Source organism: Silene latifolia, chromosome Y (assembly GCF_048544455.1).
Source record: "Silene latifolia isolate original U9 population chromosome Y, ASM4854445v1, whole genome shotgun sequence".
Lineage (NCBI taxonomy): Eukaryota > Viridiplantae > Streptophyta > Magnoliopsida > Caryophyllales > Caryophyllaceae > Silene > Silene latifolia.
This window is the reverse complement of record NC_133538.1, coordinates 304,943,459-305,015,547: the sequence shown is the minus strand read 5'-3', so window position 1 is coordinate 305,015,547 and position 72,089 is coordinate 304,943,459. Positions and strand designations below refer to the sequence as shown.

The 72,089-nt window shown below is 35.0% G+C and overlaps 1 protein-coding gene and 2 long non-coding RNA genes across 3 annotated transcripts; all 3 read left to right on the top strand.

Moving 5' to 3' along the window:
- Nucleotides 1–28,785: 28,785 nt before the first annotated feature.
- Nucleotides 28,786–31,318, top strand: LOC141629632 (uncharacterized). Its single transcript, XR_012537320.1, has 3 exons — nucleotides 28,786–28,876; nucleotides 30,215–30,365; nucleotides 30,602–31,318. It is a non-coding gene; the product is annotated as an uncharacterized LOC141629632 (long non-coding RNA).
- Nucleotides 31,319–45,124: 13,806 nt separating this feature from the next.
- On the top strand, nucleotides 45,125–46,369 carry LOC141629550 (uncharacterized). The gene is made up of 2 exons (XR_012537309.1): nucleotides 45,125–45,544; nucleotides 45,829–46,369. It is a non-coding gene; the product is annotated as an uncharacterized LOC141629550 (long non-coding RNA).
- A 15,439-nt stretch (nucleotides 46,370–61,808) lies between these two features.
- Nucleotides 61,809–62,776, top strand: LOC141631079 (protein FAR-RED IMPAIRED RESPONSE 1-like). The gene is made up of 3 exons (XM_074443800.1): nucleotides 61,809–61,949; nucleotides 62,040–62,490; nucleotides 62,562–62,776. The coding sequence occupies exons 1-3, from the start codon at nucleotides 61,809–61,811 to the stop codon at nucleotides 62,774–62,776; spliced, it is 807 nt and encodes a 268-aa protein (XP_074299901.1).
- Nucleotides 62,777–72,089: the final 9,313 nt, after the last annotated feature.

Genomic DNA, 72,089 nt, shown 5'->3' with positions numbered 1-72,089 from the left:
TCATTCAAACAGTCACAAGACCAAAACACACCTTAGATGGGCCAAGTGAACCCTTGTTTGGGGACAGGATTTAAACTACGGCCCGGGTATCCTAAAACGGTACGGGAAAGGGTTTAAGGTTGGATTAGGCGAATCGCTAACTCGAATCCGTCTAATCCAACCCTAAACCCTTTCCCTTGCTTCTCATTCAAACAGACACAAGACCGAAAAACACCCTAGAGGAGCCGACTGATACCTTTTTTGGGGACGGGATTTAAACTAGGGGCCTGGTATCCTAAAACGGAATGGGAAAGGGTTTAAGGTTGGATTAGAAGGATCCGCGGTAGAGGTCCTCCTAATCCAACCCTAAACCCTTTCCCTTGCTTCTCATTCAAATAGACATAAGACCAAAAGACACCCTAGAGGGGCCGAGTGAACCCTTTTTTAGGGACGGGATTTAAACTAGGCGATGGGTATCCTAAAACGGGATGGGAAAGGGTTTAGGGTTGGATTAGGCGGACCGCTATAGCAGTCCACCTAATACAACCCTAAACCGTTTCCCTTGCTTCTAATTCAAACATAAACAAGACCAAAAGAGACCTTAGAGGGGCCGAGTGTACCATTTTTTAGGGACTGGATTTAAACTAGGGGTCGGGTATCCCAAAACGGGATGGAAAAGGGTTTAGGGTTGGATTAAGCGGACCGCTACCACAGATCCGCCTAATCCAACCCTAAACCCTTTCCCTTGCTTCTCATTCAAATAGCCACAAAATTAAAAGTCATCTTAGAGGGGCCGAGTGAACCCTGTTTGGGGGATGGGATTAAAACTAAGGGGCCGGGTATCCAAAAACGGGACGAGAAAGGGTTTAGGGTTGGATTAGGCGGACCGCTACCGCGAATCTGCCTAAGCCAACCGTAAATCCTTTTCCTTGGTTCTCATTCAAATAGACACAAGAACGAAAGACACCCTAGAGGGGCCGGGTGAATTCTTTTTTTGGCACGGGATTTAAACTAGGGGTTAGGTATCCTAAAACGGGACGGGAAAGGATTTGGGGTTAGATTAGGCAAACCGTGGCGGATCCGCGGTAGCTGTCTGCCTAATCGAACCCCAAACCCTTTCCCTTGCTTCTCATTCAAACGGACACAAGACCAAAAGATACCCTAGAGGGGTCGAGTGAACCCTTTTTTGGGGACGGGATTTAAACTAGGGGCGTGGTATCCTAAAACGGAATGGGAAAGGGTTTAGGGTTAGATTAGGAGGATCCGCGGTAGCGGTCCTCCTAATCCAACCCTAAACCCTTTCCCTTGCTTCTCATTTAAACATACATAAGACCAAAAGACACCTTAGAGGGGCCGAGTGAACCCTTTTTTGGGTACGGGATTTAAACTAGGGCCAGGTATCCTAAAATGGGACGAGAAAAAATTTGGGGTTAGATTAGGTAGACCGCTACCGCGGATCTGCCTAATCCAACCCTATAACCTTTCCCTTGCTTCTCATTCAAACAGACACATGACCAAAACACACCTTAGATGGGACGAGTGAACCCTTGTTTGGGGACGGGATTTAAAGTACGGCCCGGGTATCCTAAAACGGTACGGGAAAGGGTTTAAGGTTGGATTAGGCGAATCGCTAACTCGAATCCGCCTAATCCAACCCTAAAACCTTTCCCTTGATTCCAATTCAAACAGACACAAGACCGAAAAACACCCTAGAGGGGCCGAGTGAACCCTTTTTTGGGGACGGGATTTAAACTAGGGGCCCGGTATCCTAAAACGGAATGGGAAATGGTTTAGTGTTAGATTAGGAGGATCCGCGGTAGCGGTCCTCCTAATCCAACCCTAAACCCTTTCCCTTGTTTCTCATTCAAACAGACATAAGAACAAAAGACACCCTAGAGGGGCCAAGTGAACCCTTTTTTAGGGACGGGATTTAAACTAGGGGATGGGTATCCTAAAACGGGACGGGAAAGGGTTTAGGGTTGGATTAGGCGGACCGCTATAGCAGTCCACCTAATCCAACCCTAAATCCTTTCCCTTACTTCTTATTCAAACATAAACAAGACCAAAAGACACCTTAGAGGGGCCGAGTGAACCCTTTTTTAGGGACGGGATTTAAACTAGGGGTCGGGTATCCTAAAACGGGATGGAAAAGGGTTTAGGGTTGGATTAAGCGGACCGCTACCACAGATCCGCCTAATCTAACCCTAAACCCTTTCCCTTGCTTTTCATTCAAACAGACACAAAACCAAAAGACACGCTAGAGAGGCCGAGTGAACCCTTTTTTGGGGACGGGATTTAAACTAGGGGCCAGGTATCATAAAACTGGACGGGAAAAGGTTTGCGGTTGGATTAGAAGGATCCGTGGTCTCTTGCTTCTCATTCAAACAGACACAATACCAAAAGACACCCTAGAGTGGCCGAGTGAACCCTTTTTTGGGGACGGAATTTAAGCTAGGGGTCGTGTATTCTAAAACGGGACGGGAAAGGGTTTAAGGTTAGATTAGGCGGACCGCTACCGCGAATCTGCCTAATCCAACCCTAAACCCTTTCCCTTGCTTCTCATTTAAACAGACATAAGACCAAAAGACACCCTAGAGGGGCCGAGTGAACCCTTTTTTAGGGACGGGATTTAAACTAGGAGCCGGGTATCCTAAAACGGGATGGGATAGGGTTTAGGATTGGATTAGGCAGACCGCTGTAGCGATCCGCCTAATCCAACCCAAAACCTTTTCACTTGCTTCTCATTCAAACAACTACAAGACCAAAACATACCCTAGAGGGGCTGAGTGAACCCTTTTTTGGGGATGGGATTTAAACTAGGGGCCGAGTATCCTAAAACGGGACGGAAAAGTGTTTAGGGTTGGATTTTGCAGACCGCTACCGCGGATCCGCCTAATCCAACCCTAAACCCTTTCCCTTGCCTCTCATTCAAATAGCCACAAAATTAAAAGATATCTTAGAGGGGCCGAGTGAACCCTGTTTGGGGGATGGGATTAAAACTAAGGGGCCGGGTATCCAAAAACGGGACGGGAAAGGGTATAGGGTTGGATTAGGCGGACCGCTACCGCGAATCCGCCTAAGCCAACCGTAAATCCTTTTCCTTGGTTCTCATTCAAATAGACACAAGAACGAAAGACACCCTAGAGGGGCCGGGTGAATTCTTTTTTGGGCACGGGATTTAAACTAGAGGCCAGGTATCCTAAAACGGGGCGGGAAAGGGTTTGAGGTTAGATTAGGCAGACCGTGGCGGATCCGCGATAGCGGTCTGCCTAATCTAACCCCAAACCCTTTCCCTTGCTTCTCATTCAAATGGACACAAGACCAAAAGACACCCTAGAGAGGCTGAGTGAACCCTTTTTTGGGGACGGGATTTAAACTAGGGGTCGGGTATCCTAAAACGGTACGGGAAAGGGTTTAGGGTTGGATTAGGTGGATCGCTACCTCGAATCCGCCTAATCCAACCCTAAACCCTTTCCCTTGCTTCTCATTCAAACAGACATAAGACCAAAAGACAACCTAGAGGAGTCGAGTGAACCCTTTTTTAGGGACGGGATTTAAACTAGGGAATGGGTATCCTAAAACGGCGGGAGAAAGGTTTTAGGGTTGGATTAGGCAGACCGCGATAATAGTCCACCTAATCCAACCCTAAACCCTTTCCCTTGCTTCTCATTCAAACAGACACAAGACCAAAAGACACCTTAGAGGGGCCGAGTGAACCCTTTTTTGGGGACGGGATTTAAATTAGGGGTCGGGTATCCTAAAACAGGACGGAAAAGGGTTTAGGGTTCGATTAAGCAGACCGCTACCACGGATCCTTCTAATCCAACCCTAAACCCTTTCTCTTGCTTCTCATTGAAACATACAAAAGACCAAAAGACACCCTAGAGGGTTCACATGTTGGGCGTGATAGCGGCTAGTAGTGAAGTCAACTTTCATTAAGGGATCAAATGGCAAATGCATAGACTGTTTCTTTGTTGTTACATATTTCTCGACAAAAATTGCTTAAGGTACCTAAGGTAGAAACCATCCAATGACCTCTAAGCATCACAAATTAAACTCTAGAAGTAAGAAAAGCAGAAATAAAAACTCTTAAGGAAAAAATTACAACAATTCCGTCCTTTCAAAATATCACATTTTACTCTAACAAGTTTGACACCCACCCGTTGCACTAATTTTCCATAGGTGTCGATGCATATGTAAGTGACCAATCAAATGACATGTACCAAAGGTAGAAACCACACAATGACCTCCAAGCATCACAAAGTAAGCTGTAGAATTCAGACAAGCATAAATTGAAACTTAGAAGCAAAATATTAGAAGCATTCAGTACAAGTATTCCATCCACGTTTCAAGATATCACTTTCTAATTGTACAATATTTTCATCTAGGTGCACAGTAGAAGCAATAGGGTTAACAAAAGCATAGAAGTTCATGTTTCATAAAATCACATTCCAGAGAAGTAGAAATAAAAACTGATAACAAAACAACTCCAAGAATTCAGTCCAAGTTTGACAATGTCAAATTTTTATTTCACAAATTAACTTCCAAGTGTCACAATATTAGATCTAGGATTCACAAATGCAGGGAAAACAAAAATGTTTAATGAAAATATGACTAGCATTAAGTCCAAGGTTGAAAATAGTTTTGCAAGAAGGTACTAAAAATAACTGGCGACAAGGGAAGAGAAAGATGAAACAAGAGAAAAACTCAGTGATTAATGTGATTTATTAATGTAAGTAAGGGGAAGGACCTTACAAAGAAATGGAGAAATCGACTTCAATTGATTTTATGCATTCATACTTTGCTCGATTATGATCAAGAACGATTAAAACCTCCATTAAAACAAATTAATAAGTAATGAAAATACAGTGACAATAGCAAAAACGAGATGAGTCGGAGAAGAAAAAATGAAAAGTATCGATGAATTGAAATGAAAACTATTGAATCAACTGAAATCGGACATAACTAACAGTGAACAATAACAATGAAACTTCAATTACGAGCATAATCGAGCAGAAACGAAACGCATAGAAATCAATCGAAGTCAAGTGAAGGAAAATAGAAAAGCAGGAAAAAACTGAGTAATTAAACTAATTAAATAAGTTTATAACTAAAAATTTAATTAAATAAGCAACAAAATCAAAATCTAGTAAAGAAACGGAAAGGAACATATGAAGAAGAGGAGAAATCGACTTCAATAGATTTCATGTGTCCCTACTGTGCTCGATTATGCTCAGAAAACGATCAAAACCTGCATAAGAACAGCGATAATTTAAAGAATTAAATAAGTCGATTCAAAATTAGGGTGAAAAATAAGGAATGATAATGGAGGTCGAAAATCTAAGCAAATTGAAATGAAAATTAGGTGATCGAAATTACCTAACTTTTGGATGATAACGGAGGTCAGAAAGCTCAGTGGTAATGGCGGAACGGAAGCTCAGCGATAAAATGGCGTCAAAATCTGAGTGAATGGCAAAGACGGAGCGCACTGTCTTAGACGAGCTGAAGAGAGAGAGAGTGAACGGAGTAAATGTTTGAGGTGAGGGAAATTTGGAGTTTGTTGGGAGTTATATAAGGGGACACATGTCAACATCTGAGGCACTTGTAGTTGTTTAATCCAATGATTTAGGATGGGTACAGCTGTCTCACCCTAAAAAGGGTGCCTCACATGATTCGGTTTATATATATATATATATATATATATATATATATATATATATATATATATATATATATATATATATATATATATATATATATATATATATATATATATAGGCAAGTTCAAATGAGTCCACCTAAAAAAATAAGTCCTTAAGTCCATTTCTAAGCCATTAGATCTTATAAATTTAATGGTTGAGATTGAAAGGTAAAACACATCCACCAACTAGAAATTAATGACCCGTTAACTTTTCTCTCTCATAATTTTATTTCCCAATTAACCAATTAATTATATTCTCTTTTTCATCAACTTGTTATTTCTATTTCAAACCTTCAAACAATTGCTTATAATCAGAATTATTCAAACCCACGTAAATTAAAAATGCTTTTGAAAAAAGCTCCATGAATCTTCATCCGGACTTCTATTAAGGTGAAACAAAAGTCGAGATCGTCGTAAAGGTAATATTTTTGTATACTATTGAGTTCCCAAAATTTTAAGTACTATTAATTACTTGAACTTACACCCTCTTATTTAAAGTTACACACTTTAAAGATTATAGTTACACAATACTAATTTAAAATTATATACTTTAAACATTAAAGTTGCACAATTTTTGTTTAAAGTTACCCTCTTTAAATATTAAAGTTACACAATACTGATTTAAAGTTACACTCTTTAAACAATAAAGTTACACAATATTAATTTAAAGTTACACAATTTAATAATTTAAAGTTACATTCTTTAAACATTAAAGTTACACAATACTAATTTAAAGTTACAATCTTTAAACATTAAAGTTACACAATACTCATTTAGAGTTTCACAATTTAAATATTAAAGTTACACCATATTTATTTGAAGTTGCAACATATCTGATTAAAGTTACACCCAATTTACGTCACATTTAATTAAAATTAATTAATTAATTTACTTAAAGTTACACCATATCTACTTAAAGTTACACTATTTCTAATTAAAGCTACACCATATATGATTAAAGTTACACTATTTCTGATTAAAGTTGACATCATATATGATTAAAGTTACATATATGATTGAAGTTACACCATTTCTAATTAAAGGTATATACTCCCTCTCATCCACTCCAAAGGTAACATGGTCTCTCACAAAAAATAGGTCCATATTACCTTTGGAGTGAATGAGATGAAGTATAGGATTAAAGTTTCACTATTTTTTATTAAAGTTACATCATATATGATTAAAGTTACATTATTTCTAATTATATACTCAAAATTAAAGTTACACACTCTGAAAGTTAAAGTCACACGCCGTACATTTAAAGTTATGCATTCTAAAAATTAAAGTTACACAATTTACATTTGTAATTATACACTTAAAAAAATTAAAATCCCAACTCATCCCCAGCTACATTTGCTCCCGTCACTGGATCGACGACTTTCCCTGCGCACCGTCATGGTAGCCCTTGTGGCTGCGATTCTCTGGCGACAATCCTCGTTCTCACCCGCTGCATCTCTCTAGCCACGATCCTTGTTCGCAAATAAGAATCTAACAAATTCAATCGACAATAAGAAAACACATTAGCATAATATGGTTACAAAACTACAAGACACCATTACCATTCGTACATTTTGATGCAAGATTCAATTTGGATTACCATTGTACACCTTGACAACTGAATTTGCCTATTTATGAAAACAATTTTACACCTTTGCACCACTTACCATTACTTGCCTATGTAAGACAATCTAATTAATTTAATTTTAGTTTGCTAGTCTCAAATTACCAACTTTAAGTTATTATTCAATTTGATTCACAATCGTACACTTTATTAATGTCGGATAACAAAACTACAATAATAATCGTACACCTTGACGTCTGAATGTCTACCAGATTCAAGACATAACACATTACCTCTCAAAAATATATAATCATAAATCATTCAAAGAAATAAGTGATGAGAATTTATGTACCGTCGTTGAACAACGTGTGAAATGGCGAGGCTGACAGCAGACCTGGGTGACCGATGTATAAATTACAGGTTTGAATGAGAGTATGCGGGGTGAGGATGATTTTTTAGGTGAGTGATGTGAGACTTAGTGAGAGACGGAGAGTAGTGTTTGGTAGGGTTGAAAGAGAGTGAGAATATGATAGTGAATTGGAAAAATAAATACCGACATTGGGAATGACTAGAAGATTGGGAATTGAGGGAGATTTTTTTTTTTTTTGGTGACGAGGAGGTTGGATCCTCCCCGGATACAGGACCCCACCCTGCTAGGCGCCTGTACCATGTGAGTTCTTTCCCGCGGGGATTATTCCCTCTCCGGGCGTCAGGTTCCCAGGAAAGTGTTCATCTAGGGAATCGAACCCAGGACCTCGCAATTCCTCCTTAGGAGGCTTTGAGGTTACCCTGGAATTCCACTAGACTCACACATCTTGGGTAAATTGAGGGAGATTTAGTGTAGGTGGGTGTGTGGTTTTTTTTTTTTGTTTGAATCTTAGCCATCCATTATATAAAATCTAATGACTTAAAATAGGATTTATGGACATAAGATATTAAGCTGGACTTAGTTGAACTTAATTCTATATATATATATATATATATATTGGGACGGGTTCAGGTACGAACTGCCTTAACGTACGAACCGTACGAACTAGCTTTTTTTTTTTTTTTTTTTTTCAGATACACTTTATTTCTTTACTACATACACTTCTTATTAGATACATTTTATTACATATGTAAATACAAATTTTTCAACACTAAAATTATAGATGCACTTTTACACTTTTTTAAACTAATTTTTTTACCGATACATTTTATATTTTTTTATGGATACACATGACATTAAAGCCAGATACACATTTTAATATTTCTGGATACACAAGTTTATACTTCCAGATACGCATCATATTAATACCAGATACACATGGTTATACTGCCGGATACACATGTATCTCGTATTAATACCATGTGTATCTAGGGTGGTATTTTGTGTATCCACCCTTCTACCATACTACCACAGCCCACCACCACCTACCGCCATCAGCACTGCCCCACCACCGCCGCCGTCACCGTGACCACCATTACCATGCGTATCCGGTTGTAATATCGTCCGTATCAGAAATGGTATATTGTGTATCCACCAAACAACGCCGACGACATCCTCTACCACCTGGACCACCACCAGTCGTCGCCATCATCAACCATAACCAACACCGGTAACATCACCATTCAACCCAGAAACTGCCGACCATCCAAGACGAACACCACTGCCCACCTCCAGTCCACCACCACCACCACCATCGACAAACACCACCATTTTTGTCTAATCTCACACCATAAAACCATCATATCTCGGACGAACACGCTTCAGCAACTAGCATAAATCGACAACCACACACTCTCACCACCGATCTCCCAATCACATGATTCCCCTCGCCTCGCTACCCTTTCCTCACTCCGTCAGGCTACCATAGCCGAGCACCAACGCCAGCTTCTCATTATTATATCCAAATTTCAGGTCTAAATTCTAGATCAACACGAATTGAAGCGAAATCTCAAAAAACCAATTGCGCCAGCAGCATTATCGGCTAAATTTGAGCTGGAATCTGGCCGTTGTTGACTTCACCATGAAAATATGGCCGTTGTTGACTTCACCATGAAAAATTGTCTTTTGCATTAACCAGGTTTTTGAACTTGAATAATGGCAAATCCTGAAAATCATTGCTACTACTTGTTACACCAGTAAGGTTTTGACATTGTTCCTGTATAACTGTTTTTGTAGCTCTCTTTCCTGCCAAATGTAAAGGAAAAATTAGAGTGGTTGATTGGTTGATTCACCAATCTATTAATTTCCATTTCTTGATTGGTTGATTTACCAATCTATTAATTTCAGATCTCAATCGTCCTCTAGCCAACACTTTCCGCATCTTCTTCGTATCCTTTGGACGACCATCCCACCAATCACCCTAGTTCTCTTCCAGATCCCTAGTCGGCCTCACCAATCTCAACAACGTTCGACGACCATCTCACCAAGATTGGTTATTTTTGTAAATGTAATCAAATCACAGATCTATGAAAAATGAAGACGGGTTTCAAAAAACTAAATGCACAAGTGACATTGTTGGACGATTCTGGGTCAAATTATGTATATTGTAGCCAAAATGGCTCTGAAAAAGGAAGAAGGATTTTAGCCATTGATGGTGGTACGGCCAGCAGGCCGGTGGCGGCATCGAGGTTGGTAGGAGATTGAAAGTTGTAAAACGAGGAGTAGTTTTTGTCGGCGGTGATGGAGTTGCAGTGGTCTCCGGCGAGGGTCAAGACTGAGCTCCGACGACGTGTTTATGGTGAATAAGGGTGGGGTATGTCGGGGTTTTGGGATTTGGTTTTGAGTTTGAAGAGAGAAAAACATGGGAATTAAAACAAGCGCGTGTGTTTGAGTAACTGCTTTGGTTTTTAAGTCGGTTAAATACGATTCGAACTTAATTTAGTTCGTGACAGATCCCGATTATATATATATATATATATATATATATATATATATATATATATATATATATATATATATATATATATATAGAGAGAGAGAGAGAGAGGTTCAGATGAGTCCCTAATTTTGGTTGAGTCCCTAAGTCCTATTTTTAGCAAATCATTTTCTGAGTGTAACTTTACTTCTTTATGAGCGTAACTTTAGTCATTTATTGATTTATGAGTGAAATTTTTAGCTTTTAACGTCATTGTGTGTATGAAAATTTGAGTTTATAAATTTGAATTTATGTAATTTTAACAAAAATATATGTAACTTTATTGTTTTACAAGTATAACTTTAGTCGTTTTAGGTGTAACTTTAGTCGTTTTTAAGTGTAACTTTAGTCGTATGGTGGTTTCTATGCATAAATTTGAATTTATATACTTTTACGAGTATAACTTTACCCCTTTCAAATGTAACTTTAGTCGTTGTAATCGTAACTTTAGTCTTATAGTAGGTTGTATGTAAAAGTTTGAATTAATATTCATTGCTATTGTAACTTTAGTCTTTTTATGTGTAACTTTTGTCCTTCAAGAATGTATCTTTCTCTCTCTAGCTTTCTCTCTCTAGCTTTCATATACACTAATTAATCCCACTTTCTCTCTCTAGCTTTAATTATACATTCACTAATTCATTATCATACACTTAACAAAAAAAATGTCTTCTTATGCTTCAAAGTTTATACAAATTCTACGATTGTAATTCTAATAAAAAAAAGTGTAACTTTAACCAAAAAAAGCGGTTTTGACGTATTTTATTTTGTTTTTTTTTTGTAATTTTGAGACGATTTTACGACATTTTAATATTTTTATAGTGTAACTTTAACAGAAAAAAGTGTAACTTTAAACTACGAAGCGGTTTTGAAAGATATTATTTTGAAATTTGTAATTTTAAAGAAAGTTTACGACAATTTTTGCATTTTTACGAGTTTAACTTTAGTCTTTTTCGAGTGATTTTGACGAATAATATTTTGAATTTTTGTAATTTTATCATAACTTATTGTAATTTTAGTCTTTTACGAGTGTAATTTTATCAACAAAAAGTGTAACTTTAATTTTTTAGAAGTCTAACTTTAGTCCATCGAAAGTGTATCTTTAGTCCAATGAGAGTAAAACCTAGTCCATTGAGAGTGTATCTTTAGTCCATATAAAAAGTGTAACTTTAGTCCAATGAGAGTATAACTTTAATCCTTTGAGAGTATAATTTTAGTCAATTGAGAGTGTAACTTTAGTCCATTGAGACTATAACTTTAGTCATTGAGAGGGTAACCTTAATAGAGATAAGTGTAACTTTAATGGAGATAAGTGTAATTTTAATGGATAAAAGTGTAATTTTAATGGAGAAAAGTGTAACTTTAATAATAGAGAAAAATGTAACTATAACTGAAAAAATGTAACTTTAATAGAAAAAAGTGTAATTTTAATAGATAAAAGTGTAACTTTAATAATAGAAAAAAAAAATGTAACTTTAACAGAGAAAAATGTAACTTTAATAGAAAAAAGTGTAATTTTAATGGAGAAAAGTGGAAATTTAATAATAGAGATAAATATAACTTTAACAGAGAAAAATGTAACTTTAATAAAAAAAAGTGTAAATTTTAATGGAGAAAAGTGTAACTTTAATAATAAAAAAAAAATGTAACTTTAACAGAGAAAAATGTAACTTTAATAGAAAAAAGTGTTATTTTAATAGAAAAAAGTGTAATTTTAATGGAGAAAAGTGTAATTTTAATAATAGAGAAAAAGGTACTTTTAACAGAGAAAAGTGTAATTTTAATGAAGAAAAGTGTAATTTTAATGGAAAAAAGTGCAACTTTAATAATAGAGATAAATGTAATTTTGAAACAACAAACAAAAGTCGAAAAAAAAAGTCATACTAGATCTCGTTTAAAAAACTAGATCTAAAATTTTAAAAATATACCTAATGTCATACTATCACCCGAAAAAAAAATTTGCATTTAACAAGAAAAACAAAATATAAACAAAAAAAAGATGAGATTTGAAAAAAAAAAAAAGGTACATTTGACAGGCTGAGAGATGAAAAAAAAATGAAAATTTAAAACGAGAAAGAGAGATAGAGGAAGAACCATGGACACAAAAAAACAAAAACAAACAAAAATAGCAAAAAAAATAAAATAATTAAAAACAATGTGTGAACAAAACAAACACAACTTTACTGAAAATGTAGATCTGACCATGAGAAAGAAAGGGAGAAAAAATTGAAAATATAAAACGAGAAATGGAAATGGAGGAAGAAAATGTGTTAATTATTTTTGCCACTACCACCATACAACAACTACCACGGGCACACACAACCACCTACCGCCCCTCTTCACCACCACGCACCATCCTCCAGATCTGAAAAAAAAAATGACAAGAAGAGGACGTGACGGCCGCGGCCAGAGAGGAGAGATGATGTGGAGTCACGGTGGTAGAAGGCGACAGAGCAAGAGAGACGGTAGATCTGGTGGGCCGTGGTCGTGCGGGTTTGGTGGTGTCGTGGTGTCGAATCTGGTCGTGTTTGTTGTTGTTAGTTGGAAGAGGAGGTGGTTGTGGTGGTGGTTGGAGGATGGTGTGTGGTGGTGAAAAGGGAGGAGAGGTGGTGTTGTCGGGTGGTAGGTAGGCAGATATGGTGGTCAGTGGTTGTCGGGTGGTGGGTGGTGGTGTCGGGTGGGATGGTGGTGGTGGGAGTAGGTGGTGGAAGATTTAGGTTTTTTATTTATTTGGTTTTTGAATTTATTGGGTTTTTGAGAGATGAGGTGAGTAAATTATGGGAGATGAGAGAGAAGTGAGTGGAAAGATTAGTTATATATAGTGAAATTAATTTCTAATTAGGTTAAATTAGTAAGAGTAGAGAGATAGAGTCTTAGATTAGCTAATTAATCCCTTTTTTTTTGTTTTAATCTCAACCATCCATTTTCCTCATCCAATGGCTTGGATGAGTACTTATGGACTCACACTTGAGGGAAGGACCCACCGATCCTAATACTATATATATATATATATATATATATATATATATATATATATATATATATATATATATATATATATATATATATATATATATATATATATATATAGAATTAGGATCGCATGAGTCCACCCTAGCTTTTTGAGTCCGTGAGTCCATGATACAATATCACACGTTATATTAAACAATATCACAACTTATACTACACCAAAAAAAATTGTGATATTGTTTAGTAATATAATATCACATGTTATGATACACAATATCACAAAATACAAGATATCACACGTTATACTAAACAATATCACAAATTTGAAAAAAAACTTTTGAAAAAAAAATTGAAAAAAAAATCGTGATATTGTTTTGTAATACAATATCATACGTTATGCTAAATAATATCACACGTTATACTAAACAATATCACAGCTTACAAGAAAAAAAAATCGAAAAAAAAAAAATTCGGAAAAAAAAAATTGAAAAAAAAAAATCAAAAAAAAAATCGAAAATAAAAAATCGTGATATTGTTTTGTATAGTGCGTGATATTGTTTTATGGACTCATGGACTCAAATATTTAGGTGGACTCACCGGATCCCACACATATATATATATATATATATATATATATATATATATATATATATATATATATATATATATATATATATATATATATATATATATATATATATATATATATATATAGGGTTAAGATCCCATGAGAACCCTATTCACATGAGAACCATGAGAACCCCTATTCACCATTGGATAAAGTAGATTAGTGCATGGTCTAGATTGTCGCGCGTCATATCCCCTCAACACAATAACCAATTATTAAATACCTTCCCCTTTTAAATAAACCCTTTGTCAACCTCTGGTTCCTCAATTATTCTCATTATAAAAAAGAAAAAATGATGAGATTTGTTGTGGGAGGAAGTTGAGGAACCGATAATCAATTAAACGACGACTATCAACTAGTTTCGGGTAAACCAACATACACAAGGACATCAAATGCAGGTAAACCAAAAGTGCTAATCATGCTTCATCTACGAAGTTTCATTGATTCGACCTTTTCAAATTGAATTGTACAAATTAATTTCATATTGCATGTTTTGAGATTGTAATTTTACGGTGTTAGCGTTTGATAATATATGTTACGGTTTGCGAAAACAATTATGTATGTGTGTAAGTTATTATTTAATGTACCTAAGGTTGTTTGAAATTGTATGATTTATCTCTCATGTGGTTTTCACAAATTTTTAAAGGTTGTTTTGATGATTGCTACTGAATTCGGAGTAATAAGACTTATATACCAAGGTTCAGAGATTGCGTATCACAAGTTCAGAAAATAAGTACCATATGTTCAAAGATAAATTTTTGATAGATTGTAACTGCTGGCGTTTCATACTTTAGGATTCATGATAGAGTTTGCGAAAACAATTAATTAGGAATGAACTTGTAACTATTTGGTATTGTACCTCAAGTAGTTATACAATGTACCTAACGTTGTTTAATGTTTAATGGTCTTTTTTCCCGTGTGGTTTAACAAATCGTTGGTAGCTATTGAATAACATAATATACCTTCTAATGGTCCAGAACTTATATATCATAGGTTTAGAAAATATGTACCATAGGTTCAAGAAAACATTCGATCAATTGTTTGAGCGTTTTATGCTTTACGATAAACAATAAGAACTTTTGGGAAACAATTATTTAGAGATGTACTTGTAGCTATTTTGTGTTGTACCTCAAGCAGTTATACAATGTACCTATAATTGGGTTGTGTAATGTTATATGGTATTTTCTCATGTGGTTTTGACAAGATGAGAGTAGTTATGTGAATAACATGATGTGCATACTAAAGGTTCAGAGTTTATGTGTTATAGGTTCAGAAAATGTGTAACATAGGTTCAAAAAATATCTGATTGATTGTGTGGGTGTTTTATGCTTTATGATGAATGATAAGAGTCTGGGAACCAACTTTTTAGAAATGTATTTGGAGCTACTTTATGTTATAGCTCAAGTTGATGTACAATGTACCTAGGGATATTTACTTTGTATTGTCAGTTTTCTCATATAGCTTTGACAAATTATTGGTTACTATCTTAATAACAAGAGGTACATGCTAAAAGTTCTGAACTTATTTATCATATGTTCAGATTATTTGTATAATAAGTTCAGAAACACAAATGATATTCCCTTTGTCCCTGTCATTTGTTGTCCTATTACATTTTGGGGGGTCTCAGTCAATTGTTGTTCTTTTTATTTTTAAGAATGAACTTGATGAGCAATTTGATGATTCACACTTAATTTGATCCACTTGTCATTTAGTAATTGGCTCTCTCCTCTTTCCTTGGTCTTTGTGCCAAAATCAAAGGACAACAATTGACCGGGATAGAGGGAGTAAATTGTAACAGTGGGAATACTAAATTTGTACTCTTTTGAATAATGTATATTAAAAATGGAGTTGAATGATGAAACTAGTACATCTATTTCTACATTTTCCATATTACCATGCAATATTCTACCATAAGGAAGTGGGGAGTATTTTCCACCGTGCATGGATGGAAAGAAGCCAGAACTAGGTCATATATACAATAGCCTAAATGAAGTAGTGCAGTTTTACAAAGAATATGCAACATATTGTGGCTTTCAGACTAGATTGGATACAAAAAAAAAATGAAAGGCTATGGTACAATTTAAGCAAATGAGTCGTATAAGGTTGTCGTAGTTCATGAAGGACACAACCACATTTTAGCACCACCGTCATCTCTGTTTTTGAAAGAAAAGAGGAATTTGACATCAATTCAGAAGAATTTTGTAGTAAAAATAGCTCGATTAAAGTCAGAGGTAGTTAAAGCCTTAATACAATCTAACACAAGACTAGCTTCCTTGCTAAACATTGGAGTATGTAAATCGTAAAATGCATAGCCTGATACCACTGTTCATTGAATCGCGTTTTTGAAAAAAACCTCCATAAGGCTAGCTCCTTATCGCCTCTTGGTCAATTTCTTCTCTAATCACCAAGCTTTAGCTTCCTATTGCTCAAATAATTTCACTGCCATATTCTTTTTTAAATGAGCAAAAGTAGTTTAGTATCCAATTTTCAACCTTTCAACATTTCCAATCTGCAACATATAACAAAACGGCATAAAAGAGCAAAATATTGATAATTGGAGGGACCAGTTACATAGGAAAGTTCATAGTATAGTCGAGGCAAGTGCAAGGCCAGACATCCGACCTTCGCATTTGTCCGCGAATCCACCATCGCTTCTAAGGCCGACCTCGTCAACGAATTCAAAAACTTTGATGTCAATTTTATCAATGTTAGCATTCTCAATTTCTCTGTGTCACTTTTCTAATTGACGATCCAACATTAACCTAATTGGCAATACATTTCTAGTTGACATAGTAAACATCATTATACAAACAACAAAGATATCTAAATCAACAATTGAGCTAAAATGTACATCAAGATAAAAGCATGTGAACTTACAAACATAATGTATTTAACCATTGTAAGAAAATTTACACAAATCCTCAACCAACATAAATGAAGAATATACTTTTAGACCAAAACCCTAAAAAAAGAACAAAATTAAGTATCCTCAAAATTGTTTTCCCACAAAAGAAAAGATTCAACCTGACAATCAACAATAAAAATTAAACAATAACGACAACAAAATCAAAGCAAACCCCTAAAATTAATCTTAGAACATAAGAAAAGGTTAAGCCCAAAAAACTAAGAATTAGAGGGGGCAATCAAAATAAAGAAACAAAATCAAAGACATTTGTACCATGTAATTTGTGAAAATCAAGAGCAAATTCAAGCATGTAAGTAAATGAGATTTGAGAATGGAGTACAATAGAATTCCTTAATTAGCTAAAAAGAGGGGAAAATAAGTGAAGGTGAAAGGGAAACAACGTAAGAAGAAATAAAAGTAAGAGAGTATAAATAAAGGGACAAATGTACCCTTACTAAACAACATAGAAGTATTGTTTGTGCATCTCTCATCAACCGTTAGATCAACATGTTTAATGGATCGGATGGGTTCTCATGGTTCTCACCTAAGGGTATATATATATATATATATATATATATATATATATATATATATATATATATATATATATATATATATATATATATATATATAGAATCGTGGATCCTGTACGAACTAAATTACGGTGCGAACTGTACGAACTCAATAATAGCCTTATATTAAACTAGATCTATGGTCCCCATTAACACCTCCAATTACCCCGACTCTTCCCACAGTCCCACACAATTATAGATTACCCCCATCTCCTTCATTAACCTCTCGCATCCCTAAACCATCCTAACCTGTCGGCGCCGACAACCTCGCCGGAGCAAGCCGCACGTGTTACCTGCAACGGACAATATCACTCAAACATACCACCACGAACTTCTTTTCTATTCACGCAAACCACCACCTGTCACAACATAGTGGTGGATCTCGCTGTCCACATCACCGGCGACATGTTTTCCGGTCGATAGTTGTTAGAAATCGTATTGCCGGCATTACAGCGATGACACCACAAGGTACGATTTTCCAATGTAACACTTCAATTTTTGTCGATCTAGAATACAAATAAGAAACTTAAAATAAATTTCGGTGTTCTCCCCGGTTACTCGACAAATTACCCTTTGTAATTGATGGTGTGTGGCTTGGGAGTGTTTGTTGGGGAGAAAAAGAAGAGAGAAATGTGCCATTGTCGAAGATGAATCAGCGATGATCGGACTAATAATGTGGTGGAGCGGCTCGCCGTTGTCAGGAAGGTTCTGGTGGTTAATACGGTGGCAACGATTGAAATGGTGGGTGTGGTGTTCGTTTAGGGTGCGTGATGGTACTGGTGTCGTATTAGTTGGTGGTGGTAGCCGGTAGGGGTGGTGTAGGTGGTGGTTCATAGTTTGGGCCGTTCGGGGTGGATACATGAAGTATATTTATGGGATACATGTATGAATACGGCTAGATACATTTATGATTTATGTTTCTAGCAGTACTGATAAGTGTATCCGGCAGTATTAATTTGTGTATCTGGGTAGTTCTACGATTTGTACATTTGTTTTTCGTAGCTATTCACTTGGTATTGTTGGTGGTTAATGGGTTAGGGAGTGGTATTGTCGGTGGTTAGTGTTATTGTAGGTATTTAATGGATGGGTGTGGTGGTAGGCGGCATTGGTGGTGGTGGTGGTTGTGACAGCAACGGTGTTGGTGGGTTCTGGTATGGTTGTGGGCTTGGTTGATCATGGTGGAGTGGTGGATACATAAAATACCAGGCCACATGGTATCTCACTATGGAGGATATGATGAACCACCTCGGCAATCCATTGGGCGAGACTAGAATTCTGCCGAGCTACTGACCAAAGATGCTCACTTCTACTAGACTTGGTGTAATACCCCGTATTTTATATAATCGATTAAACGGATATTATTATATACTAGTTATTATACATTTTATATTGGTTGCATCGTAATATCGTGAATGTTATTAAGTCGGGTCTATATCGTATATGTTGAGTCGGGCTACATCACATTTTGTCTTTTGGGTCAAGAATCGTATCACCCATTTACCCATCTACATTTACCCAACTACCATACCCGTTTAACCCATTTGCCTTACTCGGAACATGTAACGACCATTTACCCTAAACCTAATTTAAGAGCCGCTCTCCCTCTCCCCTCTTTTCATTTTGATCATTCATAAAACCATTTCTAAACCTAGAGAGAGGGAGAGGAAGAACAATTGTCGAGCCTTTCATTTGATTGAAGATTTCTCATCGATTCCAACCAAATTCGATTTCCCTGTTTGTAAGTCGATTTCATTCCATTGTTTATACTGTTTTAAAGTGTTCGTCTTCAAAAAGTTTGAAAAGAGAGTCCTATTTATTTGATGTCTAGTTTATGCATATAAAATCTCGTAGTCAAATTATTTATGGTTTAACCTAGGTGATTTATTTATGAACATGTCGCTGAAAAGTCCGCGAATCTGATTTGGTTGTGGAAAATAATTTGAAACCCTAATTTTTAAGTCGATTCAGTTATGAGGCTTCTTCATAAATCATCTTTGTATAGTCTAGATGATAATAGGATTTGGAATTACTGCAAAATAATGTTTTAAACTCGTTTTATGAATCAATACTTTTTATGCGACGGTTTCTGTCAGTTTTTCGAAATCAGTCTGGAAACCCTTGATAAGTTTGGAATTTGAGAAAAACACGTTAGATATAATTTGTAGATAAGACTCATGGGGTTCCAATCCAATTGGCCTTGTATCAATTTGATTTTTCTGGAATTAGTTATGTATTTTATTCCGAGTCTGTCATGTGCTGGAAAATCAGGAAAAATCGTGTTTGTTCTTTAAGTTGATATTCCTATTAAGTTATGATGAGTCTAGGTTATGTGCATGATTATTTGATTGAGTAGGTGGTAATTATACATAATTATGTTATGTAGGTGATGGATATGTGAAGGATCATAATTGATTGCTTGTGTGCTTGGATTGCGAAAAGGTAGGGAAATACACTTGACTTATCAGCGTTGTTCTTAAATTGTGTTGACTGGTTGTGTTTCATATGACCAAGCTGTGAACGTTGACTTGTTTCGTGGTTGTTGATTTATGTTATGATTCATATACTGGAATGTGGTTGACTGAACTGATCGTGTTGAGTATGTTATCACAACATTTTGGTAGCTGGCATGATTTCATTCATTGATATACATATTGTGTTGCATTGATTACTGTTGAGCATTGCATATGCATTGGAGTTGGAGGATGTTGTGGTGATGTGGTGTGGTGATGATGATGTTGTGATAAGGCCCAGGCGGGTTCTGCAGGACTTGCCCTGGTGTCCTCATTGCAAGAGCCGGCGGATCGGCTACGGTCGATATATAGTCTACCGGGATCGGTATGGTGGGTTGTACGGTTATGAGATATGAGTTGAGATGGAGATGGAGGTGACGGAGGAGCATGCATATCATATTTTGTTGTTGCATTGTATTCCCTACTCAACCTCGTGGTTGACCCTGTGTATTCGTGAACACCTGTGACGATCCAAATATTGGGGAACAGACTTGACAGGTTTATGAGATAGGATGGGAGCTTGATGGGCGTGAGACACTGGATCAGAAGACTTAGTAGCTAGATCATTATTTAGAAGACCTTCACTTTTATTTATGCTAGTTCTTTGTAATTTGATGTAAAAGAGGTTTTGTAACAATTAAGTTAAAGTAATTATATAATCTGCCTTGGAGTTTAATTTGTTATTCACTACCTCGGGAAACCGAGATGGTAACAGTCCGGTTTATTAGGGAATGTCTTGCTAAAGGCTCCTTCGTAAATCGGGGTGTTACAAAGTGGTATCAGAGCGAACGATCCTCAGGCCTAAACCAATGAACTCAATGAACGTAGGAAGTGTCTAAATAAAATGAACCCCTGGGGAGGAACTGTTAGGAGCTCACAGTGCGGTTAAGAAGGCGCCCTTAATACGTGCTCTTTTGCCCTCTCGCCAACCAGGTAACCCGAGATAAATTGAGTGAATGGGGTAGTTAGAAGAAAAACCTTGGATATAATCGAGTTGATGTATACCTTGAGACCCATATATTCTAACCATTCTGCAGGACAACGTTACGGTAAGTATTTTGTATGAATGATGACGTGATCATATGATGTTGTGGAGATGAGAAATAAATTTTCGTGTTCAGGTTGATAATCAATGAAGTGTTGGATTGTGGTAATCGTGAGCGTGAAAATAATTGCGAATTAATGATATTTATCTGGATGGATGTTGAATGACGTGTTGATAGTGCTATTATGTCTAGCGATATGCGGTTATGTGATCCCGAAGCCATGCTAGTATAGTATTGTGATAGTAATCAGAAACACTATTGAATTGCATGTTTCTAGTCATAGCAATCGTGATTTAGATGTAAGGACTAGATCGAGATGCGAAGGGATTCTATGGGATAGATGTTTACGTAAGTACAAAGTGTGAGATTTAAGTTGGGATGGGTTAGTATACATAGTATGTTCATAAGAGCTTGTAACATAGTAAAGAATGACCTAGTGCTGAAACTCGATTTGTTTGATTTTACTCTTTAATTGACCTTACTACCATTTTTTTTCTGTTTATTACCTATGGATGAAAATTTTATGAGAGATAGCCTAGTGCGTTAGTATTTATTTGGCGTTGGTTTCATGCTTATAGGATATACGGATTAGGAGTAATAAATATTTTAGTGGGCTGTGGTCAGGAAGTTCCTGTGCAGTGATGTTTTGATCAACGATTTTGTAAAAATTTTCATTTAAATTGTATTAATAATTTTTGCATAACTCCAACTCCATCGACCAGAAGATTCGCATATGTTTTCAAATTGATGAGCCACGAAAATTCTTGATGTCTCTATATTAAATGGTAAGTTTTGCAAACTGACCCAAGGTTCAGACCAATTGCTGTCACATACTTGTTTGGACCAACTGAGTTGTAAAATTCTTTAAAAATAGGATTCTTGTGCTTTAGACCTAATTCTTTTTCCCCTGTATTTGTAACTCTCCGTATTTTATAAAGGTAATATGAATCAAGTTTTAATCGAACGGTTATTTGTTCGTGGTCTTTGGAAGTTACAACGTGAATCATGACTTGTAAAATGTGCGTTCTATGTTGAGTTTTCATACAATTGTTTGGTTATTTCATGAGCCTTATTAATGTGACCTTATAATGTTTTTATATGATGATAGTAGCACGCATGTTCAGTAGATATGTATCTTAACAAGTGATAAAATTAAAGTTTAGTTGATAACATTTTTGGCATGATAGTATGAGTGAAATTGAATAGCTTAATTTGATTCGTAATCGAGGGTGAAATATTTTATACGAGTCCAGTTGTTTGCCTATTTTATATATGTTTGACATGTTGTAATATCTCTGGTGTGTTCATCATATTTGTATAGTGGTCGGATATATATAAATATAAAACTATATTGTCATATCTTGGTAAAGTTGGTGGCGTTAAATGTTAACTTGATTGTTCTAATATACCCGCATGAATATTTATAATAATTATGTTTAAATGTTTACACATGGATGGTAGTAATGAGTATGTCTAAATGTTCACACTTGTAGTATGCCATCTGAGTTCTAATGTCCTTAATGTGAGTTTGTGTGCCCATAGTTATATTTAAGACCTTCATCGCATTAAATTATTTCAGTTGAACCTAAACCTATGACATGATAACAAACAGTGTTGTTATTCCTTATTGGATATGCTCGTTATTATACTATCATAAAATGCTAAAGTGATTCTTGTAGCCGTATGGGCGTGATATAAAGGAAACTGTTTGATATAGCACGACATTTGACATACCTATATTCTCGAGTCGTTGCTATCAATTATATTCTAATGAAGAGTGCTTATGATAACTATGTTAGCAATTATAATTGGATAACCCTTTGATGATTCACATGATATGCGTTGGTTTAAATGATAGTCGTTATAGTTACGTTTAATTGAGCCTACGAGTTGCCTAATTATTTAAATCGCGCAAATCAGAGAAGTTGTTCGAGTTGCTAATCTTTTATCATAGATAATGTTCTACAAAGTATATGATAGCAAATGTATATGTTTAAGCTATTTATGCGATATCTTTTGTTTTGCTGAAAATGAGTTATACTAAGTTGCTGGACACAATTGAATGATATGGTTGCTAAAATGTTAAACACATGTGTGATATGGGAGTAATGTTGTTGTTGTCATGGATCATATGTTGTTACTTTTATTGGGAAATATGTTTTCAGAATTGATATCGTGCAAACAATTTTGATAATTTAAAATATATGAATTATGAGTATGTTGTTGATTGTTTAAATTCATCGGCCTAATTCGTGACCTAAACCAGTGAGTGAGTAAATGGTTGTATGGACATGTCAATAAGATCATGTGATTGTGGTGGATAGTAGTGGTAGATCTATTTTCTGTGATATGTTTACAAATGTGAGAAGTTTCTTAAATCGTCTTGTTATTTTTTTTACCCTTCTATATGATGGTGAAAATTTTATGTGTGATAACATTCTGATTTAGCCTTTCAATGCTTTAGTTTCATGCTAATATGAATTATATTTTGAGAGAAATAAATATTTTAGTTGACAGTGGTCAGATTGTTACTACACGGTTCTGTTTCGACCCATGTCTTCGAGAAAGAAACCATTTAAAACGTGTTTATTGTTTATGCATAATTCCAACTCCACTGTTTAGAAGATTCATTCGCGTTTTCAAAATGATAAGCCACGTAAAATCTTAGCGAGTCGTTATTTAATAGTGATTTTTGCAAGTTGCCCAATTTTCTGTCTAATTGCTGTAAAGTTTTGTTCCAATCAACTGAGTTGTAAAATTTGTTATAAATAAATTCCCTAAGCTTTGCAATTGATTCTCTTTCCTATGATTAGTTAATTCATTATATTTCCTAAAAACGATAATAGTTCGCAAAATAGCTAAGCGGTTATTTAATTATGAATTTTGAAAGTTGTTGCATGATGTTTGATTGTTGAAATTGTAAGTTATGTGAGTTTCATATAAAAGTTTAATCAAATATGAATTATGTGATGTAACCATGTAATACTCTGATATGAATTTTGTTGCATGAACGGTAGGCATATGATATGAGAATGAACCTTGTTATATGATAATATAATCTTATTTGTTTCGGTGGGTTTTATGTAGAGTAGTCTCAATTATACAAACGCTATTACATTGCTTGAATTTTGCCTAGTGTCTTTCTCTAAACCTGATTTACAGAAATATGGATTTTACTTCTATGATATGTTTACTGATATGAAATATTTTAATTCGTCAAGTATGAAATATGAGTTAGTTGATTGTCTACATTGATGTAAACGTGTTAATTTGGTGTCAAAACATCCAAGTATTTGTTACCTTGATTTTGTGTAATGCGTAGCATGAAATGGACAAGTGTGTTTTGTTGCTTGAAAGGTCGGATGCTAGTTGCCAGTATAGAGTAATTAGCTTATCAGATGATTTGTGTCTATTGTTTCAGTAATCTTCTTAAACATTGGACGTGGAATTTTATAATGGGGTTACGGGGACGTAACCATGTTTTAAGGAGGATAGGATTGTAAAATCTTGATGGTTTACGATCTGGCTAAGCGAAGATGTTATGATTGGTCGATCGAGATTTGACCATGCATGGAGTCTGCTGTTTTAATTTGTTATTATTCGGTCAATGTTGTGATTCTTTAAGTGCCACATACTTACCCTGCTCAACTTTGGGGACAAAGTTTCTTAAGGGGGATAGAATATAACACTTCGCGTTTTAGAGCTTATGTATATGTACTACTTGTGTTTGTCTTATGCTTGTGGATGTTTGGTTATCATTACGGGGTGGCGAACTTCGGGACGAAGTTCATTTTAAGGAGGGAAGACTGTAATACCCCGTATTTTATATAATCGATTAAACGGATATTATTATATACTAGTTATTATACATTTTATATTGGTTGCATCGTAATATCGTGAATGTTATTAAGTCGGGTCTATATCGTATATGTTGAGTCGGGCTACATCACATTTTGTCTTTTGGGTCAAGAATCGTATCACCCATTTACCCATCTACATTTACCCAACTACCATACCCGTTTAACCCATTTGCCTTACTCGGAACATGTAACGACCATTTACCCTAAACCTAATTTAAGAGCCGCTCTCCCTCTCCCCTCTTTTCATTTTGATCATTCATAAAACCATTTCTAAACCTAGAGAGAGGGAGAGGAAGAACAATTGTCGAGCCTTTCATTTGATTGAAGATTTCTCATCGATTCCAACCAAATTCGATTTCCCTGTTTGTAAGTCGATTTCATTCCATTGTTTATACTGTTTTAAAGTGTTCGTCTTCAAAAAGTTTGAAACGAGAGTCCTATTTATTTGATGTCTAGTTTATGCATATAAAATCTCGTAGTCAAATTATTTATGGTTTATCCTAGGTGATTTATTTATGAACATGTCGCTGAAAAGTCCGCGAATCTGATTTGGTTGTGGAAAATAATTTGAAACCCTAATTTTTAAGTCGATTCAGTTATGAGGCTTCTTCATAAATCATCTTTGTATAGTCTAGATGATAATAGGATTTGGAATTACTGCAAAATAATGTTTTAAACTCGTTTTATGAATCAATACTTTTTATGCGACGGTTTCTGTCAGTTTTTCGAAATCAGTCTGGAAACCCTTGATAAGTTTGGAATTTGAGAAAAACACGTTAGATATAATTTGTAGATAAGACTCATGGGGTTCCAATCCAATTGGCCTTGTATCAATTTGATTTTTCTGGAATTAGTTATGTATTTTATTCCGAGTCTGTCATGTGCTGGAAAATCAGGAAAAATCGTGTTTGTTCTTTAAGTTGATATTCCTATTAAGTTATGATGAGTCTAGGTTATGTGCATGATTATTTGATTGAGTAGGTGGTAATTATACATAATTATGTTATGTAGGTGATGGATATGTGAAGGATCATAATTGATTGCTTGTGTGCTTGGATTGCGAAAAGGTAGGGAAATACACTTGACTTATCAGCGTTGTTCTTAAATTGTGTTGATTTGGTTGTGTTTCATATGACCAAGTCAGAACGTTGACTTGTTTAAGTGGTTGTTGATTTATGTTATGATTCATATCTTTGGAATGTGGTTGATCAATGATCGTGTTGAGTATGTTATCACAACATTTTGGTAGGTGCATGATTTCATTCATTGATATACATATTGTGTTGCATTGATTCTTGTTGAGCATTGCATATGCATTGGAGTTGGAGGATGTTGTGGTGATGTGGTGTGGTGATGATGATGTTGTGATAAGGCCCAAGTGGGTTCTGACTTGCCTGTGTCCTCAACAAGAAATGGGAGATCGGCTACTGATCGATATATAGTCTCTGGGGATCGGTATGGGTCAAGGTTGTACGGGTTATGAGATATGAGTTGAGATGGAGATGGAGGTGACGGAGGAGCATGCATATCATATTTTGTTGTTGCATTGTATTCCCTACTCAACCTCGTTGTTGACCCTGTGTATTCGTGAACACCTGTGACGATCCAAATATTGGGAGCAGACTTGACAGGTTTATGAGATAGGATGGGAGCTTGATGGGCGTGAGACACTGGATCAGAAGACTTAGTAGCTAGATCATTATTTAGAAGACCTTCACTTTTATTTATACTAGTTCTTTGTAATTTGATGTAAAAGAGGTTTTGTAACAATTAAGTTAAAGTAATTATATAATCTGCCTTGGAGTTTAATTTGTTATTCACTACCTCGGGAAACCGAGATGGTAACAGTCCGGTTTATTAGGGAATGTCTTGCTAAAGGCTCCTTCGTAAATCGGGGTGTTACACTTGGGCTCTCACCTTTGTCAATTTTATAATTGCCAGTGATCAAATTTGGACAAACAAGTGAAAATTAAACTAAACTAATCCGCTGCAAGTTAAGATGAGGTGAATCGATTACCGATGTGAAATTAGTAAACTACCTACAAAACCGGGCCTTGTTTAAGTTGTTTCCGAGCAATAGGGAGGACCTCCAGAACGTTGTCGCAGTTGGTCTGGATCTCAGGAATGAGGTAAATACTTACATAATGATCTCATATCTAAAGATAATTATCACTAATTCAATTAAGTACATCCAAATATTTTGAATTTCTATGTTGTTAATGTTATTGCGGTTTATGATAGTTTGTTTAAGCTCTAGGTTAAGGATGAATCAAGTTACATTAGTCTATTGTATTATTCTAAACTAACATTCATATTGATCCAAAGGCTTGGTCGTGTATATGCTGATAATAGCATTGAATCGCCGGTATGCCAGTCCACTTGCCTTTTTTATTTATGTCTGGATAGTCCTAAGTAGCTATGGTAAAGCATGGTACATTAATACACGGTGAGTGATGACCAATGTGGCACACATAGTTTGTCATTTTGAATCTGATCAAGTTAGGATTGACATAGTGAGACGGTATGTCAAGATTAGTTTTAGTGAAGACGAGAGCTCATCTTGAAGTGATTACTATTTTGTAGCTGACAGTTTCCCTGATTATTCTATAGCTTTACCTAGCAGGACTGGATTTTAACTGTCATGGATGTTTGTGAAGTGTTTATATCAGTGTTTAGTGTGAGATATAGGTACTTAATACGGAGTAAAACAGAAGGGTCCGAGTAACATACGGAGTATGTTTTATTTTGAATTTGAGGGAAGACCAAAGATTTAGGCACAAATGTTATTGCCAGGTGGTAGAGTGATCCGGCGCATGGATCGATATCTATTAGCCATATGTATAGGTACAAATAGACGAAATAAGTCGGAGACGGAGATAATAAAGTAAAAGACAGGACATGATGAACCACCTCTGCAGTCAATTGGTGAAATTAGGATTCTGCTGAGCTACTGACCAAAGGTGCTCACTTCTTCTAGCCTTAGCTCTCACCTTTGTCAATTTTGGTAATTGTCAATGATCAAATTTGGACAAAAAAGTGAAAATTGAAAGCAATATACCTTTGTCAATTTTGGTAATTGTCAGAATCATATTTCTAAATTAACCTTACATTAGTGTGATGTTCATGACCTAGTTATGGGGTTGCAAAGCCACTACCAATGCTGGTTTTGCAGACTGGTTTATGCTTCAACACATTCCAAGATATGTAAACTCCTGAAAGACGGCATCTAAGTCAGAATCACATTGTACAAGTATATTTATCTGGCGGGTTTTATGCTTCAACACATTCCAAGATATTGGCGAAGAGATATGTAAAGACCTCAAACTTGAGCTTAGGACGAAAGCGCGATTACTTTTTTTTAGTTATATTTATATTGTTGACTTTTACTATTGAAACAATCCCTCTATATTTCTGACGGGAAAGAAATAAGAGAGGCGTGGTCATATCGAGAAAATATATTTGACCGTCTAAGCCATCAGTTTTGGAATTGACTGATAATCAAGATCTCTGAAGCCAAATTGGTATTAAGGAATGTTTTGATTTTCATGTAAAGAGGATAGACAGTAGAAAGGGGTATGCCTACATCGCTGTTGAAATCAGCATGAATAATCGTCTCTGTCGTTTCACTTTTTTGATCAAATTGCGATTATATTGTCTTCTGTAAGTCTGTAGGATGACAAAGGTGGTCATAAAACTGGCACATATGTGCATTGGCCAAGGCACGATACCTGCTCCGGAAGGAATGAAAGTATCGTGTTTTCACAGGTGAGCTGTGGTATTGAGACATTGTTTAAGCAGCTCTGGTGTATATTGACTACCTTTAGAATGTTAACACACTCATGGGTTTGACAATGAAACTTTAATTGTTGGTCTTATACCTTGGTTAGTAGGTAGCTAGCCTAATTTGGTCTTTAGAGGAGTTGTTTTTCTATCAAGCTTATTTTTTCAGATTGTTGAGGGACTGGAGCAGCACACATGAACTGAAGCTCTAGTGTATTCGAAGTTCAAAGGAACATTTCTAGTCGCTTAATGCGATTCCTATTTGCATGGTTGTTAGACGTGTTGGAGTTTTGCTGGTCAGACTGGTGAAGGAGAATATAATATGACGTGGACTGCAATAGAAAGATTATTGAATGCAACTATGCAATTTGCAGATTAAGGAATGTTCCTGTGCACATTGCAAGTTATAGCATTGTTTCCAATTAGACTATGAATATGTTCAAAGTCTATTAGATATCAAGAAGGTTAGTTGTAGGGGCATGTTTTTCCTATTAAAAGATTGTTTTGGTTTTCCTTAGATTGTATTTAGTTTTGGGGTTGGTTTATGTTTTTTTTTAATCTTTAGTAGAATTGAATTTTGTATGAATGGTGTAATTTTGTTATTAATGGAATTTCCTACTTTTTACAAAAGAAAGAGAATATTGCTTACTTACAATTATGGCATGTATAAAACGGTAGTTATCAACATATTTGGCGATGCAAAAAACGCCAAATTATGCTATGAATATGCTAAAAGCCATATTAGCCAAGCACACTAACGAAGGCGCTGGAATATGTTAAAAGCCATATTATGGTTGTCTAAAGGTAGACAATATAAAGTTAAATTCAGTGCTAAGTGTATGAATGGAACTGTTTGGAAATTATTTAAATGACAGGCTCTCTTAAAAAGAGATGACCAAACAATCTTTATTACTCCTTATTAAGTCCTTAAGAACCTTTAGCCAAGCATAATATGATTAGATCACTCATTTACCTCATTTAGATACATACATTTACATTTTTAGATACACTCATTTAACTTGCTAGACATCGACATTTACCTTTCTAAATACACGTCTATGTCATGCTACATTCATTTAAATAGCTAGATACATAATTTTTAGTTACTAGACACATACCCGTAGCTTTCTAGATACGTAATAAGGGAAATGGTTTAGGGTTGCGTGGGCCGCCTAATCCAACCATAAACCCTTCCCGTCCTAAATTTAGGATACCCGCCCCCCCATTATGATCTCGTTCCCCCTCGGAAAGGATACCTTAGAAAGGATTTAAGGATCACCTTTAACTTGCTACACACATACTTTTAGCTAGTTAGATACACACTTTTAAATTATTAGATTCACACTTTTAACTTGCTAAATAAACTCCTTTAAGTTACTAGATGCATACCTTTAGCTAAATAAATACTCTTCATTTAAGTTATTAGATACATACCTTTATTTTGCTAGATATACTCATTTAAGTTACTAAATACATACCTTAAGCTAGGTAGATACACTCTTTTAATTTGTTAGATACAACCCTTTAGTTTGCTGGATACACTCCTTTAAATTACTAGATATATACCTTTACATAGCTAGATACACTCTTTTAAGTTACTAGATACATACCTTTAGCTAGTTAGACACTTCTTTACCTTGCTAGATACATACATCTACCTTTCTAGATACACTCCTTTAAGTTACTAGATACATACATTTAGCTAGCTAGATCCACTCGAGTTATTATACTATTTTTCCCTTTAAACTAAAATGAGGATATTCATTTTATGTTTAATATTTTATTCATTTTCTATATAACAGTGAAGGTGGGGATACCAGAGTTTTTGAGAGGGATTGCGAATGGAGTCAGAGGCTCATGTGGAAAAACTCGAGTCAGAATTTGGAGACCTTCAAAAGTTGCTTGTCGTTCACACACTTAAGCTCAAGAAGCTTTGAATTTCCTTGAAATCATGTGAGCATTTTACATTTAACATCATTCTCTTGGTTTTCAAACCTGCTGAAACTCATGCTTCATAGAAACCTCCAAACAGTCCAATGTTCCAAGTGTGTTTGATACTCAATTTATCGACTCATGTAATTCAATAAGAAGATTCTCGTTGGTTACTTCCTTTAGTATATTCTTTATTCTTTTGTTACAATATTTGGTTTATTGTGCTCTTCTGTAACCATGTTTTATTTGCTTAACAGCGGAAACTGATTTTGAAGTATGCCTAAAAATAGAGAGTAGGTCTCTGGAGGCCGCGAGCTGATCAAGTGAAAGTCTAGCTCTTCTCGCCTACGGCAAAAACCTCTACTTCATAAAAGGTCATCCTTCATCTCGGTTGGTATGGTTCCTGTGCAGTCCAAGTTTATGTGGTGCTACCTTTCTTAGTTAATGTGCTGCTCTTCGAGAACAGAAACTTGGTTGCATTTAATTTAATCTAGTTCAGAACTTTTTTAATGAAAATTTTTATTTCTGTGCTGCTACACATACTGACATTTAATTGGAAATCATCTGAAATAATTACAAATTTATGTTTATACAGGGAGTGTAAACCTCAAATGTGTGTTTGTACAGGGAGTGTCAAATTGCCAAATGGAGCTCGGGTTTGGATCCACTCGTGTTCAATATTAACTAGCAACGACTCTTCTTGAGTGTAATTCAGGTCGGTCTTAGGCATATCAAGGGTTACCATCAAGGCCTCAGATACACATGGCACCGCTACCAGATACATGAAGGAAAAGTAGATCTTATATACTAACATACTCATATATGTTTTATTTTAATTTGTCATAAAATTAAATGGTGGAACTTATGCATGCAAACATTAAAACAATATAAAGAAGAAACCATCATCTTACATTGTGATTTTCGGATATATGGGCACAAGTGAGTTCTCCTACTCACTTGTTCTTGAGCTCTCCAAATGGAAGAACAAGGATTCAAATATAGAATCCATCCCAAAAGCATATACCCAAAGAATCTCTTAATAACCAATATTATTTAGATCTAGTAATAATATTAGTTTTACTATAAAATTGACACAATATAAATTGTAATTTTACTCTTGAATATTTCGGTCAAGAGAGGAGATTATGTGAGTTTTTATTTCTCTAGATTTCACAAGATGTAGAGAAGGATACATTTCTTACACTAGAAAAATGTATATGTAAAAATGATGAAAATTGAAAAGAAAAACTCTCTTTTCTTTTATCATATGGTTGGCCGAAATTGGCTTGGGTAGGATGCCCAATATCTTTTGTTTTTGCTCTTCTCAAAAGCTTAGGCTTGCAAGGCTAGTAGGTAGTCCTAAATAATTATGTTTTCCACTAATATGAAAACACAATATTAACCCAATACTCCCTCTAATTTCGGCACTTTCATAATAAAATGGATGGTCCATTTTATTTTGTCATTTGTCAATTTTGTCACATGTAACATGTTACATGACATGTCACAATGTAATGTATTTTTAACATACTAAAAATCAACATACTCATAAAATATGTCATTTACAAAATTGACTAGTAATTCGTAATTACTCGTGCCAAAATGTTTCCAAATTATAAATTACAACATTCTCAGTATTTATAATGATTTATTCATTCCGATTCAATTGTTTACTAGAAACAATAATTTCATCTAAGCAATGAAATAATTCGATTACTTAGACCGTGTCTCATTTAATCATATTTACTATAAGATACGTAAATTATACTCACAAAATCATCCGTCAATTTTAAGCAATTTAATTAACTCGTATCGGTATACGATTAATTAAATAATCAATTAAGAGTATTTCCCTATAGGTATGACCTAAGGGGATCAACTGATCACCACCACCGCACGACATAAAGAATGTCAAACTCTAGTCGACCAATCATTACCGATATGTGTGGACCAAATGATTGTAAAAATTACATCCCACATGTATTCTTAAAATGAGATTTAATAATGATATTTAAATCATGTGATCGCACTATTGTTGAGGACACATTTCCCAACAATCTCCCACTTGTCCTCGACACGTGTGCGTCACCAATTCTCTTGTCCTATTACTATCCCCCACTCAATGCAAGGTGTCTTTCAGGTCGTACTTGCAAGTGATCATATCGAGAGTGGTTTCCTCGATCTAGAGAATAACTGATTGACCGGATTTATCTATCATAGATACCTTCCGAGCGTGGCCACGCATTTCGATTCATTACTCCTCGAGTGGCCCCGAGATATTGTTTTAACCCGACAAGGGGTGGACAATTCCTATCGCACTCATTCCCTTCGACTAGCCACAGCCATCATAACCCAAAATATGCCCATTTGACCCCATTTACGAAGGTCGTAGTAACACAAATCAAAGTTAATCTGAAACTGTGCCATCTTATGTGAATAGTCTTTAGTCAAAAGAATCGACTCATTAGAATACTATAGTAGCTCTCGCCACGACCAGGCTATATAAATTTCCAGAACTCTATAAGCGGTCATAAGGCCCGACAAAATGTTCCTAACAATCTGCGTATGTGATCGACTAGTCATCTCACATGACTGTATGGCACTTGAACTTGCCATCAATCGCATCACACTCTAGTCACTTCGAGACGTCACCTCATACAAGTGACTATGGGCGAATACAATGCTAATCCGTGTTCACTTTAACGGGGTTCAATGTTGTCTCTACAACCCGTTTGGATGTAACAAAGTATAATAAAAGAGTTTTAAAGTAAAACTCGAACGACAAATGCGATTATCACATATGAATAGTCAATGCCTGATTACTATTTCATATTCTATAATCTAATTTGACCTTGTATGTAGTTGTTGATTTCAACTCAATTGAAATGACATGACTCATCATGTTTAACCTTTGAGAAGGCTTTGGTTAGTAGGTTTTATCAATTTCTTGTACCTTACTCAACCCTACTACATACTCGTTTTCCTTTGTAATTTATACATTTGCATTACAAAACTTTCTGAGTACGTGTCGAGATCCAATCAAGACATAGGCCCTTTAGCCCAAGAATGGCTCCCACTTTGTTTTCACAATTAATGTGGGACTCATCCTCTTGCACATCTCATGATTGCAAGTGTACTCAATTTCCGTTATAAATATCTCTCATTGTTCTTTATTGCCTAGAACGATTCTAGAAAATCTACTTCTTTATTAACATTGCCACAATGGTATCTTAACCATCCTAATGTGTTTTGATTATGGTTTTGTCGGAAACCATGCGCAATCTCAATTGTCAATTGTCACTTGTGTAACACCCTTACACAAAATTGCATCATAAACACTTTGCTTTACTTCCTTAATGCTTCTGCAAGCACTTAAGGGTAATCTTTATGGCTTACTAGGTAAAGATTACTTAAATTCGATTTTGAAAACAATTCATCATACTCAAAGCATATGAAGTGTTATACATCATTTCTTTTTAATTGATTCGGCAAATGAAGCAAATGGAATCAATCAAATATGTTCAATTTAATTGAACTAGTCATGAATCTTATCAACATAAGACTTCTTACTGACGCTAATATCATGTGGATTTATCTTCATAAATCCGGATATTCAAGATGTATTATAATACTCCAAAAGTCTTAAATCATTCTCAATGATCAATATGTCATCCACATATCGGACTAATTAAAAAAATTCCGTAACTCCCACTAAACTCCATGTATAAACACAACTTCTCGACTTATCGAGAAATGTTTTATCACATGATCAAAATGTTGATTCTAACTCATTGATGTCCTACTTAAGACCCTCTCTTAAGTTTCACATTATCTTAGGATTGCAAGAATCTACTAAACTCATGATATGTATTGAATACATTCCTTCTATTGAAGAAGTGGGTTTTAGATTCACTCGATATGTATTTCATAACCTCATAATGAAACACAATTCCTAAGAAGATCCAAATAGACTTAAGCATTTCAATTTGCGCAAAACCCTTTGCCACCAATCAAGCTTTGAAATATCTCTCTATTAGTGCAAAAATCTTTGTCACTAATCAAGCCTTTTATTTCGTATTTTCATGGCTCTAAGCCTTGTATTGAGTTGTGACTTAAACTCTCTTATATAAGTCATATGTTCATTACTTTCTAGAAGTAATCAACTTGAATCAAACAATTTCTTTTGTAAGTTATAAGCTCTTTACTTTCTTAAAAGTAACATGAATTCATCATTTTTAACAAGTGACGAATTTAACCTCCTAGGTTTTGAAGAAACAATGTCTTACACAAAACGTCTCATGTAGCCAAGAAAGACCAGTTTCTTGCGACATAACATTCCCTGTGGCATTCTTTGTGGCTCTTGAATAATTTCTCCCACTCTGTCTTCTAGAAATAAACTTGTATTTTAGAAAGACAGCTTCACGAGCCGCAAACCCGTCGTACTCGTGATAATTAAAAAGGGAAAAATGAGCATTTGTTTCTTGTGAAAACTTACAAACATGGTACCCTTACCATTTCATATCTCATATGATTCGATTTAGTGGAAAAATAATCTAGACAAAATGATAAAATCCCCAAAAGTATCAAGTAACTCAAAGTAACTTGATTGAAGTCCAAACCATATCGAATAGCGTTTAATTTCTTATCCATCCACACATTATTTCATAATGCGTGCTATGAGAGATTAACTTGTGATACTATATCACATTTCCTTTGGCTTATATCAAAGTCTTCACTTTGATAATCCCATCACGACTAAATCGCGATTCCTTGAACTCTTGAACTTCTTCAAAGATTTCTCTATTTACCTTATTAAGTGAACACACTAGTGTCAACTTAAATCGTTGGTAAAAGATGATGATCAACCTATTTTGGATTGATGATTTATAACCTCGATCTCCTTTTCAACCAAAAGGTACGAGATATCTTGCTTTGAATACAAGATACGCATATACCATTAACAATCTAATGGTTTCAAGAGTACTCGATAACTCTTTGCGTTCATCATTCAAAATTTGAGGTTTAATCTTGGGTTACCAATTTGAGTCTTGCATCATCTTCATGATATATCATTCTAGTTTGGTTTAGAATATAATCACCTTGATGATGGGCTAGCCATTCATCAAATCATGGTGTATAGGGTCACAAAAGTGAAACCTCTTTGTATCTTTAACAAATTGTATTCTTATTTAGAGTTTATGTACTTAATAGTCACAATTAAGTACAACTCCAAACCCGAAAACTAGATTTAGTACACAATGACTCTATCTCTTGACTTCATTGTTGCTAGTCGTCATATTCTAATCATCCCATGTATCAAACATAATGATGAAAACCACCACCGGTTTCTAATATTGACGAAGTAGTACTAGCAAAATTTATGTTTAATCAAATAAACATTTAAAGAAGAAGATCCCATTAGATGTCCCACAACTAACTTGTTGATTCTTCAATAATTTGGGGTAGTTTCCTTTCTCGTGTCCAACATTTAAGACAATGGAAACTTTATCGGTTGGGATTGATAGGTTTAGTATCGTCATTCTCAACATCTTTACCTTTAACATTACCTTGTATCAATTCCTTTATAATCTTTACTTCTTGAACCTCGTCCTCATCTTAACGGTTTAAGAGAATGCTCCCACTCATTTCAATGAGTCTTTGCTTTGAGAAGCAAAATTGAATTCATGAAGATTACTCTTCATTTGTTCGTTTTAGTCTTAAAACTTTCATTGAAGTGGTTGCGTTATTTTGGTCAATTACGAATTCTGAAAATCTAATCACCAAAACAATTTATCGCTTCAAGGTACTTAATTTAATTAAGCATATGTGAAACAATACATTGTAAGTAGACATGTTAGTCAAGAATCAAAAACCTGTTTGATAATGAATAACTTTAATCTATACTCTAAGAGATCCTTAGCAATGGTTTATTTGAGGTTTTAGAAGCAAATTCATATTTGTCTTTAGTTACGATGTTTTAATGGAGATTTGAATCAAAAATCGAAATGATATCGTATATGAATTGTGGTAAAGAAATAGAACAATATAATAACGGAATAGTGAAAACAAAACATTTATCGTTATATTAATACTTGTAAATAACAAGTAAAACATTTACATAGTGACCTCTACCCAACTATGATAAATGATTCCAAGACCCAAATTAATATTAACTTGGGCACGGGGTAGCCGATGAAACCCTTATCAATATAACTCGGTGGATTAACCTTTTAATCGATTCTACTTTTAGAACTCTTGGTCGATAAAATTACTTTAATGTTGATCTATAGCCCAAAACACATCAACAAGGGCACGGGGTAGCCGATGAAACCCTTATCAATAACTTATGTTGAGTTCAATCCAAATTTCGAATAAATGTGTCCATTATCCAAACCCACATTAACTTAGGCACGGGGTAGCCGATGAAACCCTCATCAACATGAATTCGGTGGATAGACATTTATCACCCACTTCCCTTACGTAACAAGGTTTGTACCCCGGGGTAGCCGAGTGCACTCCCTCGCGAAATAGGTTTTCATGGTTTCTACTATTTGGTAAGGCTATGTCTCAATTGTTTATTTTAGCGAGAGGTCATGTCAATTTATTATCTATCACGTTTTAAGTGAACTAAAGCGGTGAACTACGATAATTTTAATTGACACGGTCGATAAACTCGATGAAAGAAGATGCATGTTTTAGTTATGGCGATTTAGCGATGCATGCGACATAAAATAAAATGCAAGCATAAAAGTAAATAAATCCTAGTATGGCCTTTCCTAAAATAGAAAAACTATTTAACTATTACATATTCGGAAACCAACTCCATTGGTCCCTTGAACTTCGGTTGTGGCACGCATCTCGAGGTAACACCGTCTTTATGTATCGTCATTCTTGAAGAAATCCATCTTTGAGAACTCCGGAATGAATAAAATTACATAATAAATTACATAATTTCCTATTATACATTTGTAACTAAAATAAAATAAATCTATTAAATTACAAAACGGTGATACGAGATCACAATAAAATTACAACCGAATCGATATTCCCATACATTTCGGGAAATACCAATTAAATCTAAGGCCATACTAAGTAAAATTACATAATTCAAAAATTACATAAATTAAAATTATGACAATCATAAAGAAAATGCAGCATTATAATATGTTTGAACATGCTCAATTTTATGCTAAATCGCCTTTAATTAGCCAATATCGTATATTACTTTCGGTTTTTACGGTTTGCGTGATTTCAACATTTTACAATCACAAAAATTACATAAATTCATATTTATGCATAAGTTAATTACCCTAACCTCTTAGGACTCAAAATTTAGTCTTCACTAATAATTTGACCATAATTAACTCATATTTATAAAATTGTTCATTAATGGACTAAAATTTACAAAAATAAGCTATAAACTTCAAATAAACCACAAAATTTCAAATAAATTCAAAATTTGAAATTTAAACTCATGAACATTCTGGAAAAATACCATGACACTCATAATGTTTAAAAACTTAGGTTAAAAATTTCGAAATTTTTCGGAAAAACAATGTTGCGGTTTATCGATTTTTTTAATAAAAAAATCATAAAAACATGGAAAAATTATATTCATTAAATTTTCAATTTTAGATCTGAAAAAGATAATAAAATGAAACATTAGACGTTTTTCCTTAGTCATAGATTATGTTCTATTAATTTTTCACTAATAATGTCACTATTCATGCAATTTTTCTTCAAAAATCCATAAATCATGAAAAAAGACTTCTTTATAGCCAATTATTTTACACACATCTTGTAAAATTGCATGTGAAAACATATTAAATTTTTATGACCAGATTCGAAATTTATCTCATATTAACCTATTTTTCACTTAAATCCGATTTTTATTATGAAAAATCCATTTTTCGAGCATAAGAACTCATAAAATTATGAAAATTTCCAGATCATCTAAAAATAATATATGTGAAAACATATCCAAAAACCACTGGAAAATTCGAAGTTTAGCTAATTTTCGTCCAAAAATGACATTTTTATCATAAAAATCACATTTTAATGCCAATATTATATAAAATGAACAATAAAATCCATAAATTAACCAAAATATCCTAAATACATTTTAGGATCAGAAATTTTAACATGCAAAAATTAATTTTGTGATATATCATAATAACACAAATTATACAAGTTTTATATGTTAATCTTTATAACTCGGAAAAACTTTTAACCGATTTGCATGCAAACAACCATGGCTCTTGATACCGATTGAAGGAAAATTAGATCTTATATACTAAATACTCATATATGTTTTATTTTAATTTGTCATAAAATTAAATGGTGGAACTTATGCATGCAAACATTAAAACAATATAAAGAAGAAACCATCATCTTACATTGTGATTTTCGGATATATGGGCACAAGTGAGTTCTCCTACTCACTTGTTCTTGAGCTCTCCAAATGGAAGAACAAGGATTCAAATATAGAATCCATCCCAAAAGCATATACCCAAGGAATCTCTTAATAACCAATATTATTTAGATCTAGTAATAATATTAGTTTTACTATAAAATTGACACAATATAAATTGTAATTTTACTCTTGAATATTTCGGTCAAGAGAGGAGATTATGTGAGTTTTTATTTCTCTAGATTTCACAAGATGTAGAGAAGGATACATTTCTTACACTAGAAAAATGTATATGTAAAAATGATGAAAATTGAAAAGAAAAACTCTCTTTTCTTTTATCATATGGTTGGCCGAAATTGGCTTGGGTAGGATGCCCAATATCTTTTGTTTTTGCTCTTCTCAAAAGCTTAGGCTTGCAAGGCTAGTAGGTATTCTTTAATAATTATGTTTTCCACTAATATGAAAACACAATATTAACCCAATACTCCCTCTAATTTCGGCACTTTCATAATAAAATGGATGGTCCATTTTATTTTGTCATTTGTCAATTTTGTCACATGTGACATGTTACATGACATGTCACAATGTAATGTATTTTTAACATACTAAAAATCAACATACTCATAAAATATGTCATTTACAAAATTGACTAGTAATTCGTAATTACTCGTGCCAAAATGTTTCCAAATTATAAATTACAACATTCTGTATTTATAATGATTTATTCATTCCGATTCAATTGTTTCTGTAAACAATAATTTCATCTAAGCAATGAAATAATTCGATTACTTAGACCGTGTCTCATTTAATCATATTTACTATAAGATACGTAAATTATACTCACAAAATCATCCGTCAATTTTAAGCAATTTAATTAACTCGTATCGGTATACGATTAATTAAATAATCAATTAAGAGTATTTCCCTATAGGTATGACCTAAGGGGATCAATGATCACCACCGCCGCACGACGAATGTCAAACTCTAGTCAATCAATCATTACCGATATGTGTGGACCAGTTGACTGTAAAAAATTACATCCCACATGTATTCTTAAAATGAGATTTAATAATGATATTTAAATCATGTGATCGCACTATTGTTGAGGACACATTTCCCAACAATACACACTGTATTATTACTAGATACACAAATCAATTTGTGTATCCAATAATAATACTATGTGTATCCGGGCTGCTATTTAGCGTATCCCCGATCTAAAGATCAACTACAACCAGCCACCTGACTACCACCATCAGCACCAACTAACACTAACACCACCACCACCACTACACCTCATCACAAGACCACCAAAGACATACCTGAACTAACCCCACAACCAGCCCCGTCATCAGGCCCAACCACTTAAATCTGCACCAGAGACATAACCGGCAACCTTAGACCAAAACGAGGACATCACCTGTTACCAAAATACACGATCACGATCAGGCATCAGACGAACAAGGACGTCGCGGGTGGTCGTTGATGGTAGCTTCGTCAGTGGGGAGATTCTGTTAGGGTGAAACTCCAGTGAGAAAATTGGTTGTTTTTACAATTAATTTTTCGGATTTCTAATTCGTTTGTAGTAGATCTACAATTAAAATAACAATTTTTTGGAAGTTTAAACAAAGAAACTCGTCGGAGAATGAGATGCGATGGGAAGACGACTAATGGACGACGAGAGTATGGTGGAGTGAGTCGCAAGAGCGATGGATTGGGGCTTTGGGAGGAGGAAAAGCAAGGTCGTCGACAAAGTAATGGCCGGCGTCGGAGTACGTCAACGTTTCCGGCGTCGGAACATCGTAGAGGGAAAGCATATTGAAAGTTGAAAGTTAACGCTCGGAAACAAACGATAAAATGTCAGTATGTGTTGTGTGGTGGGCCTAGTAACTCTTCTTTTTGTTTGAGCACTTTTTTAGTTGGTTCGTACGGTTCGTACTGAACACTAGTTCGTACCTGAACCCGCCCATATATATATATATATATATATATATATATATATAGGAATGGGATCATATGAGTATACCTCATATATTTGAGGATTGAGGATTAATTCTGACCATCAGATCTAAGAGATCCAACGGCTTTAGATTGACGAACGACATTAAGGATGAGATAGTCATTTTGTTTGCTTATATAATCCACCCACACAAGTTTCTCCTTCATTTGTTACAGATTCATTTCTCTCTCTAACTTCTTTCTACCAAAAACTCTCTGATTTCCCTCAAACACTCGCGCATGACACACTCGTTGTTCGTCTTCGTTTTATCTTCTTCATCTCATTCCATTTTTCATCAACAAAATTTATTATTGTCTTGAAATCGCAATTTCAGGTTTGTTTCAGTTACTTCCTCTTTTAATTTTGTTAACAATTGATTGTTTAGGATGATAATCTTTTGTCGAATCGCTTTTTTCGATTCAATTTTGTTGTTCATTCTCAGTTTTATAGCAACTCATAGTGATTTTCGTGCTTCAACTGTTGTCTAGCTTAAATCTAGGTTTAATTTGGTTCTCATGTGATTTATTGGGTGCCTCGCTTATAAATCTAGGTTTAATTCGAACCTATTTCGAATGTGTTATAACTTTAGTATTTTTTGCCTGATTTATGTTCAATTGCACATGTTTCTATGATTTTTTCGATTTCGCTTCATATTTTCGATTATAATGTTTCATATTGTCCTGTAGTTATTTGATTGTAGTTTTCTTCAATCAGTTCCTATCTCTAATTTCCTAAATTATTTGCGCACAACTTGAATATTTTCGTCTTTTTGTTCTCCTCTTCATCTCCTCCAACTTTCAATCAACAACTTCATTATTTCCTGTTTGCAATATTGTATTTGTTTTCTATTTCCTTTTTATTTTTTAATTTGTGTTACACCTCTAATTTGTAAAATATCATAATTTACAACAATTTTTAATTTGTTAAATTGTAATTGTTGTTAATGTATTTTTCCTTTTTAGCTGATCATCGTTATTTCGTGAATTTAGAGTCAAGATCTCGGTGAGTCCATATATAGATTTGAGTCCGTGAGTTCATAAGTATCACAAGTTATACAAAACAATATCACGAAGAATACTAAATAATATCATGAAAATTAAGCACAAAAAAGGTCAAAGTGTTTTATATGATCTATTGATCGGTCGATTCAACGCCGACCACCTACCCTGGTAATAGTATTTTAACATTGTTAAGATAATTGAAAAAGGATATAAAATGCACATAACCACTTAGATGCCAAGAGTTATCAATAATTGAAAAAAGGTTGAAACAAATGCAGTACACGAGTATTATTGTTGTAGTAGCATTATACAAATAATAGTAGAACTATATCTAAAATCTCCTGTCTACCTAACTAAGTGTTATATGTACAACGAAAACATATGGTTCAAGTTGAAAAGGTGTAGCATTTACAAAGGAAGATAAGGATTGTTCATCACTTCATCCCCATTTTCAATCCGTCTTTGAATGCTTTTCTCAAAGACTCAATCAAATTAAAATGTGGTGTTTGTTTGAGCCCCGATGCTAGAATTGATTGGTGTGAAAATAAGTATGAGAAAAAGAAGTTAGTAATAGCGCGCAAGTGCTTCGTTGGTATGATATTGTATGCAAGATAACCTCGTGATATTGTTTAATATAACCTGTGATATTGTACCATGAACTCAAAAAGATAGGGTGGAGTCACATGATCCTAATTCTATATATATCACATTTCGTATGTAGAGATTTAATTCGTATCTCCTGTGATTTATTTGCGATCTTTCCTTAATCAATGTTTTAATCCGTATCTCATATGCTTTCATTATAAATTTACTAACTTTTCCTGATTTAGGTTTAATTGCAAGTGCTTATTATTATGGTGTTACAACTGTGTTATTCAAATGTTGTAGCTAAGCTTTATGCGCGTATTATTCTAATAGTGTAGTTGTGTCGTTATAATGGTAAAAATATGTTTCTCTTTGTCAATTGAATTTTTTGGATATGATTGTCAAGAAGAAGTGACATACTATCATTTTAATTGTTTTGTAGATTGATCTGTGATGAAAATACATTCATTTTGCAACTTCATTGGCAAACTAAAGGCAAGTACTGGTGGCTTGGATTTGGCCAGTAGAGAAATATTTAATGATGTCAATGCGGTCACGCTTCGCTCCGAAAAAATCAATTTGAAGCCAGCCATTAGCAATTTGATGAAGTTTTTATCTTAGCTTGTTTAAATTTGTATCAAGGTGGCACACTCTGCTCCTTGGAAAATGTATTAGTTGATCATGTTTTTGTATAATTGAATCAACTTATATTAGATTTAGCACTTAACTTTGTCATGTCGTCGACTATTAATTCTAAAGGTATAGCATTTTACTTTTGTGATACTTGAGAAACAATATCACACGTTATCGTAAATAATATCACACCTTATACAAAACAATATCAACGCTTTCACAGTACTTTAAATGCCTCTCTTTTTTGTAATGTTGTCAAACTATATCACAACCAGTGTATAAAAATATCACAAAATGTTGAAAATAATATCACACTTTACCAAGAACATACAATATTAGATCCTGAAGATTGTTCATATATAGAATATCACACTCTATATTAAACAATATCACACTTAGTCGTAGATAATACCCCTTAAGGCCCTTATGTGATATTGTTATACAATTACATATGTACCTATAAACAATATCACTCTTTATACAAAACAATATCACTCTTTATACAAAACAATATCTCTGGTTATAACTATTTTAAGAGGAGTCTCAAATTTTGTGTTCCTGTGAAACAATATCAACGCTGGTAAAATACAAATACTACAAGTCATTAGAAACAATATCACACTTTCTGCAAAACAATATCACACTGTATACAATATCGCTACCATGTACTTTTAAATAACACATTAACAGTAGCCTATGTGGGACTTGAACCCACATTCTTTGTGCATTGCACAATGCTCTACCGATTGAGCTAATAGGCTTTTATGATGAGGAGTTATAAAATGTAGCCACGAAGTATAAGAAAAAATGTTTAATTGATAGCAGGACACTCTAAATATCTGAACATCGAATATGTCTTATACACTCTTGTCAAATAAAAAGGCTAATTGTGAGATGAAGCTTGTGAATCCTTCCAATATACATGGGCATGCTTTCAAATAGATTACATTGGTATAGTATCACTTCTTGTTAAGGTCCTATGCATAGAAGAATTTAGAAAGTTGTAATACCCTTTCTCTAAACATGACTTTGTGTATAAAGGAGTTGAGAAAACAATGCAAAACATGTTGAATAAAAAGTATCCAAATATATACATTATCCCTAGCAAAGTAATGGCTAAAGTAGAGATACATGGCTACCTTTATCACATCCTAATATTACATTGATCAATTGAGAACAAAAAGGAAATAGGGACAATAACACAAGAGTAACAATTTAATTAAAACGACATAGGAAGAAGCCGTAACAAATACTCTCCCCAAACTAAACAATGCTATGATTCTCAAAAGATGACCTCATCTCCCATATTTTGGATCCTAATCATCACATTCTCTTTACTACTATCTCAAAAAGTAACCTCTTTATTAACCAAGACAAGTAAATACAAGTATAGCAGAACCTAATTAATTATCATCAATCGTACAAATAAAACTTATATATATTCCATCTTCCATCAACCCTAGACCTAAATTCATCTTCGACTCTACAATAAACAGTTAAACTAAAAAATCTTACAAAATTGAATTAAAAATCGTAATAGAATGGCGATAAAGTCAGATTTTGCAAAATAAAACCCTAATTCAACAAGAGGATATTAATTAACTGAAACAAGGAAATTAATAACCGAATTAATCATGACTATTGAAGAACAAATGCAATACCATAAATTTAAATTGACAAAATGGAGAAATGAGATCCAATTATACCTGTTTAAAACTTTCAATATTGACCTAAAAGATGAATTGCGTCAAACTCATTTTCTTCATCATTTATTTGATGTTCTTGATGTTGAAATTAAACGGTTTTCACAAATTTTGAAGTTTGAATCTATTGAAATTGTGCAACAATGAGAGAAAAAGGTACTGAGGTGAGAGAAAGTAATATGGTAGGAAATAAGAGTTGAGATCTGTTTTTCTAATAGCGCGTATGTTTGTTTTGTTGATTAGTTAAAGCTGACGGCTCACTTTAATCCTCAATCCTCAAATATTTAGGAGTTCTCACCGGATCCCGACTCTATATATATATATATATATATATATAGAAACTGCATCCGATGAGTCGACATATCTTAAGTGAGTCCGTCCCGCGATTCTCCACTAGATCTCATATAAAACAAGGGCTGAGATTAAACCTTAATTGACATATAAAAACCTCATATTTTCAATGTTCAATCTCACAACTGAATATCACTTTCTCTCTCTTGTCTCTCTCTATAATCACCTTCTCTAAATCCCCTAAATTTACTCCAATTTTGACGACTTTACAAAGAAATAAAAGGAATTTAGATCGATTATTTTTCCTCTCTTGTCTCATGTTAACTATGAACATGCGATGATTGCAGGCAAATTAGAACAATTATTTTCTTTTATTCCCAAAATCCGATTTGTCTTTTTTCATCTCTATCCCTCGTCATTTCTAGATCTCCTCATATCCACAATTCTAGATTCATTTTTCTTAGACAAAAATCAATCAAAAAACTATCATCAATCGAGCATAAGGAACGAACAAATCTCATATCATTATCAAAATTGCTCTCTTATCTCAAACGATAGCCCAATCTCAATTCTCTGAGGTAATTATCTTTCAATCCAAACTTTTTTTTTGTATTTTCTCTTTGTTGTTTAATTGTTGTTGTTATTTAATTTGTTTTGAATGCTTTTACTCTATTTTAGTGATTCCTCTTGTTAAACACCTAAATTTGGTGATCTAAGTATATGTGCCTTAATTGATAGTTGACTTTGTGCTCCTTATTTGATATGCAAACACAATTACGGAGTAGTTTGTTGCAATAATTGAGAGTTCATTTTACGATTACAATTTGATTATTTTTTTAATTAATTATTTGAGATTTTTCAGTTTCTAGGTTTTTGCTTGGATTGAAGAAGTCTATATAACTCCTTAATTAACGACTCCTCGACGAACTTTGTGGAAAATTAGTGAGGTCATTTCTAATTTGACAAACCGCGGTGAATTTAAGTAAAAAGGTACTAAGTTTGTTGTTAATTCAAAATTAAGTTGTAGATGTAAAATAAACCAGGTCAACTATAAAAATAAATTTCTAAAAGCGAAATTCGGCTGATAGCTTATCTTGTTTGGTTTAGTTATACTTGTGCTAATCAATTGAGCACGTAGTTTGAGGCAGCGATGGATAAGTTTTCAAGTTATGAAGATGATGATGCCTATAAGCCAACTATAAGGGTAAAGGTCTATGCGAAATTCATATGGTGAAATGTTTGAGTTTTGGTTCCGTGGATTTGATAATGTTGCAATTGTATAATGATAAATATTTTTGTGTTACTGTAACAGTGTTATAATAATATTAATGCTCTTGTACTTCGTATTTATGTTACTATAATGGTGTATTTGTGTTACCATAACAATGTTATGGTAATATTAATCCTTGTGTACTTCGTATTTGTGTTACTGTAATGGTGTATTTGTGTTCCTGTAACAACTAGGTTTTGTTGTGGAGTTTCAGATCTTTTATTGTTTTGTTAGAGGTGTTGCCTTACCTAATGACGAAATCATCTCATTTGTGATCGATTTTACTCTTAAACAATAGAGAAATGACGGTGTAACCTGTTACAATAACTATTTAACCATGTTACAATAATTATTTAACCATGTTACGATGCTCTTATTATGCTAAAATCAGGTGAGGTTGCAACTAGGTCTTGTAACTCCACTCTCGAGATGGCGGTGTAACCTGTTACAATAACTATTTAACCATGTTACGATAATGGTTTAACAATGTTACCATAATTCTAGTCTTATGTATATGTTTCTCTATTGTCAATAGTATTAGTTCTAAACTGATATCCCAAAATAGAAAATTTGCTTTCAAACATTAAGCAATTATCCTATGGTTGTATTTAATCCTATTTTTTGTGCCACGTGCTTTTGAATTGTTGATGGTTGCGATGTGGTGTATCATGTTTTACCATTTTGGTTTACCTGAAACGTGTTCATATTTTTTTGCTTTATGTCAAGATTTGTATTACTTTGATATCATAAAGTAGTAGTCCTCAATTGTTCTACTTCACTACCATAGATCACTACAATTATTTGTGCAAAATTTTAACTTCGTTTGATGGGGTATGAAATATGGTCGATCTTTTAGCTACATGGAAATGTTGTTAACTTTATATCTTATACTTGTACTTTAAATAGGTGGTTATTGTGAGCCTTAATCGAAAACGATTAGCCGTGAATCGTTGTCTTTTAACTTATTAGTCATGGTACATAACCTATTAGCTCAAGTGATAGAGCATCGTACAACTGTGCGAATGATGTAGGTTCGAATCCCACATAGGTTATCTCTAGTTTCTGATTGATAGGTTATCTCTAATTTCATGATTGCAGTGGAAATAATGTGGAATTTTTCTTGTACTATTATACCACCAGGCTTAATTTTTTTGATGTTTTGTTAGCCATACTCTAAAAAAAAATCAAACTGTTTTGTTTGTTATATAGATTGATTTTGTTTGATGTTCATTTGTTAGAAAAAGACTTTTCACTAATATAGTAACAATGTTACGGTAACCGAATAGATTTATTAGAGTAACATCATATGAAATTTTCTATTCATTTTTTGTGTAACAGTTTTTACAATAATACTTTTATACTTGGATATAGAGTTCTAACTTAGAACAAAGTACTAGTTTTCTTGCCCGTGCGTTGCACGGATATTAAAATAATGTGTGATAAATTTCACAATAAAATGCAATATAGACATATAGTACATCGTTCATGTCTAAGATTTTATGTATGCTGCATGACCAACGAATAATTCTCGTTAACATAATATTGACATAATAATAAAAGAGTGATTAATAAAAGAGTGTGATTAATAAAATACTTTTTTTTAGAAAAATAAACCAATATGAAGTTTATATATTGGACTAATTGTTTTTAGAATTTGTTCATTAATACCTGTTTGTTTTTCAATTGGTCAAGGAAAACAATAATATCTACTCTGCATAATCAACTCAAGATGCAACCAATCTCCTTCTTTCGAATAACAACCATAATTTAATCATTGCTAGATCAAATTGTAATTATGTAAAATCATTTAGAGTAGTTAGAATGTTATATCTCCCGGTTAAACTATAGTATTACGTTTAAATATGAACCAAATTCCGACACAATACTACATGGCTAGGGCTGCTTATGTACTCTCTCTCTCTCTCTCTCTCTCTCTCTCTCTCTCTCTCTCTCTTGGTCCCTATCTTCGCATTTGAACAAGATCTTTCACGCATGCCTCTATTTTTATTCCCTATTCACACACATGATCTAAAACAATCTCATCACTTGAAAGATCGATCCTTGTCTCCGAAACTTATCTCAAATTTATCCAACCAAGTGAAAAACTAAACCCCTACTTCTAGAAAAATCCACTATCCAATGGAAAATAACCCTTGCTCTCGAGTCTCGACAATGTATTTTTTAGGAAAATAAAACCAATATAAAATTTATATATATGATACCTGGGACTGAGAGTTTATAGATTTTGTTCATTAATACATGTTTGTTTTTCAATTGGTAAAGAAAAACAATAATATCTACTTTGCATAATCAACTCAATGATGCAACAAATCTCCTTTTTTAGAATAACAACCATAATTTAATCATTGTTGGGTCAAATGGTAGTTACGTAAAAACATTTACAGGTAGTTAAATGTTATATCTCCTACAAACTATGACGTCTTTTTTGAATGTGAACCAAATTCCAACGCAATACTACATGGCTGGGGGTGCTTATGAAACCCCACTATAACAATAGTCTTGCCCCCATCTTCTCAGTTGAAACAAAATCCTTCACGCAGACCCCTATTTTTCTTCCTTATTTACACACATGATTTAAAACAATCTCATCCCTTAAAATATTGATCCTTGTCGTCGAAACTTCTATCAAATTTATCCAACCAAGTGAAAAACTAAATCCCTACTTCTGGAAAAATCCACAATCTAATGGAAACCAACCCTTGCTCTCGACAATGTTGTTAGAATTAAGATTTTACTTTAATTTGGATTCATGGGGTCAAGATTAAGTTTATCAGTATGATCTTTTGAGATTTCTTGTTATTATTCATGTTACCTATATGTTTTAATGCAAGCGATATTTGCTGATAAATAACCGTATTTATTATCACTATCCTCGTTAAACTCACCACCCTCCACAAATGCACCCTCCCTTTACCCCACTAATTTACCCGCAAAATAAAACATCAGCGTCTGTGATTAGTTCTTACTACTTGAAACAACCTTCAATCCACTACCACTATCATTACCTTTCTGCCACGTTTTACATCTAAGAAGTCATAAATCACATTCAGCTCCTTGAAACACCAATCTTTACTCCAGATGATATGGATCATCGTCTCCCTTATCGAAGACAATTTATTTCTCCTTCAACAAAGAAAAGTTTAAGAAGCAATCTTCCCTCTTATCTCTCTCCCTTTCCCTTCCTAGTCTTTTTCTCGTCCCCTCCATTTCCTCCATTCCAGATACTCAAACAAAGTGTTTGGGTATTATGTTTGTAAACTGAATAAGTTTGAATATTATATATATATATATATATATATATATATATATATATATATATATATATATATATATATATATATATATATATATATATATATACACGAACTTTTCTATTTATTTCATTTTGCATAAATAAATCTTACTACCTCTATCTCATTTTTATTGTCCTTTTTTCTTCAAATTTTATTATCTCATAATTATTATCCCCTTTCTAGATCTAGTAAGGAAAAACTTTAGTCAACCAACTCGTCGCAATCAACCTTATTCCCACTCGAAACAACTTTTAGTCCACTACTTAATCCCTTCGGTTCACACATAAAACGGTCTAAAATGCAAAACTTTCATCTCTCTCTTGAAAAGTCCATCTAACTAATAGAAAACTAACCGCTACTTTCTGAACTTCATCATTTTTACATCCTGTAAAGATCAAGTTGAACATGACAAACAAAAATGCAGAAACTTAGGTTATCTTTGATAACGACAGGTTGAACGGTTTTTTTAGCATTTTGAGAGTTTTTACACTATTTAAATAATAAATGTGCTATTTTCAGTGTTGATCATCGACATATTGAAATATTAGATTGTGGTGTAAATTCCCGTTTTACATTATGACCTTTAATTAGTATATTATAAGAAAATAAAAATTGAGTTTTTTTTTATCTCTGAGGAAATTAAGTATCAAACTTTATCTTTATCATATTTATAATTAATATTCTTCACTTAAAATATATAAATTTAAGTAAGTTCAAATAAGTTAGCTAAAAGTTATAAATCACAAATTGTACGAAGCAGTATAATCATTTTTTTTATTAATATGAAATAAATGTCATAAACTTCATGCGAATATTAATGCGGTAGAGAACTATAAAAGAGTTGGCAAATACGTGACCCCCTTTTAGGTTTAAATTTTTTCATTTATTTTTATATTTTTGCCTAAAGGTGGTTAAAGCATCGTATTATGCATGACGAATATGTCTCACCCTTCCCCAATTCGTATCTCTCCCTAAATTATAGTGATGTTGTGCTCAATTTACACACACAAAAAAAAAAATTATAGCATCAACAATAATTAGTTTGCTCCATATAATTGAATAGTATCGTTTTTTATGCATGTAAATTTGTCAGAAGAAAAGCTTGAGAGAGACGGTCTTCACTATATTATGGAAAGACTACTCTTACCCTTTTATGTGTGTATCATGACTTTTTTTTAATATTGATCGTTGCTTGAATTGAATCTTAACCTTATACATTTTCTATAATAAGTGTATCTAATTTACCTTCAAGCCTCATTCAAATCTATTTTATTACTCGTGGTACCATTTTTACTTTAAATTGTAAAACAATCGCACAATAAAGTTTTTTCAAAACATTTACTCATTTACCATAATATGATATTTCGATTCACATATTAGCAGCAACTTTCTTTATCTTTTAATACTTCTTGAAAAATAGATATCAAACTTTGTACTTATCAATAATTTGTGAATATCTTATTTAAATTGTGATTAATATACTTTTATATAATGACAAATGAATGTAAATAATATAATAATAAATTATCAATAGAAGTTGACACTACTACAAATCCCTTACATAGATGACGCTTTTGCATTGACGCTTTAATAGAGCGTCGACCTCATAATTAACCCTCCAATTTAATATTTTGAAAAACCGCCTAAAAACATTTTAGAAGGCGCACTTTCTAAATTTCACCTAAAACCCTCTGCTAATAACACACCCATACAATACATTTTTTTGTCATTTCCCTAAAAAAAAACCCTAACCCCCTAACCTTTCGATCATCATCAAGGATGACTAAATCGACTATATCTTCCAATTAATTCCGATTCTTCAATTCACAAAGTTATAATCTCCCTATCACACATCGAAGGTACGGTTCTACATACTGCTCTATTTTCTAAATTGTTCTTGTTTTTATTGTATGTATTCTTCTGCAATTTGTGTATTAATCGATGATTTGTAAAATTGTGGAGTCTTCCCTAATCAATCAATTGTTTTATTTTGCTATTCGATTTATAATTAATCAATCGGATTTGGGAATATAATTAATCAATCAGATTTGGGCATTACCCTCTTCGTGACTTTATCCCTGTTATGATTCGGCCTGGTTGATAGGTCTGCAACATAGTTATAATGTGTTTCTATTTCATAAGGTATTTTACTTGTGTTGAAACCACAAATTCGTAGTAGTGTAGGCTCTGCTGGTTTCTAATTGCTAATTTTGTTAGTAAATGATGCTTTTGTAACTGGTACTTTGGTAATTTAGTACCATTGATTATCAGTTAGCTAGGTTTATATTTTCATTTCACTTTTGCTACCAGTTATTTGCTTAAGACTAAATAGGAGAATTACTAGATAAGCGAAGTTGTGAATACGCAAGTTAGTTTGAACTGCTCTAGGGACGGTAGGCCATTTATTTGTACTACTAGTGCATCTGGAAGAGTAGAATAAATAAAAGATTTTCAAAGAGCTCAAATCCGGTAGATGATAAAAATGGTGAGATAAGTATTAATGCGCTAGCTTGAACGCTCAGACATAGATGTTGCGTGGTTACAAATCTGTGGAACTTGAAACTTTTCAGGGTTTCTATAAAACAAAGCCATATAATGTACAATAGACCAAGGACTTCAAGCATTGATAGTTATGTCGGTTTAATGAACTGCATTTCTGTTTAGTTCACTATAATTATGCTTTTAGTTTCTCAAAACAATCTAGTACAAGGCTTGCAGACAATTTTCTTGATCAGTAATCAGTAATTCAGTAATTTGCACTTGTAAGTTATCTGAGTTGCCATATAACTTGCCATATTGTTTGAAGGAGTGAATAGACGAATTGCATGAATTGAAATAGATTGAATTAATATTTTACTGAGGTTGACGAAAAAAAAAATAGAAAGAGGAGCCATTATTTACTAAGGATAGTTAATAGAAAGAGGAGCCATTATTTACTAAGGATAGTTAATACTTGTATGATGCATGGTAAAACCCAGCACACTTGTTAATATCTGATCATTACTCCAATCTCATATTTCGTTAACACTCTTTTAGCACAATTTCTGAAGACGTATGGTTGCCTGATTGGCCAACTGTGTGGTGGCTTGATAGCCTTAAGTGCTTGAGGGTAAAATGAAGAAATGGTTGAAAAAGATTCACACTTAACAGGAAGAAGATTGGAGTTATAGGAGTATGAGTGATTGCCAAAATAAAGATGATCATACTGATAGGCTTCATATTGATAGGTTTCATAAGCAACATGCAAAGTAAATTTAACGGAAAATTTAACGGAGTTAGGGTATAAGTCCTTAACTGGATAATTTAATAGTTGACGTCCTTAACTGTAAAAAATATGATAGTTGAGTTCCTTCTCTTACCCTTTACTCGGTACTTTAAGGACCTATACTATGCATTTTTTCCAGGTAAGGATCCGAACTTTCAAACTTTACAGTTAAGGGACTCGTATATGTATTCCGTTAACTTTGACGGCAACCTCATAATATTTGCAATATGGAAGGGTCAATAATAATGTCGGTTCTACGAGCAAGCAGTCAAGTTACAAAAATTAACTTTCTTAGCCATTCATTTAGTTAACAACGGAAGAAAAAAAAAACAGCAGTATTTTTACTTCCGGCTCCAAGCTTGCCCCATGATTAATAAAAATCAAACGAGTGATGAATCTGGCTATGGACTATTTTTTTTTTTTTTTTAGTACGAATGTGGCTATGGTATATTGTTATATGACCCTCACATTGACTTATACGGGTTTTTTTACTGATTCTGTTTTTCCTTTTCAAAGTTTTCGTTGTTTAATAGAGTATATATATGGAGTGTGCGGCTAAAATCAGTATATTTTATTTTTTTGCTAGAATAATTTTTTTTGTTGCTAGGTGCTGCAATTTTGGATCTTTCAAGGGATGAAATGATATTGGTTTAATTATTTACCTCTGATAGTCTACTTGGATCATGCTATTATAGCATGATTTTAATGATGAAGTTTCTTAATGTTTTTCTAAGGTGTGATAGGAAGTATCCTTACAACATTACTTGACTCTGTTTTCGGTTACTCTACATTTAGATTCAACCATTCCAAAGGATATTTGTGTTTATAATGGGTATGAATCTATTAAAATGACAATACGTAAGGGTTGCAATTTTTTGTAATATGAAATTCTTTCGAACTGCAAGATGGCAAGTGCCTGATTTGGGGTAGTATAAGATAAATGTGGATGGGGCTGTTATAGGGGAAGGAGGAAGTGACATAGGTGTAGTGATTCGGGATTGGGATGAGTTTCTGTTGCGAGCTCGGGTTCAACAATTAGATGCGCGATGGGGGCCCGAGATTGTAGAAGTCAAAGCACCGAATACGATTTTGCTAACGGCTAGGCAAATGGGGTTAGAGTGTCATCTTGGAGTCGAACTCTAGGGCGCTAATAACCATGCTTAGAAGTAAATCGCCCCCGGCTAATTACTTTAGAATTTTGTGTTGAGTTATCTTAAATTTTTTGTATATCAAATTTGTTTTTTCAATATTGTTAGGCTTTATGCACATGTTTGAATTTCTTATATATCAAATTTTGTACAATTGCGACTCTTGTGAGGCTTAAGCTTTGGAGCTAGCAGTGAAACAAGTTCACTTATAGCACAAGCAGCTCATTTATATGCACAAGCAGTGATATTTTGTCGTCTAAAAACTTGGTCACTGATAAAAGTTTTCCGTTTTGAACCACAGGGCTGCTGTGTACAGTGGATATTGCTGCTAACTTAAATTGTTGGTTTCGTTTCAAAGTTTCTGATTAATCAATTTTGGGATATTAGGTAACATTAAATCAAATAATTCTCACTTCGTTAAAGGTTTTTTTTTTGTTGTTGTTGTTGTTGTTGTTGTTGTTGTTGTTGTTGTCGTTGTTGTTGTTGTGATCAATGTCACTCTGTCTTGTTTACTTGTGTCATCTTTTGTTATTTTCCTGTATGGTGGTGGTTTCTTAAGCAAGGAATATTTAATATTATGAACAGGGTTAATTCTGCTGGTTTTCTTGCTGAGTTAATTTGAACATGGCAAAATTAACATTTGGTTGAGTTTATCTATATGTCGCCAGGGAAATTAGATATACAACAAATGTGTCTGTTAACTTCAAATGTGTATGTTAACTTCAAAGTACAGAACATCAGCTTGAAGTTGGATATCAAATAGCTACCGCGAAAGTATCCCTCAGATTGTTTCTTCTACTAATGTGTCTGTTAACTTCAATGGACTACTTATTAACTGCAATTTGCCAGAAGCATACCTTATACTAAACCAACACCATTAGCAGCATAGTTTTCTATAGGCCTCCCTCCATAATCCATGAACTGTCCTTGCTTCATTTTCTCCGCCATGTCCAATCCCGACGACTCTCACTATATTGGTTTCCATTTCGATAGTTCGGTGCTTGATAAGATTCGATAGTTTCGCGGGACTATTCGGACACTTGGTATGTATCAATCTTTTCTCTTCTTTTTATTTTTTCTCTCCAAATGTTTGTTTTTGTTCAGAACATGCGATTTCTGCTTGGTTTTAATTTCATTTATGCTCATATTTTCATTTTTTTTAGGTGTTTAATGTCACGATTTTATGATTAATTGTGCTGTTATGATAGTGACGATGATTTATTTGATTAGTGTGTTAATTTTGGGGATTAGAGATAGTTCTTGCCTTAGGTAGGGTTTAACGATTTTAGTTTGCATCTGTGGTGTTGTTTGATAACTGAGACTTGAGATAGCATTTGTGGTGTTGCTTGATAATTGAAGGGCGGAACTATTGTTTTAAAATTAACACTGTTTCATGTGCCCTTGCTATTTCTAGATGTCCCTTTGTGTGTTCTAAACATTGCCTGAAACTTGGTGAGTTGCAGACCATGTGGTGATAGTATTTGAGGATAATCCAAAGGCTATTCGGTTTACCTCCGTGAGAACTAAGAACTAAATTTAAAGTGTATTTAAATAAGCACATTACCTTCCTTACGTCTCAAAACCTAAATAACTAAAGAACATAATGCTACAATACTTCGAATGATCCACTCTTTCCCGTTTCGAGATGCGGATGGCGGGTTCCCCCACCCAAGTTGTAATACCCTTCCGCCCACTATTATTGCAGTTACACAAAATGCCTTGACTTCCACCCCTAAAAAAATACACCCTTGTTGGTGAGGATAGAAATTATGTGGTACTCATTGCATAATTTGGTGAAGGTTAAGTTAACTGAGCTTTTGGGTTTGTCTGCATCTCCATTATGAGTGTATTAGTATTACCACCAGGTCTTAGTATAATGGTTATGACGGACGTATCATGACACCATAGATCACAGGTTTAAAATCCCCCTTCCCTATTTATCAGATCTTGCCACCGTGCCTTGCGTCTCATTTGACACCAAGATATTACTCACTACTTCATATGTTTGGGATTTCATGGTCTGTTTTCTTCCTTAAATTCGCCCTCTGACAACGAGATTATGGGTTTCCTTGAGTATAATTTGTATAATTCATTTGCCAATTAATTGGACTTTAATTTGCTTGGCTATGTGTATAATTTGTCGTATTCATTCGACCCGACTGCAATGTTTGAGTTAACCCCTTTCAAAGCCATAGAATGCTGCTCGAGGTGAGTTAGTGACCTTTACTTGTCAATTGTATGATTTGGTTTAGGTGAGTTAGTAGATAGCTCAAATCGTATGATTTGGTTTAGTTGAGTTAGTAGATAGCTCAAATTTCTTGGTCTCCTTGTAATGTGTTTCCAGATCTGTATGTTTTGTTCCGTATTTACGAGGTACCGTGAATTTAACTACCCATTTTACCAAAATTACCGATTTCTTGGTATGGTGGCTTCTCATTCTTACCTTTCGACGGGTAATTCTATTCAGCACAATTTTGAAACATTTTTGTGAAGTGTATATGTACTAATCAAATATATTCATATAAATTATATTTTCTTTGCCCGTTATAGGTTTCAGATTCATCAGATGGTGATGATGCGCCTTCAAATGTTGATTGAAGATGCGCCTTCATATGTTGATTGAAGTCTCTGTGACATTGCGCCTACATGATTGAAGCCCCTACCACATTCAAACTACTGGATCAGTGTCCTTGTCTAGCTAGTTACGTAGCATTTTTTTACGATTTTTTGGACTTTTACTATCTTCCAGATCCCTTTTGGTATTTTTGATTTTGTCGTACTAAAAATTACGTACTAGTTTATATTAGTTAAATTGTCAATGGTAGCTAGCTATAGTATTTGTGATGGAGACGGTATATGTATCAAACGTATAATTATTTATAAAAGTACGTGGGTACGTTATTAACTATATACGGAGTACATTGCATTATGTTTTAATTTTTATGATTTAGTAATGATAGCTAGTAGTACTATATTATTTATAGGTGTATTTAATTAATCTCTACGTACGATTTTATCAGAAATCAAAAAGTCGAAATTAGACGGTGACAAGAAGTGTCAATATATGAATAGTTGACGCTTAATTCCGTCTCATCGACTGACACATAAAACCATCAATAGTCGCGGAAGACGCTTAAAAGCGTCACATTTATTGACAATTAAAAGCGTCAATAGCCACCAAAGACGCTTAAAAGCGTCAATTTTGTTGACAATTAAAAGCGTCAATAGTCCATGAAGACGTTTAAAAGCGTCACATTTATTGACAATTAAAAGCGTCAATAGCCACCAAAGACGCTTAAAAGCATCAATTTCGTTAACATTTAAAACTGTCAATAGGCCATGAAGACGCTAAAAAATGTCATAATTATTGACTAAAAAAAGCGTCAAAAAATAGCGACGGTCCAAAATTTGACGCTTTTATAAAGCGTCGATAAAAAAAAATTGACGCTTTAAAGCGTCGAAAAACGCCTGAAAAAGCGTCACCAATGCAAGGTATGTGAAGTAGTGAAGCGTATTGTGAGGAAAATAACTTTAAAATTAGTCGGAGAAATACATATGACATTTGAAAAATAAACTTCGTATTATGTATAATTAAATATGACATTTGCAATAACAAAAGGCGTAGGGACATATTTCAGCATTCATTCTACTCTTTACATGAGTAAATTTCATGTAGTACGTATTATGCATGCACATTTGTCACAAGCCAGTTCGGTCCAGAGTCTTTTAGCCTCATAATACCTCATTTTTTTAATCGGAAGTTGTCATAAAATTGGATATTATAAATATATCAAAGGTTTTATTTTCCTTCTAATTTAATAAAAAGTGAACAAATACTAATGAATAATTTTTTAGTATTAATAAATTATAGATAATTAATTTATTTCCTGTTTCTAATAATAAAATTGTAAAATAATTAATTAATTCTCATTTCTAATAGGAAAATCATATTCCTAATTATAATAGAAAAATTTTAAATAATTATTATCTCCTAATTCTAATAGTATAATTAGGAAAAAAAGCCTTAATAAATTGTTAATTTATTTCCTATTTCTAGTAGGAAAATTGTAAAATAATTAATTAATTCTCATTTCTAATAGGAAAATTATATTCCTAGTTATAATAGAAAAATTGTAAATATTAAATATCTCCTAATTCTAATGCTAATAGTATAATTAGAAAAAAAAGCCTCCTTTAGTTATATATATTGATTGATTAGGCTATATGGGATTCGAACCCACATCTTTGTACAAGATTGTACACTGCTCTACCAATGAGCTAATCGCTTTCATAATTAATATTACCCAAAGATTTACATAACTCCAAAAATAACAAATCAAGTGTTACTGTAATAACGCATATGTGTTACAATAACATGCCTAGTGTTACAGTAGCAACCCATATGTGTTCCAATACAAAAAAAAAACATTAAAGTTTACAAAGTCAAGCATAAATGTCATAAAGCTACCGAAAATTATATGACACGAACAAAGTCAACAAACCCACCTTCAAACTTGAAACATCATAGATTTGAGCAGAATATTGCAAATTTGCTTCAATATTATCCGAAAATTATATGACGCGAACAAAGTCAACAAACCCACCTTCAAACTTGAAACATCATAGATTTAAGCAGAATATTTCAAATTTGCTTCAATATTATCCGACTATTCCTAATAACTACATTATTTATGTAGTAATAATGTTGTAAATTTGCTTCAATATTATGCGACCATTCCTAATAACTACATTATTTATGTAGTAATAATGTTAATGTAACACTATTACAGTAACATGTGTCGGTCAAGGATTCTACTGAAGCAAATTTAATCCCCATATTTACCCCAATTTACTTGAAAAGAAGTGCAATTGTGAGTTTCACAATGTCATAACCCTAATTTTTTTTATGAACGCATAGAATCGACAACAAACAATATAAAAATGATATAATAACACGAATTAACAATTAATAAAATCGCACATTATTGCAAAAAAATCAATCGAACTGTTGTTCAATTACACCATGCCACATAAACCTAACTTTTTCGCACAACCATTATGAACACATGAAATCGACAGCGAACAATATGATAATGATATTATGACACGATGTAATAGTTCATAAATCGCACATTATTGAAGAAATCAATTACAAATTTACAAAGCATAAATTAAAATTGTTAAAAATTGAAGATAATAACTGAAATTGTGAAAAGACGCCGATTCTTACCTATTCATTTTGTGTGTATGAACGGTGATAGATGAGAAGAAGCATGCTTGATTTCGATTTTCGATTTAATTTTCCAGATTTATCTTTGAATTTGAAATTAATTAGGTTTATTTAGGCTTTGCTGGAGAGAGAAAAAAAGATAAAGGATGAGAGGGATTTTCTGAACTTCGGAAACACAAATGACAAGAAACTGGGGTATGAGATTCAGTTTACGCGTGGATTTTTTTTAGGGTGATGTAGATTAATGAGGGCTGTTGGATCTTTTGATCTAATGATCCTTATTCACGGGATGAACTCACCTAAGAAACTAGACTCACCGAATGGTCTCTCTCTCTTATATATATATATATATATATATAGAGAGAGAGAGAGAGAGTATATATATATATATATATATATATATATATATATATATATATATATATATATATATATATATATATATATATAGAGAGAGAGAGAGAGAGAGAGATAGATAGATAGAGAGAGAGAGAGAGAGAGAGATCTAATGAGTCCATTACATCATTTGAGTCCTTAAGTCCTTATAAGGATCTTTAGATGGACAACATCTATGGTTGAGATTGTTTACAAAATATTGGCAAAAAAAAAGAAGAAAAGTTTGGGTAGGAAATAAGAGAACAAAGCATGAAAATTGTTCTTCCCAATCATCACAACTGACGGACAAAAGATATATCCTTTGTACTATGTTTACACTCCCACATACTTCCTTCCTTAACACACTTCTTCTCCACTTCTTCTCCCATTTCTATCCTCTAATCTTCTCCCTAAACCTGAGTTCTTTCTATTGAACGCGCAAATTTTAGCTAAAATTCATTCTAAAACTTGCAAATCAGCGGAAACATGCAGATAATAGACGTCATCAATGGTATTTCTTTATTTTATTCATTGTTTTCAGTCACCTTTTAATATTTTCAGTTGAATAAAATGGATGAAGGTTATGGTATAATCTGCATGTCATGGTATTTGTTCATTCTTGTTATTGTTATTTGTTATTTTTGTTCAGCTACCGTTTTCATATTTTTTGTTATACTCATTTCATTTTTGTTGTTTGTTCAGCCACCGTTTTCATATTTTCAGTTCGATCTTTGTGACTGTCTTCAATACTTTTCAAATTTGATGTTGGGTTTTAAACGAAGATGGTTATAGTTAAATCTGCATGCTGGGTTTTCATTAATTTGAGTTTTGAGTATCAATTTTTAATTGTTATAGTTTTCAACGCACTGTGATAAACAAGTTAGCATTCTGACAACATTTACACTTACAGCTGGCATTTACACTTTCAGAACAGCACATTTACATTGCCCTTATCTGAACATTTACATTTACACTGGCAATGGATATAAAGTTCACCTTCACAAGTTTGTACAAAGAATATCACTATTGCTTTTTTTGAAATTGCTCAAGTTTTGATTGTACCAGTTTTCAGTTCTGATTATTGTTCACGATAAAAATTGTAAATATTAGACTATGCAAATTATAGGACATCACAATAAGAAATTCAAATGTGACGACCTTTAAAAAATTGATATTTTCTCATTTACACTTTTACACCATCACAGTTACACTACATTCCTGCTGACATTTACACTTATACTTTTCGATGTTTACATTTACACTTACACTTTGGGGAAATCATAATTTGGACATTTACACTTCCATGTATCACACTTACACAACATGTATGGAACATTTACACTTGCATTGACATTTACACTTTTAAAACATCAGACTTACACTACATTTGTGATGACATTTACACTTACACTTTTGGACGTTTACATTTACACTTACACTTTGGGGACATCATAATTTGGACATTTACACTTTCATGTATCACACTTACACAACATGTATGGAACATTTACACTTGCATTGACATTTACAGTTTTAGAACATCAGACTTACACTAAATTTCTGATGACATTTACACTTGCACTTTTTGACTTTTACATTTACACTTACACTTTGGTGACATTTATACTTGCACTTACACTTACATTTACATTTCCGATGACGTTTACACTTACACTTACACTTGCATTTGACATTTACTTTGATTCCCCTTACATTTACACTTGCATTTGACATTTGCACGTTGATTCCCCATACATTTACACTTGCATTTCACATTTACACTTTGATTCCCATTACATTTACACTTTACTTCGACGTATATTTACACTTACACTTCATATATGATGACATTTACACTTACACTTCGTATCTTTTACTTTTACACTCTGTGGACATTTACAGATTCACTAAAGCAAAATGGAGTGCAGCCTGACAGGCAGGAACTATGCAGGGAGGTCGAGAAGAGGTTTACACCATACATCGGGTAGGAGTTTGGGGGGATTGAGGACGCGGTGACGTTTTATAAGATATACGTCATTGCTTGTGGGTTTGATGTGCGTAGGTACACAACAAAAAAATGGTGTTGCGGTGAGATCAAGTCAAAGCTTGTCGTCTGCAATCGAGAAGGTTTCGCTCACAAGGCGCCAAGTAAAGATCAGGGTGACGGACTCGTTGGGGAGAACTCATAGAGGATATTCAGGGTCACTAGAGTGGGGTGTAAAGCGAGGATAAGACTATATATGAAGAATGGTCTTCTATTAATTGACCGGTTCCATGAGGGTCACAATCACGAGCTTATCTCACTAAAGGACAGAGAGTTCCAGAAATTGTCGCGCAACATAACAGAATATCAGAAGATGATAATCGTTTCGAACTCAAGGGTTAGTAATATATCATCACTGTCAATACTAATTAAATAAATCCATTCACGTTATATTTATATATCATATCTGTCATTGATTGATTGGCAGCTGAAGATAGGAGCAACAAAGACATACAGAATCTGCAAAGAACAGGTGAATGAATTCGAGAACATTGGAGCAAGCTTAAATGATTTTAAGAACTTCCATATGGATGTTAAATATTTCATTCACGAACGTGATGGTCAGTTGTTCGTAGACCATTTTAAGGAAATGACTGAAACAAGAATAGGTTTCTACTTTGACTACGATCTTGACGATGATGGCAGCCTACGTAGGGCTATATGGGCGGACGGTACTGCCCGAGATAATTACAAGATTTTTGGTGATGTGGTGTCATTCGACCCAACTTACTCCACCAATAATTATTCTATGGTATTCACACCATTCACTGGCGTGGATCACCATAAACGATCAGTGACGTTCTGTGGGGCTCTAATTGAAAGGGAAGATTATGAGTCATTTAATTGGGTTTTTAGCCGGTTTTTACAAGCAATGGGGGGTAAGGAACCCGAGTACATAATTACAGATCAGGACCCAGGTATTATCAAATATGTCCCTCTTGTTTTCAAGACAACGCGCCGTCGGTTCTGTATGTGGCATATAATGAACAAAATGCCAGTAAGTTTGGTGTCTCTAGGAGTGATTATACTGACTTCATGTGTAAAATTAATGACATTATATGGGACGATGAGCTTGAAGCAGCAGAATTCGATGCTATCTGGGAGCAAGTAATTGAAGATCATGGTGTTGGCGCAAATGATTGGTTTGCGGATACGTTGATGTGATCAATATTTGAGCATATTTAGTCCCCGAATTAGCCTCGTTCCTATGCTTTTTAGTGCATAATTGGGTCATTTACTATCTTTAGTCCTTTGTTTTGCATATTCTTTGAGGTTTTGTTTCCTTGGTAGGAGAGGAGTGCAAACCTTGCATTTTCATGGCAAAATAGAGCTAAATTGATCGAATATAATGACCAAGCATCAAAGAGAAGACAAGACTAGAAAGCCTTTGTACATAATGTAGTAGATGGGCAATGATGAAAAAGATCCTTGCATCCCCGACAAAATCCCGGAGGATTGTTGAAGAAGAAAAGAAGAAAAGAAGAAATGTAAGCTGAGCTAAGATCCGCTCGTCTCACCCCTCGGGACGCCCGTCCAGAAGCTCCCCAGGACGCTCGTCCAAGCTGCCAAGCCGCTCGTCCAGAAGCTCCCTAATCCGCCCGTCCCGACCCTTGGACGCTCGGATTGTCCTCCAGAGAAACACGCCCCCTTCTTTCTTTATTCGAAATGCGCATATTTTTGAAAGACTAGATAAAAGGAGATCCGTATCTTTTCTTGAGAGAAGCGATTCTTCAAGGACTTAATCGTCATTTAAGCCCTTATTAACCCTAATTTGTGCACCTAATCCCTACTATAAATACCCCATTAGTCTAATTAAATTATCTTATTCTTCTTATCAATCTTTAGTGTAGTTTATATTATTCTAATCTCTCTTTAATCTTGTAATCAACTTCTAATAAAGTATTAATACAAATCTCATTTCCTTAATTTCTCTATTGTTCATCTTTAATTTTGGGTAATTGAAGATTATTTGGGTATATTGGGAGATTGACAACCTTCCATCAATCATCAAGTACTTCTATTATTCTTTGCATTATTATTTTGGAATCATCATTAGGTATAATTCTCTTAATCCCTTTTTAATTATTGTTAATCATCTTCATTTATTCATCATGTTTTGCTTTGTTAATATGATTGACAATCTTGTTAACATATTAAACTTGATAATGAGTGAGTAGTTTCCTTAACTAGGGTTAATGAGGAATTAGGGGAAACCAACATGGGGGATGATTCATGCTTAATTTAATATGTCTTCATAATTTATTTGCTTGCTTGTTGTGAGCTCAACTTATGCACATGTGTAGATACCCGTATCCGTCGATATTGGAATTTATAGAGAACCCGACAAACACTCGATGATGATAGGACACATGTATTCATTAGTTGTCATTGTCGCTATTTTGGGATCGTTTTATGATGTAGAATGAGCGTTGTCGATGAAGTATTTTATTAATTTAAATGATATTTAAATTAATGTTTTTTAAAGTGAATTCATTTTATTGTTTTAATTTGAATTTATTTTCTTAAATTTATTTTATTGAAAATAAAATATATTTTTGATTTGAAAAATCATTCTTTAGTTATTTGATTTGAAAAATCAATTTATATCGTTTATAAACCGTATTTGAAGAACTCGATTTTTTACGATGGTTTTATACGCGATTTAGAGCTCGTTTTCAACTCGATTTGAGCACGGTTTTCGAAGCAAACTCAAGCCAACTCTTGACCCATAACCCAGCCCATCACTTACCCTCATAACCAGGCCCTAACCCCTTCCACAAACCCGTCCAAAATCCCTCCAATCCAGCTAATAACCCGTCCCAAACAGCCCGCACAGCCAACCCTTTCCCTTACCCGTGTTCAGCTTTGCTAAGCCCCAAACCCGCTCCAAACGCCACTTAAACCCGTGCCCATTAACCCTAAACCATACCCTAGTATCCTACCCATATTACCTTAGCTTAACCCCCAAGCAAACCCCTCATACAAACCCTAAAAACCCCACGAAATAGCTGATGGACAACAGCTATGCAAACCGAGTCCAAGGTCTCTTAACCCTATCAAACCCTACTTTAACTCTCTATAAATACCTCCCCTATGCCATACATTCATTCCTAGGTTCTCCATACATACTACCGTCACTCATCAGCATTAATCTCCAAAAACAAACCCTAATTGCCTCTCAAAACTCTCGACAAAACCGAGACATCCAAACTGAGAAACAGTTTGTGTCTCTCTCGAAATACCATTCGTTTCCCCTTCAAATCTCCATTAAAATTCGAGTTTCTTGTTCCTAATTAACCATATAACATCCATCTACATCTTAGACAAAGATTCACGAGCCAAATTGACTTTGAGAGTACACGAATCCCCTCGAAAAACAGAGTGTCATACACTCTATTTTCGCGGCTTTTCCTGTCTGTCCAGTTCTGTTTGTGCTCGTTTTTCGTGCCCAATAATTCAGAACGAGCGTGGTTTGTTTTAAGATATTTATTCTACTCTATTTTTAGTTTTCAAAACATCTTTTAAATCTAATTTTCACCGAGAAACGAGTGAGAAATTACAGTTTGAAAGTTGCTGTCCAGATTTACAAAAAACGTGTTGTTGCTTTGTTCCTTCGTCGACGACGGCCTCTCGAGATAAAATCTACGATCGATTACGACCCAAGACGGTGTCAACGATACATGTAGGTTGAGGGTGCATCAAATCCTCCTCTTCTCCCTTTTATTTCGTTCTTTTTATGTTTGTTTTTTATTGTTCATTTTTACATTATTTATCGTTTTGCATCGTTTGATATCGTTAACTATGAAACTAGTATAGCCCGAGTATGAGTTAAAGTACCACCATGAACACCTACGTTGACTTGAGTCGGGAAAGAAATCTGCCACATCGGTCGGTCATATCCCCCTTCTCATTTACATATCCTCGTGTTCAAGGTAGGACATTAATAAAACGAATTCTAACTTTGTTCCTCGCTTTTGACCCCTCGCTTGTTTTGCTCAATTCGACCTGTCCTAGGACCCTTCGCATGTTAGTTCGACCTCTGATGGTTAACATATGACTCATTTAGACGGCATTAGAATTTGTTAATAACCTAATTAGACATGTTAGGTGGCATCGACATAGCCTTGAAAATCGATTAACAATTCTATAACCTAATTGAATGCATCTCTCTTTTCACATGCTTTCTCGCTAGTATAAGAGCGCGTGATTAGCACCTTCTTATTAACACTCGACGAGTTAATTTAACTAGCGAACTTGACCTAATTGGACCCTTTATTAGGCCGTGTAGAATGCATTCGCGCGATATCTTCTCAATCGATCAACGTCGTTTCTAACTTGTTTTCTAGCCCGTTTTCTAACTCATTTCGCAATTATTTGATCTAACTAATGAACCTAACCTAGGAATTAGGGTGGCCGTGGCTTGGCCGTGAGGGTGGCCGTATCTTTTGTCTTTCTTGCTTCGTTTTTTTATACCATTTGTTCTTTGTTGTTTCGTAGCTTATAATTTATAGTTTGTTCATCGAGTTGTAATTTTCAAGTTTGTTTTACTTTTATCGAGTCAAGACTTCTTCAAAAACCTTAGTCTCATTTGGTTAGATGGTTATGTTCCAATTCGTGTAAGAGCGTAGTAAATCGCATGTTGTTTAAAGCGACATGGCCCGATTTATGCTAATGCATGCTTTGGTGTGTGACCTAATGTCTAATTCGATAAGATTAAGCGCAAGCACGCATTACGAGGAGTGACCCAAGGCCGTGAGTTATGTAAACCGTGGGCCACCCCTTTGTGCACGTTTTCCTAGGCCGAATGGCCATGTGTCGTGTATGGTGTCGTATATAGCAATTGTATTTAGATCGAGTTGTATCTCTAATTTCTCGTTGTGTCGGCATGAAATGCCTGGGTTGTAATAGGGTAGATCCTAATGGCTCCCCCATTCCCATCAAGCCTTGTTTTTGTATGTTGTTAGATCAATCAACCCACATGCTAAATTACAACTTTGACAAAGTTAGTTTAGTTGCATCTAAATCGACATAGAAACTTCACATGTTAGGGTTTTAAAACGATGTTTGCATATCATATATTGCAGTAGCTACGACCTTGTTTGAAATCCGATACTTGACTTAGTAGAGGCCGTTATTAACGGGCAGGGTTACGTGTCCTTATGGGCTTCCTAACACGTACCCTCACCTCTTACTCAAAATCTATGGTTTGTGGATCCGTCTAAATACCATTGGATTACGAGAGTCATTCAAATCGAGTGATATAGGGTACAAGTCTTTATCTTTAATCACTCGTAGTCGATTGGCTTTATGCTTTTCGATGAAAGGTGTAAAGTTGACTTGAACGGTTCCAAGTTCCCATAAAACTTGGTGGCGACTCTAATTTGTCTTAATTCGATTCGAAAGAACCTCGAGTCGATTATGCCTAGTGTGGATCCCGCGGACGCAGTTCCCGCGGGCGTTGTTCATAGTTTGGCGACTCCGCTGGGGAAAAAGAGGACTAGTTACACTTTGTTTCTAGGGTCTTTTCCTCCGAGGTGAATCTTGAAAAGAAAGTATTGGAAAGTAAAACATTACTCGTAGTGCTACGATTCATGCATAAACCCTTAAGGACTTTCCCGGGCCGCCCCAGCGCTTCTTTGTGACGCGTGGGGGGCGACGTCCCACTATGCCAGGTGCTTGCACATTGCTTGCTTCCGCTCCACCTCGTCGTGGTTCTTGAGGGTGAGGATGCTCTTCTAGGTACTCTACCTAAAGGCCCTTGTTCTATTAGACCCGAAAGGATGGAGGGTATAGACCTTCTTATAGAAGACTTGCCGAGACTTAGAAATGTCTAGGAGCATACATCCTTATAACATGAGAATGACAATGTGCAAGGTGAATTTCCCGAGCCTTTTTTCAAATTTTCCACGTCAATTTCAAAACCGAACTTTTGAACAACTTTGTAACACCCCCATATACAGAGGAGCCTTAACTAGGCCTTCCTTAGCATATAAAGGCGCTACCATCTCGGTTGCCCGAGGATAGTAATAATCAAGTGTCGATAAAAGAACGATTAAATTACTTTACAAGTCATCTATCCAACTAATGATACAAAAGATACAACTCAAAGTCCACTAGCTACAATTATTAAATCTCGTGGCGACTTATCCCTGCCCGGACTCCAGCTAGCAACCACATCAACACCTGCTAAGACGGACTGCTCACCATAAGGGATCACGGCAGACACATAAACAAACAAGACAACCACACAAAGTCGATCGAGATAAGACATAACCAAGTTACCAACAACTACCAAAGCAACACAAGACAATCAGTCACAATCAGGCACTCCGCTCCATCTCCGTCTCCGACTGTCCACTGGACCAGCCCTGCCAGTGGGGGACCGCAGCCGTTCCCACCTAAGCCCTGCTCATCATACCGAGCGATAACCCTGTCCCATTAATGTGCACATCCCCTTCCGTGGCGGGTTCCACGAAGGGCGAAACTAGGGCGTGAAGCCACTCTCGCAAGTGACTCCACTCAGCCGAGAACGCATCTCGAGAACCACAGACAAACAATCATAATCACAATCACAACAGCGTCTGAACCAACCAATTATACTAATTACAGCACAACAACAACGATTCAACGATCGACGCACTAGACTATCTACAGAAACAGAGTAGGCGAACCTACCTTTACGCAACCGCAACCAATCCACGCCGACACATGTCATAACCAGCAACCAAGCAAAGCCTATAAGGGCAAACAACTGTCTATTACTATCAAGCAAACCCTAATCACAACCAAGGGAACAGTGATGATGATGATGATGACATACCTATAAGGAGAAACTCGGCAAAAGACCGCTACCCGACTCAAGCTACGCTCTCCTAAGGCACAAGGACCTTCATAGGGCTTTCATTGAGGTTTTGTGGTGAGTAGAAGGGAAAGGGGCGACTGATGGATGGAAGAAATGAGGCGGAAATGATTTGCGGATTTAACAAAACGCGATATAAAACCCTCGCTGCAAACTCGATACTCGATCGAGTACCCAACCTACTCGATCGAGTAACCCCCTACTCGATCGAGTAACTAAGCTACTCGATCGAGTAGCCTCTACTCTATCGAGTACCACTCCCAACTCGAAACCCAAGATAACTTTGGTACGACTTTCTAGGACTACTCTCGCTCCCCAAGGTCGGTCAACACTGGTCAAAGGATCTCCAAAAGGGCGGGTATTACAGTCTTCCCCCCTTAAAAGAACTTCGTCCCCGAAGTTCAACTCACCCATCCCAACATATATGACACGGAAAACACGACACTGCTATTCTTCCCACTCGAGTCATGACTCCCCAGAAATACCATCCCCCCATGTCATCATCATCACTGTCTACGCTCTACTCGTAACGACTCTTACTACTATCATACGCCCACTGTCACCGTCGACCGTTACTCTATATATATAAAATTTCACTTTCGCAATGCAAAGCACAATCCACGATCACCCGACATATGGTAACAACTGTCAGACTATCAATCCAGAACATGTTTCTCATCGACTTTCCAACTAAGTCTCATCTCAACTTTCGTGCTATACAACTAATGCCACCATGTTACTCACAACGTGATTCTATTACGATTCATTGTACCATAATTATTTCTTCATGTCCGCTCATTGAAAACAAAATATACAACACATTCATTTATAGAACTAAAGTAATCACATATTCTTCGGAAATTTATTTTGTAATTAAAGCAAAACATACTACCAATAACATTATAAACAAGCAAAATATAATTCAAAGCAGCCTTTTCCTTTCGCGACATTACTCTTCCCCTCTAAAAAGGAACTTCGTCCCCGAAGTTCTCCGTCAAAATCACAAGACACATTACCTATTACTTGTAGCATTACGTTAGTTAAAAGTTATATTATTTGTTATGGACATTACTTACTACTATGTGCTCGATAACCTATAAATCATACACAAATCACCGGACTACTAGCCGCCGTTGATAAAGCATGTTAACATTGTATGTCCAAATGTAAGAAAGGATGTGACTTCAAAGGATAGATGGAAACATGGCATATGGAATATTTAAAAACAACAAGAAATCATCACCACTTCACTACTTGTTACAAATAGGTACATAGAAAACTCAAGCACGACTTCCAACATACAAAATTAACGGTTCCCAGATGTTATTAAGCACTAACAACCACGGTAAATATCAAACTTGTATTTATAAAACAATTGCACACTTTTAATTTTTGAAAACCTCCTGTAACAGTGCTACTCGATCGAGTAGGTAGCGATACTCGATCGAGTGCCATGCTACTCGATCGAGTGTCTTGGCTACTCGATCGAGTAGCCTATAGGTCAGAATGCTTTTTATCCCGTCTTCCTGCAGCTACTCGATAGGTACGGGGTACTCTATCGAGTACCTACAGGCCAAGTTCCTTATAAAACCTGTCATAAACTAACACATATATATATATATATATATATATATAGCCGTCAAATAACTTGGGTCGAGATGATTTCCCGACCCCAAAGTCAATCCTGCAACATAGGTAAGTAATAAATCCGGCCTTATGGCCACAATACAAGTCCAAAATCAAGTCTCAACGAAATAACTACTAAAGTCTAGCAATACTCTTAACCACTAATACCAACTACCATCAACAAGGATAAAACAAGGAGTATCACTCCTCCTAGCCGCTTCTTTGCTCAAACATCACCTCATCATCACCACCACCGTGGCACCGCTCCCAATGACCCGATCCCCGCATCCACTCCTGCTCCTCGCTCCCGGGCCCACGTACCATGGAGTCAAGCCACCGTAAGGGAAGGACCGAGCCGCCCCCACGTCGACCGATCCACCCCGTAGGAATGGAAAACCCCGAGTAGTCCCCAACTCCACTCCACCAAATCGGATGCGGTCCCTCGGTCCCTATCCCCCGAGCGTACGCCATCTCGTGCATGTTCCGGAGTGTCAAGGTAGATGACACTCTATCTCGCCAAGTAGCCGGACCGCGTCTCCGGGGTGTCGAGGTAAGGGTAGCACGGAAAAGGATGCTGCTGCTGCTGTGGCGCTACCGGCTGTGGCCTAGTCTCCGAGGCCCTCTCCCTCACTCGACGGGGTCCCCTTCCCAATTCCGGTCCCTCCACCACCGCAACTCCCGCATTCTCGCCCTTCGTCGGCTCCGGCATCACCTCCAGGATGGTGTCGTCGATGAGATAGGTCTGCAGCTGGCGGGGTCTATCCTCATCCTCCTCCTCCTCCTCATCATCAGAGTCCACCGCCACTACCGTCGGCTCCAAGGGCTCCGTCGGTGGGAGGTGCTGAGGAGCTGGAATTTTCATCCAACTCATGCCCCACACCCTCCACGCTAGGATACCGTCAGCCAAGGTCCTCAACCATTTCAGGTCGAGATAGTAGTCACGATCCATGGTAGGCACTGGGGTAGCTAGAGGCACGTACTCCGAAGAAGCCTCAAAAGAGGTTAGCTTTTCAGCTAACCGAGTGGCGATAGCGCCACAACTCGTGCCGGAAGAGGAAGAAGCCATCAAGGCAAGGGCAGCACAAACCATAAAAGGAGCATTAAAGACCACTTTCCTGGCCCGCTCCGGGTTGAGGTAAGACATTAGAAGTAAGACCTCATGATTATTCAATTTACTGATATCCTTTCTGTCATAGAGAAGGTTCGAAAGAGAACGGAGAAAGACCCTCAAGGTAACATGTCGAACGTCATTAATCAAAGATGTTGCTCGAGGTGGGAGCTTGCTTCCCGGTCAAGTAAGGCATTAGGCGGCGCCGCACTCAGCCTAGGATGTCGGTGATAGAATTCTTGGGAGGTTTGGCCAACCCAAGGTGAGAGGCAACCAAATCCATAGTCAATGAAAGTGGTGTTCATCAATCTAAACTCAATAATCGGCCCGCTGGTCATAGCTAAAAGAGCTCATGAACTCCAAAGTAAGAAAAGGGTAAGTATGCTTCCTCAACCTATACAAACCCGTAAAACCCAAGGTCTCGAATATGTGACGGACATCCGTCTCTATCTCTAAATCCTCCAACACAAGAGTGTCTATACACCTCGTAGGTCTCATTTTGCGTTTTTGTAAAGCTACAAAACGCTCCCTCTCGCTGAAATCAACAAAAACCATCAAGGGTATTCGAACCTGCGGGTACCACAGTCCACTCCTCCCCCATCTCAGGTGGGTTACCCCTCCCCCGTTTACTTTGGCGGATTCCAAGGTTCGGTCTCGGATCTCGCTTTAGGCATATGTTCAAGCAACTTGTATAAACATGCAAATATTTATTTCATGTAATTTGAATTCACATACTCAGCTAAGTACACAATTTCACCAACAAATTTGACATGTGAAGCACATAATTCATGCTATTAACCTTGAATATCAACACTATGTACACACATTCACAACGGTTTCCAAATTTTGACATACAAGCTCGATTTACTACTACTCATAGGCCA

Coding starts and splice junctions, on each gene's coding strand:
- LOC141631079 (XM_074443800.1), top strand. CDS start 61,809: ATGAAGAATGGTCTTCTATTAATTGACCGGTTCCATGAGGGTCACAAT. Junction 61,950..62,039: donor TAATCGTTTCGAACTCAAGG/GTTAGTAATATA, acceptor ATTGATTGGCAG/CTGAAGATAGGAGCAACAAA. Junction 62,491..62,561: donor GTTTTTACAAGCAATGGGGG/GTAAGGAACCCG, acceptor CTTGTTTTCAAG/ACAACGCGCCGTCGGTTCTG.